Below are 62998 nucleotides of genomic sequence, written 5' to 3'. Positions count from 1 at the left end.
GAGGCTAGCTCATATTAGAGTTTATGACCAAAGATGGTTTTGATCCAAATAAACATTTGAATTTTTTTTCCTTGTTTTAATTCCAAGGGCCAGATCTATGTCCTGTATCCTCTTGCCATTTAACCACTTGGTAGACAAACAAAATGTAACTGTGTTCTTTCGTTAAATAAAAAACCACGGTTCGGGTATATATATAATTTCTCATAGGTTATCTGTTATAGATACTAGTTTTTCAACATGGAGAAGTGCGTTTTTTCAAACCTCAAAAATATTCTTTCCCATCTATTTTATACGAAAGCACTCGTAGATTTCAATGATTTGACGAATAATCACTTATAGAGCAGAGCAGTGGATTACACGAAAAGAAAAACAGAAGTTCAAGTTACTCTATGCATTGCACGAAGGTTGATGGGAGAATGATAAGAGTCCAATAATTATATTGGACTACAAATATAAATTAAATAGCTTGATCGATGGATGTACAGCGAGAACTCAAGCAGCACGTACCTTTTCAGATTCCTTGATTTATCTGGATAGTTGAGCAACGCAAGCCATGGTACTAATTAGCGAACGTAAAGTTTCAAGGCTCTTGCCTCTTGAGAAGATGGGGCATATGAATGCCCATATGAATATTGCACTAGCTCGTTCCAGTTAGGGACCTTTATGTTTGCGATTGGATTCTCCGTCTACGAAAAAAGATCCTGAGACGGAGATTTTAGTTTCTGCTCATGTTCTCATCCCGAGATTCTCTGATCTAAATTAAGTGCGCATGTCGTAGTTTCACGAGCTTTAAAATGGGTCTTTCAGATGTTTTCGATCGAGGTACAGTTAATTATACATAGGAGTACTGTTCAATCGTTTCCGACAGCGGCGCAAACTTTATCGCCGGCTTTTATTACCGAATGGCACCGTCCGACCGGAAATATGAAGTATAAAATGAAGGGTTACATTTTATAATAACCATTTCGATACCGCCATCTTGGTTTTTTCGTGGTGCCGTCGTCATAAAATATGGCGGTTCAAGTTCAACATTCATGCCGTTGAGCTCTATTGCCGGAGATCAGCTGGTGGTGTATGAAAAGAAATAATAAACAAAAAGGACATCTTTGATTCATAAAACGCTAGGAAAAGAAAGAAAAGGAGTTGGTGATGATAAGACAAAACAAACAACGAAAACGCACAAAAAAGTTTCAAGAATGTCGGGTCGGTGAGTGGGCATCCACTGCTTTGACCCAGTGGATGAAGACGTCGATTGGATTCACATGTTGATTGCTTGTACTGCAAGTCGTGCCGGCGGCCTTCTGCAACTTCGGATCATATGGTTTCTGATCATTTTTTCTAAGAAGTAAAGGAGATGGGAACAACAGAAGTTGCAAGTCCATTTTTCGTGATCCTTTTTCTTCGCTCTTAATTTTCGTTGCCCTTTTTCTTTGTTCGCTGCTGCTTCATGTAGGTCACGCGCTGCATGTGAAGACCCCAAGACTAAACTCTCCTGATGTCACGGAGGGACTGACTGATCATAACGTGAAGCAACATAATCTAATCTTTACGGGCAGGCACCGACAATTGCTTCGCCTGCTCGCCGATCCACCTGAAAACCAAGAAAACGAAAGGGATTTGCATGACGAAACTTGGTAATCTCTTCAATTAGTAAACGTCGCAATTAGCTGACAGAAACAATGAATTTAATTTCATTCAACTTTGTGTCCAAGTTTGTTAAAATTTATTCTAGCTTAAAAGGAGAGAGTTCATGTGGCTGATATAGCTTCGACGGGCCAACTTTCAAAACAGCTCTGTATTTTCAATCCGATCAGGATCTCTTGCCAAGCTAGGTGGACCGAGCTCTTAGCGTGTTGTCTAAGTTTGAGTAGCAACATTAGGGTGCCGTTTATACTATGGGTTGGTTCACATTCATAATATTTATTCCCCTGAAGAATTCACACCGCCGATATTGATATGGCGAATATTCGCACCAACTTGAGATGGCCTTTTCCAGCAATTCAAAAAATAAATACTGAAGTCCGTTACTCATTAGCCTTTTGGAATCTCTGAATACAAAGATAAAGACAGTGAAGTTGTTGGATTTTATCGAACTTTCGATTCTCCGGTTGGACTTTAGAGGGAGGGAGAGAAACTTCGTTCGTAAAATAAAATATATGCCGAAGGAGGATTGTTTGTAGCTATGATAAAGTAAAATGCTTCTGAGTTTTCTTCTATTTAAATAACAAAGAGTCATGGGATATGCATGCCAAGCGTTCAGCCCAGCGTCGGCTATCACCTAACCAGCTCCCTCGTCAAAACTCCTTTAAAAATACTGTAGTTTAATCGCTCACCCTGATATATTTAATATAGGTCGCCGAAATAGACCTCTTTTCACGGTAAAACTTTGCGTCTTTTTTTTTGAACAAATGCAACTGCCAAATTCGGATGATGCACCCAAAATTTAACATATTTCACTTGGTGCAAGTTAATATAACATTCGAATGTGAGATATCAATAAACCTCTTACAATAAAAAGGACAAAAAAATCATCCCAACGCCGGGGGATCCTTTTCCCGCTTCGGTTAATAAAATTTGAGCTCTGAATACTTACTTTCTAAACGCTTTTCTAAATTAAGGGAAACTAGCTAGTCCAATTTTCCAAGAACGAAACTAGCTAGTATCTTTTGATGGATGGCTTTTTCCGCCGTTCAACTAGACGAATTGGTAGACCTCTTAAAAATTCAAGGAGTCTTGTGGCCTACTAAAACAAAATTCGCTTTAGGTCAGGAAACCGAAGAACCTGTCGGCGGAGCACGGCCCAGCATGACCAAGGCCTGGTTTACTAATCTATTACAATCTGAAGCGCGGTCTTCTCGGGCATTTTCAACCACTACGCCGGGAACAAAGGAAAACGGGGAAAAGAAAAACTGCGGCGCTTTTTTCGTCTGTGAAAGATTCCGGTTCGACATCAGGCAGTTGCCGGCCGCCGTTCATTTCTGCCAGCCGCCATCACCACGTGGCAAGGTACGCCCTTGTTACGGCTCGTACTGCAGAAGGCGGCTAATACGAATGACGTCACCTCTACGCCACATGGAAAATGCGTACAGTGCCGTACTGGTCCTTCCGTTTAACTCGTTCGAAGGCCATAAATACAAGGCAAGCGCAGGAGGAAGAGGCGTGGATCGCTGAAGAAGAAAATCGAGGAGAGGAGGCGAGGATCGCTCTTAAGTTCTTATCTGGTAGGTGGCGCTTCCGTTTGTTTATTCATTTACTGAGTTCTTTCCGGTTTACCTTTTCTGTAATCGATCATGGCTTTTCGAGTTTATGTTCCTCTTGATTCTGACGAACCATGTGTTTTGTCCTACCAAGGGGAAATCAAACTTGGTTTTCTGCAACACTTTATCAATTAAGGTCATGAAATGTCAACCGAGATCAGTTTGTACTTCAGTTTTTCCAAGATTAGAAAGTGGTTTTGTCTCTTCAACTTCTTCAAATTCGTCTTCTCTTTCATTGGTTTTCTTGTGGCTTATGAGTTGCTTACATTCGTTTCCGTTGCATGGCCATCCCCGCTATTGGGATTATTGCAGGGCTTGATTTTTTTTTTATTTCGTCTGCAAGGATACAGGAGAGTTGAAGATGGAAATGAAGAAATCGGCCGGGAGGAAGGGTCAACAAATACCTGAGCACCAGCTCGAGACTGTGGATCTTAGCGGATTAGCACTGGATGTCGTACCAAACTCCCTAAACATTGCCATGATAGGCAAACTGGATCTTTCTAACAACAATTTAGAGGTAGCTTCCAAAACCAAGGAACTCTTTCTGTTTCTCACCCTCAGCAACAATGTTTTTTTTTTTTCCTCATTTTCTTATTATAAAAATTTGGAGCAGAGTATTCCAGAATCTCTGACAGCAAGATTACTAAATCTGGTCGTGTTGGGTTTACACTCTAACCAACTGAAGACTCTCCCAAATTCGATCGGTTGCTTGTCCAAGCTGAAAATTTTGAACGTCTCCGGAAATCTTCTGGAATCCTTACCGAAAACCATAGAGGACTGCAGGTATTCTTTTCTTTTCTTTTCCTTTTCTCTATCTTATACCTTCCAAACACGTTCTTAGGCTCCAGGCTACTAAACCCTCAATAAATTAATGAACAGTTGAATTTTTCGTTTTAGTTTCCCACCTTTCACAGGAGAACTTGGTGGCCTATATTGATCTAAACGAACAAATCCCTCTCTCCCCTCGGTAGAGGCTCCAACTTCTTCTAACGTGAATTATTGTTGTTTTATGTGGGTACCATGGTTTCACAGGTCACTGGAAGAACTGAATGCCAACTTCAACAAGCTCACCAAGCTACCAGACACCATAGGCTTCGAGCTAGTGAACCTAAAGAAACTCTCCGTAAATTCCAACAGACTCGTGGCTCTCCCCTACTCCACATCTCACCTCACGGCGCTTCGCGTGCTCGATGCGCGGCTCAACTGCCTTAGATCCTTGCCGGAGGACATGGAGAATCTCACGAATCTTGAAATCCTGAACGTCAGTCAGAACTTCCAGCACTTGGTCTCGCTACCATACTCACTTGGCCTGCTGACATCTTTGCAAGAACTAGACGTCAGCTACAACAGGATTCAAACCTTGCCCAACTCGCTTGGTTGCTTGAAGAACTTGAAAAAGCTATGTGTTGAAGGGAACCCTCTGGTTTGTCCGCCCATGGAGGTGGTAGAGCAGAGCCTAGAAGCCGTAATGATCTATCTCTGCGGAAGGATAAACGGCAGCGACGGAGAACGGACTATGAAGAGGTCGTGGTTCGGGAAACTTGTCAAGTATAGCACTTTCAATGGGTTTATGAACCAGAAGGTGGGCGTGGGCTCTCCAGAAGACGGATTCTCCTTCTCGGATTACAGGTCGATAGATGGGCTCGCCACGCCGAGGCACATAAGTATGTTTTCGCCTCGCCGGATTTTCTCGCCGAAGCGCTCGTTTGCGATCTTTTCCCCCAAGAATTCCCCTACAAGGCTCTGGCAGGGACGTCACAATTAAACGGCGTAATTCGTTTGCCTTCTTGATCTTATCTTGAGGGTACCGACGTTTGGAGGCTTTCGATCTGTAAATTCTCACGCTACATATTTGTTTAATAGTGGCTTGTCTTCTTCCTCTTCAGGCATAAAAACTTCAACTGTAACCATGGGCGTCCTGATGAGATGATTTATTTACTATATTATTGTTTTTCATTACGTTGGCTGTATCATGAGATTTAAAAACTCGAGGTTGCATACGGAAAATCAGATGCTTACGGTTCACGATTTGTATAAAACTAAGGGGAGAGAGGGAAAACGTATTGTAATATTATTGCAAACAAAGATTAGCAAAGGGAAATTTCTGTTTGAGGCCGGTCATCTTTTAGCCATATAAATTATAATCTCAACAACAAGCCTTCTTTATTTTTTTTTTCCAGGTACTGGCCTCTCTTTTAGTGGTAGCTATTAAATTGGTGGCCACCATTCCATCGCCATCTAACTGTGAGCTAAAACATCAACCAAATAGAAGGAAATGAACATAACGCCCAATATCCTTTTTGTGCAGAAGTGAAAGAGGATTCGACAGTAAAAGTGACGTAGATCATATTTGACCCTTGCAGTTAGTCAGTCGATTTACGTTTTCATACTGACATAGATGAAAAAGGGGCCAGGTTGAGGAAGCTCGTGGCATGCAGGGGGCGCCCAGCCTGCATTCATCGCCTACCATCTGGCCTGCGCAGTAGATAAAGAGGGCAGGAGGTGAAAAAGGAATAGGGATCAATGGCAAAGTGATTGCTTGATTCTTTTTCGTATGAATTTTGTGGATGCAAGAAACCTGCTTTTGAAACACCTTATTTAGTTGTATAAAGATAACGCCGGAGAAATAAGATTAAAAGTTTTAGTTAATTAGGGCCACAGAACCGTATCTCTACAATATTAGTTGTGGCGTGGCATGAGTTCATTTCTTCCCTTTGAATTCCGTGAAGTCAAGATCACCGACGATATGAGGCCAAGAAGAAGAGAAAGGAAACTTGGCCAAATATTCCGGTGTCCTGGTGGAAGAAATTAAAATGCTTCCGGATGTGCACTGAAAGTGGAGCCAGCCAGCTAGTGGGGAATCCGGTTCTCTCCTATTTTGTCGGGGGCACGTGGAAATCTAGCACCAGCAAATCGATCATCCCCTCCCCAAAATTTGACCGATTTAGTTGCTAGCAAACTCGCTTCTGCTTTATGTTCTTGCGTCGCATCACTTCATTGGTTCTATCTGCTCATATTAAATGCTCTTGACCAAGTACCTCTTGATCAGCCTCTGGATAGACATGATGGTAGTTTTCCATTACGTCTTGAGGTGGGATGCCCCAAAATATGGTTTGACAAGAACCCTGAAGATATGGCTCTTCGGCATGCCTGTTTCGGAGCATCAGATTTAAGACACGGTTTAATAACCTGCTTTTATTGCGTCTATTCTGAAATTCAACAAAAGGAAGAATATCAATGGATCAGTAGGACAAAGCTTACAAAAAATAGTATTCGATATTATTATTATCATCATTGTTGTTGTTATTTTCTTTCTTCATGCCTTGAAAGTATGTTCAATAATGGAAGTCATACAAGTAAATGATCAAGAGATAAGGCCCTGCCATATAATAACTTCTCACATAGTTTTTTTTTTTTTTTTTTTTTTTTGTATTTTTCTTCTTCTGTCAGGACAAAAATTTCACAGCTTTGATGCAAGCTTGCTTCTACGAAATACGAACCAGCATGCTGCGTCATCTTTTAGCTGTGCTGAGAGAGCAAACGCTAATTAAAACATACGCGTCACGTTTAAATTTGGTAGTTGTGCTCTTAAAAAATTCAAGGTGGAGTTGGACGATATGTAAGAGAGACCGAAGGAACCTGGCTACTTGATTCCATGACCTTCTTTAAGAAGGCTTATGGTCTCATCCTAATCAGGTGGGCGTACGGACATGTCTCTCGAAGAATGCAGACATCTTTGTCAAATTTGTAAAAGCTACGCCACCGGACGAAAAAGAGAAAAACAAGGTGATGTTCAAGATGGGGGAAATTAAAACGAAAAATACATGGTCAATTATTTGTATGTATCTCTCCCTTCAACGAACACGATTTCTTGTATATACTGACTCAAAGAGGTTAGAAGTACAAATTTATTCAAAATTTCACTTCAATAATCGTTGCAAACAACATTGGATCTGGGCAGGCGTCTACTCTAGGGAGACCCTTTAGTTTTCTCTTACTCAAGAATCAAACAAGACATTTCAACCTATTGAAATTAAATTGAGAGGGAGATGGAGCAATATCAGGAGGAGACACTAATTAGCAAACATGACTTCAAGTTCACCATCAATTAGGCCATGCGAACAGTAGCCAATTAAATTCGTCAACAACTTTGTCCCCTGATCGCATTAAATAAGTACAAGAATGGAGTCGTGGAAAGATCGGATGCTCCAAAGATGATTTCGCCTTCTCATTTTAATAAATGAACTAAGTGTGTGGAAAGTTCTCCGAGACCGTGACCGCCTAAGAAAAGGAACAGGTCTCCACTTGGAGTGTGAACCAAGTTTTTTTTTTTGCTCTGTTAGTTGGTAGGTCTTGGGCGGACTTTTCTCCAATGGAAGGATGGGCCTTGGCATCGGGCTCAGTCCAAAAGCCTGATGGCCCCCGGCCCAACGCCCACCCTTAACCTTTAGACAGCAGAACTTTTAGCGCCTTGGTTTATTTAATCTGTGGTACTTATAAGATTGACCATCAATTTTTGAGGTCTAGTGGACCCATCAATTAATATTGAGAATTGAGAGTTGAGACCTCGTGTAGTGGGCTTAGTATCTTGCACTAGTTTCACAAGCAACGAACGTTCATCCTTTTGTCAATTAAAAATCACACGCTTTATCAACTAATGTCTTCAATCACAAGGTTGGTTATGTACTAGCTAAATGATGCTAGTCCGTATGTCCCGAAAAATCATACCACTACAAGTTTGAAATGGAAAAATTTTCATTGATACTCGTTCGCCGAAATATAAGCTCTACATCGCTCTTTTTTTCCTCTAATTTTTTCTTGTTTCTTATTTTTCTAGCCTTCACGAGAAAGTTGATCAAGCAATTAAGGATTGATCCTATTTCAAAAAGAGAACTTATTCTTAAGCTCCCATTTCATGCTTGAGTGTCGGAACACATCGCTCTATTTCCACTCCAGCATGAAAAGAATATGATTTTAACCAGTAATCCATGTGTTCGGAGAACCTGTGGGCACGATGGTGAGCTTGGACCGTGTCGCGCAATCAAGGGGCAAAAGAAAAATATCATTGTTAGGGTCCACATGACTCAACGTCTATGGAATTAGGCTGCCTCATATTTCTGAATTCTTTGATGCGGCGGCCATTTTTTGATGTGGCAGCTGCCAATGACAAATCGAAGGTTGGTCCGTTTAGAAAGTTGAATTTTTTTGCACCGAAATTTTAAAAGTAAAAGCAAATCCGTGTTTAGCAGTTGTCATGAATGCTGCCTTATTTGTCAGGGAAACGGGAATCGGGAATTTCAAAGCCCTATTTTCTGAAATCGGGGTTGAAAGGTTGGGCCTTGGGATGAAAGGTTTCATATGAAATGCGAGGTTTCTTTCGAGATAATGGGCCCTCAAGGTGATCCTATTCCTACGGAAAGTTTATCCTTCATACCCTGTGAAACCGATTCCCTGTTTCGCAGAAGAGATGCTTCTAAATTCTGATCAAGGGGGAGGAAGAAGCTTCAGAACAGGCAATTTCTACGAAATAGGCATCTATCTTCGCTATATATCAAACACCTTCATCGTCTCGAAGCCAGTGTGTGTGTTGAAGAAAGAGTTTTACGCATGTCCCTTTTTTGAACAGTTATATTTATAAGGACGTGCCTCATTGTCTGGTTTTTTCTTTTTATGTTAGCAGTTATTTTTGGACAGTTATCATCTCCTTCCTTTGGTTAGTTCTCTTATGATGGAGGTGTGTGAAGTTTTTTGCTTTCTCACCTGTAAAAGAACTCTCTTGTTATTAGTGTGTGAAAGCAGTCATTGTGTTGTCTTGTGTGTGTGGACGTAGGCCACTGATCAGGCCGGACCATGTTAAACTTTGTGAGCTTACTCTGTCATTCTTTCTCTCTTATTTCAACATGGTATCATTTCCGCTGAGGTTGTTGGGGCTTTGATCCTAAGTTTCAGAGAGCTTCTTGTGTTTTTCTATTGAGGAGTCAGCAAGCACACCAACTCAGAAACTTTACCGGATTCCGGTGATCGGTGCTATCAGATCCAGTGTCGGAAAGTAACGAGCATAGACTCGTTAGAATCGTCTGCATATGAATATTCTCCCAGCCAAATTTCAGATTTTTCGGAGTAGTCGTCGCAGAGATACAGATTTTTGAATGACTGTCTGTCGCTGGAAGTTTTCATGCGATTCTGTCCCGGCATGACTTTCTCTCTCCCGCATTCCTCTTTGGGGTCGATTGAAGGGTCGAGCAAGGAGGCATTGGATTCGGGCTGGTGTCTACCATTTTTGGACTAAGTTTCAGTTTTTTTGGATGATCCTGCGAAAAACGGTGGATTTTACAAGTACCGCAAGTTTCTGAAGCTTCCTGCGAACCTGAGGAACAACCAAAAGACGAGAAGAAATCGTCAAGCGATTTCTCTCCAGTGCTCATTCGGAGTTGAAACTAGGGGCGTCCACTCCTCACCCCGTCAGTGAGTTCTTGTCCAATTTTCAGATTTTTCCAACTTAGAGGTGATTTTTAAAAATTTGGCGAGTGTTTGCTGATCCTAGACGATGCCTGAGCAGACCTGATCTCCTTATTCTCATCTTTGTGAGCATCATGGCAAACAGGTAACAATCGAGTCATTGAGAAGATTGTTGTTCAAGAGCAACCCAATCATGCTATTAAAATAACGTTGGTGCTTCTTAATGAGATAAATTATCTTGCATGGTCAAAATCAGCAACGTTATTTTTGAGTGGAAAATCGAAACTTGAATAATATGTTACTGGTGACCTCCCAAAACTAAATGAGAATAACTCCTTTTACAAGGAATGAAAGATGACCAATCACATGGTCATGTCTTGGTTGATGAATTCTATGGAACCAAGAATTCAACAAGGTTTTTTCTTTGCTGAAACTACTGCACACATTTTGGAAAAGACCAAAGAGCTGTATAGTAAGAAAAACAATAATGCTAGGATGTTTCATTTGTCAAAAAAAATGTACAGTATAAAGAAAGATCAGAAAACCAGTTTCGGTGAACATCTTGGTGATCTTCAAGGGTTGTGGGACGAGTTAGACTTAAGCCTGGGCACCGGGCCGGGCCACCGCCGGGTACTCGGTACCCGGCCCGCCACGGGCCTGGGCCCGGGCCTTGAAAAATTAAGTTTCGGGCTTTTTTTATCAGGCTTGGCCCGGCCCGGTAAATAACGGGCCGGGCTCGGGCTTGCCACTGTAATCGTCGACGGCCTGAGAAGCCCGACATTACTATTATAGTATTTTTTTTTTTACAAAAATAAACTTAAGGTTTTGGACTTTTTGTTGTTAAAAGTTTCATCTCCGTCGTCGAGACTGCCTCCTCCCATCCTCCTCGTCGGCTCTTGGCTGCCTCCTCCAGTCCTCTCCATCGCCGTTGCACAACCATCGGTCCTCCCCGTCAGCCTTCGGTCCTACCCGTCGCCATCACCGTAAAGGTCCGACTTTTTTTCGACGATTTTTTTTTTCTGCCCGTTAGGGCTTCTTCCATCGCGCTCCTCTCCCTCGCTACCGCCTCTTCATCACGATCTCCCTCGCTTCTCGTTATCATCGCAACCAGTCGATCATTTTTTCATTCATCGCTAGATTTTACATTTCAATGGACTGTCCACCATAACCACTCGATCGATTTCTCTTGCGAGAAGGAGGAGAAGAAAGAAGAAATGAGAGATAGGCTCGGCCCGCCCCGCCCAAAAGCCCGACTAAGCCCGCCCAGCCCATTATCAATTGGGCCGGGCCGGGCTTCGGGCATTAACCGAAGCCCGAGGCAAACGGGCCGGGCCTCGGGCTGGCCCGATACGGTTTGCGGGCTTTGATTTTGACGTTTTTATCGGGCCGGGCCGGCTCGGCCCCGCCCTAGTTAGACTACTTAGTTGATATGACTGAAAGTCTACAAACTAGAGATCATTTACGTGAGCAGCAAAAATCTTTCAATTGCTTAACAGTCTTGGTACAAAATATGAACCAATACGGCAGCAGATTTTTATGCATACATCACTGCCAAAGGGGGAAGAATCTGAAGATAAAGTTGCTTTTGTGAGTTTTGAGAGTCAGAATGAGTTTAACTGATGGAAAGAAAAAATGAAGAGAGTTTGCACTTATTGTAAAAAGGAGGGACACTTGCGCGAGCGACGTTGGGATTTATATGGGAGACCAGAACCTAAGAAGTCACCGTTTGAAAAACTAGAGAAACTTCATCCTCAGCAAAAGTGGCTGTTACCAAATTTAAAGAGACTAATAATGCTACAACGGTCTTAGAAAAAATTTCAGAATTGTTAAAACACATATTTGTCAAGCAAGAAGCTATGGCTGCATCAGCAAGCAATTCCACTCTCTGTAACCCCAAAGGTATGTTTTCTAATACTTGGGTGTTGGACTCCGGGACGAGTGACCACATGACCATGGATCGACGTCTGCTCAGAAACTATTACTATAGCAAATGAGTCTTGCATACATGTGAGTGGTATTGGTGAAATGTCATTTTTAAATCAGCCTATTAGCTCCAAAATTCTATACATGCCATATTTCAATTTTAATATGTTATCTATATCGAAACTTACAAGAAAACTTAATTGTTGTGTTACTTTCTTCCCAACTGATGTGATTATTCAGGACATTGCGATGAGAAAGATGATTGGTAAGGAGAATTATGTCGCGACGTTTATTGGCTGGACAACACAAGTTGTGCACTGATCACAAGTTCTAAATCAAATGAAGAGTTATGACACCAGTGCCTTGGACATGTGCCAAGTCAAACTTTGAAGTTCTAATGCCTGAGTTAGTTTTTAATTCGCAGCTGTGTGACATATACAAATTTACCAAGATGTCTAGATTACCGTTTGGTACTATAAAAAATCATACTAGCACTTTGTTTGAGTTAGTACATTCTGATGTTTGGGGCCCTGCGCCTATTAATTGTTATAGTAGATATCGTTACTATGTGACTTTCATTGATGATTGTTCTAAAATGACATGGTTGTGCCAGTTGAAATCTAAAAATGAAGTTTTTTTAAAGTTTTGTAAGTTTTTTAGGATGATTGAAACACAGTATAATGCTCGTGTAAAGATCTTGAGATCAGACAATAAAACTGAATACAAAAACCAAGAAATTGATCAATTTGAGAGAATGCATGACATTACTCATCAATTTACATGTGTAGATACTCCACAACAAAACGGGATAGCTGAGAGAAAAAATAAACATCTGTTAGAAACAACTCGCTCATTACTATTCCAAATGTCTGTACCAAAAAAGTTTTGGAGTGATGTAGTTATGACAACATGTTAGACTTCCATCAAGACATTGAATAATAAATTTCCAATGAAAATTCTTATGAACAGACCTATCAAAATTGCACACTTAAGGACTTTTGGGTGTATAGTTTTTATCAAATGCAAAAGATTTGACAAGTTAAGTCAAAGAGCCAAGCGGTGTGTCTTCTTGGGGTATTCTTCATAAAAAAAAAAGGATATTGATGCTTCGATTTAAAAATCAACCAAGTGTTGTTTTCACGAGATATTTGTTTTGATGAGCATGAACCATTCTTTAAGGCCATTGAGTGAAAGAGTGAGTCATTAAACCATAATACTACACTTACAATAGAGAACTACAAAGAGTTTGATGTATTTATTGTTTCACCTCAACCACAAGCAGACCTTAATGAGGTGACAGATGAAAGTAATGCTGATGATGGTGTTTCTAACGAGGATGAATGTATCCAAAATTCAATTCTAGAGACTACAGTGAGAAGATCTCAAAGGGACACATATCTTCCAAGGTATTTGCAAGACTATATTACTTATTCTGTTCAAACATTTCTAATTAATCATTATATATGCTATGATCGGGTAGCATCCAAGCATGTTGCATACTTAAGCAATATATTTAAAGCTGTTGATCCAAATTCCTATCAAGAAGCTACAAAGAATTGTGTTGGAGTAGAAACGATCAATGAAGAGCTAAATGCTCTTCATAAAAATAACACTTGGGAACTGGTTTAAGTGTCAAATGATAAGAAGGTGATTGGCTGTAGGTGGATTTTTAAAACCAAGCATCATAGTGATGGTACCATAAAGCGACACAAAGATCGGCATATAGCAAAAGGCTACACTCAAACTCATGGATTGGACTGTGGTGAAACATTTGCTCCATTGTTAAAATGAACACTGTCAGAATTATTTTATCCATTACAATCTCAATTGGGAACTGTTTCAATTAGATGTGAAAAATGCATTTCTACAAGGTGATTTCACCGAGGAAGTATATATGTAATTACCTCCATGGCACCCATAAGAAGGAAAACCAAACTTAGTGTGTAAAGTCTTAAACAATCTCCTCCTACATGACATCAAAAACTAAGCATCGCTTTAGAAGAGAGAGGATTCAAACGTAGTCTTGCAGATAACTCAGTATTTATCAAAATGGCTAAAGAGACAATAGTGATAATTATTATTTATGTGGATGATATTATTGTAATAGGAAATGATCATGACCAGATTTTTGCAACCAAACAATTCCTTCACCAAACTTTTGAAATAAAAGATTTGGGAAAGTTGAGATATTTTATTGAGATAAAAATATCTAAATCAAAGAAAGACATCTTTATGTCTCAAAGAAAATATACCTTTGATCTTCTCAAGAAGATAGGAAAACTTGGAGCTAAACCTGCCTTGACACCTATTGAACCCTACATAAAATTGAATGTGGAAGATGATGAAGCTCTAAGAGATGTTTCTAGATATCAATGATTGGTTGGAAGACCGATTTATCTCACGGTAACACGACCTGATATTTCGTTTGTCGTTAGTCGGGTCAGTTGGTTTATGCATTCCCGTAAGAATATACATATGAAAGCTATTGATAGAATTTTGAGATATTTGAAAGGCTCTCTAAGTCAAGGATTATAGTACAAGGCAAATGAAAATATTGATATTAGATTACTCACAGATGTTGATTGGGCCGACAACACATATAAAAAATCTAAATCAGGATATTGTGTTTTCATTGGAGGAAATTTAGTGACATGAAAAAGTAAAAAACAACATACAATGTCACGATCCAGTGCATAAGCAGAGTATAAAACGATGACTACTACAACAAGTGAACTTGTTTGGGTTAGTATGTGTTGAAAAACCAGTTCCTATGCATTGTAACAATCAAGCGGCGATACACATTGCAGCTAATTCAATATTTCATGAGGGCACTAAACACAGAAATTTACTGCCATTATGTGCGTGAACATGTTCAACAAAAAATGATTACAACTCCATATACTAGAAGCAATGATTAACCTACCGGTGGATTAACTAAAGACTTAGATATGAAACGGCTTAAAGAGCTAAAATTCAAGTGGGGCTGCTATAATCTCTGCGCCCCACTTGAGGGGAAGTGTTGAAGAAAGGGTTTTATGCATGTCCCTTTTTTCAACAGTTATATTTATAAGGGCGTGTCTCATTTTCTGATTTTTTATTTTTATATTGGCAGTTATTTTTGGACAGTTATCATCTCCTTCCTTTGGTCAGTTCTCTTATGGTGGAGATGTGTGAAGTTTTTTGTTCTCTCACCTGTGAAAGAACTCGTTGTTATTAGTGTGTGAGCCATTGTGCTGGCTTGTGTGTGGACGTAGGCCATTGATCAGGCCAGGCCATGTTAAACTTTGTGTGCTTACTCTGTCAGTGTGTGGGGAGAACTGGTTCTAGCGTCCGATCCCTGCACATGCATTGAGAAAAGATTGGCCCGGAGGGAAATCGCGGCAACCTTGCACTTCTTAACTAGCCAGAGCGGACCACCATACACGACACATCACATTGTTAAAGGAATTTGACGTGCCATGACATAATTGATTAAGCACACAAAGTTAAGAACAAAAGAAAAGGGGAGGAGAAGGGCATCGAACAAATTACAAGGAGAAACAAGTTAATGGCCCTGAGCAGAAAACCTAACAACAGCCTAGCATTGACCGGACGTCAGACACTGATATGTCCCAAATGGGATCTTAGTGGAACTCAACTCGGCCATACCCATTTATCACCTGCACTTAGCAGGAGGAATCGGGGAGTTCAACTCCACTCATCGGTCCTATCATTCGCATACTCGAGGCCGTGTCAACACGCAGAAAGAATCGAGTAAACTGCAGGCTGCCTCCGGCCATGTACGCCTCTTAATCTCTGGACCACTTTTGCATCCCTTTCACAGGATTGTACTCGCTTCAAAAGTTAGCTTGTTAGAAAATTATATTTCCTTCACTGCTAGCTTCTAGCAACCACAACCTGGGAAATGCACTGAACTGCAAATAGAGTTCGACCTCATGAAGATATAAGGGGCCTCAAGAGGGTTCTGGCTGCAAGGTTAGTTGTACCAGTACAAGTAGCTATACTCATGCCCAATTTTCAGAAACTACCTAGTACCATATGGCTTTCAGATAATTACTAAGCCATCATAACCAATTTTGTTCTTTGCTCCTTCCTGGTTGAATGGTGATGAAAAATGAGGTTGTTACCGCTTAAGTTCAATTGTCACAAGCTGCTAGAAACGACTGTTACAATCAGATTGGTACAGGTATTTTTCTACTATTGTGAGCTGAATGTCAACACAATGGTCTTCCTTGGTCAGAGGAACTAGAGCTTCCAGCCAAACGAGTCTAATTTCAGATATAAGGAGAACTACAACTAAGAAGGCAATGAAATTAACAAAAAGTGGAAGAACACGACCAGACCAGACCATCACAGACATGGCATGAATTCAAGTTCATCATTTACAAACTCAACCCCAATCCTTGAACGGACCCAATAAACATTTAAACATTGTTGAAACAATTGGAGATGTTCCACCAAGCATGAAACATGGAGCAACTGCAGTGAGTCTAAGAATTGGATTAATTGAAGCAGCCACATGGATTAATTGGAACAAATGCTCTAGAGAAGGGACAGAAGCAATTATTGAGTCCTAAATATCATACAATGGAGACAGGGGCAATGGCGTGTTTATGTTTTCTTGACCAAGATGCACACTACGATTCAGGACATACCTAAAATTTGAAATCAGTAAAAGCCATTGCCAAAACCCACTCAACAAATAGAGCCCACTTAAAAGAATCAACCTCTCAGAATACCATACAACCCAGACTTTTTTAGGCTTGATGAAATTCCTTGGTTGAAACGAGATTTCAGATGTGGTTATCGCTCACAAATCTCAAGAAGTAGACTAGTCCAGGCCCCACTAGTCCAGGCCCCACACCCACTCCAAAAAGGGCTTCTGCTTAAGAGCATAATGTACTAATTTAGCTCACAGAATTGTGAATGTTGCCTCTTATTTTTTACTTAAATTTATTAGGTTTCTCTCATATAAAAAGCTATTTGTGACACTCCAGTAAGTAGCTTTCTTCTTGCAATTATAAAAAAACACTTCCATTAAATTGAAGGAAAGCAGTTCCAACCCCAAGTAAGCATCCTCCTAAGTCCTAACCCATCTTCAGATGAAAGTGTACGTGATATTATATTAAGCTCAATAGAGATACTGGTTTATTTGGGTTACCTTTGTTGCAGTGGAGTGCATAACAAGCACTTCCCTAGTGTAAGGAAAGCAATTCGGATTTCCCTACTCCAAGCAAGAATCCTCTTAATCTATCTTTTGGTGAATTCATATATGATATTAAGCTGAACATGGATCTACTTGCCTCTACTAAGTCAAACTTGGTGTGGAGAAGTAATGCACAACACTCAGATTTCCCAATATAAAGTAATACAAGAAGCCATGGAAATATCGGCAACTTAGCATAGTCATTCTAAGAAGCAAAAGACAATAGTAACATTCTACTTTCTCTTTATCAGAATGGAGAAAACCATGAGGTAACTGTAGGTGAGATGAAAGAAGAAAACCAGAAACTCCTTTGTTTATCTTAAAATCTTGCTTCATTAACATGTCGATTCTTCATGTCTGCCTTGTGTTGCATTAGTATTAAAGCATGGATGATCATAATAATGGCTTGCACGTTTGCATGTATCCAAATACCATATATGCACTACAATGATACTTTAGGATATGTACAAGCATTTGTGAGTGTAATTTTTCCATTGATCAAACTCATGAATAGTATGAAACAACACTATTGAACTGGTCTATCATCCAGGGTATATCACTATAGGATGGAGGAAGTAACAGCCTGATCTGGTGTCCAATCAACAATGACTGGGGAGCATCGTCCACCACAATCCATGTATTTAATGGAATTTCTCTCAACTGGACAAGTGAAAAATTGGATAGGACCCAAAGATCGCTCGAATTTCCAAGAATCCCTGCATGACCATTAGATTGTATTGTTTGTGGCACTAGAAAGGTAACCAATGGTTGGAGTTACCTAGGACCTATGCAGGATAAATAGGTCGTATCAAGAAAATAAAATTCTGATGGGCGTCACATACTATACAGTGGAGGCGCCAAGTGTTGGTCATCAGCATGAACAACGATAAAGACAACTACCAAATACCCAAGTTTACAACCAAGGCTAGGTCCTCATGCTTTAGTTATTCTAGTGGACATTAATCGAAGCAAACTAGGAGCTTCTCATCGAATCTGTTAGTTTGTCCAAATCTCTGTACAAACAACTGTATGCCAGTCACATTCTAATAAATAAAGCAACCAAAAAAATTTGATAAATTTTAATAATTTGGAAACCAATGCTCTTGTCATGAGCCAAACAGAAGAGAAAGGGATTATATTTTCTTTCTCAGTGCATATAGAACTCTTCATATGATAGAGACACAAAAGCATGGAAATAACCAGTATCAGTAAGTGGAAACACGTCAAAATTTCAAAATATACTTCCTGTGGTTGTGGCATCAATGACTAGGTAAAAGGGGAGACTAAACATTTAACTTACATGCTATTTGCAGGCAAAAAATTGATTAACTGAAAGCAATCGCAGTTTTCCTACCCCAGATGCTCAAACGTGGGTGAAGATTTTATGAGAATCAGGAAACATTAATGACTATTAAGACTGGAAGAAAAACTAACCACATACATACATAGTACGATTTATCAAGAACAAGAACAGCAAGAACCTCTGCTTAGAAAATGCTGGACGAATTGTCTGAAGTGGAGGTGATTAGAAAACAATGCCACATTCCACAAAAATACCTGGCCTTACTTCTTCAATAGAATTCTTCTTTTATTTGTCTATGTACGATAGACGAAATATAATAATTCAACCACGCCACATCTGCTTCATGGCAGATCCTAAAAGCTAAGCTCGTAAGTTGACAGTCTATACTTACATCTAAGATTCCCAAACGAACATAAACAGGGAAAGAAAGTCAATGGTGTGAGATCTACTAGATAATCAAAATTCACTCCTAGTGAAACCGGAGAAAATGTCCATGATAGAGTTAACGGAAGCAGGCAGTACGTGCATTTGTCAAGCAAGAGTGGTCGAATTTCCTCTGTCATCGAAACTATACCAAAACAATGTGGCTAACCGAAACAAAATTTCTCTATTTGATGTTCCAGAAAAAAAAAAAAAAAAAGCGTACAGCATCCGATTAGAGGGGGAATGAAGATCTAGCAAGAAATACAGGCAATTCACCGGAGATATGCGGGAATCTTGATGCGGATGAAAAGCATGATCATCACGTACGAGATCGTGACAGACGAGATGCCAGCAGAAGCGAGAGAGATGCGGACGCTCCTCGCCCGGTTCTTGTCCAGGGCTAGATCCATCATGATAAGGCCCATCCCGCCGAGGACGAACATGAATCCGGAAGACAGCCCCTCGATGATGTACTGTCCATTGACCCTCCCGGGAAGGAAGACGACGGGCCTCACGGCACCGGTGGCCGGATCCTGCGTACTGCCGATGCCAGGGGGCTCTACGATCACGTCATAGACGAAGCCGGAGACGACGACGAAGTAGGCAAGGAGGACGAGAGAAAAAACGGTCATGGCAGAGGGAAGCGAGAAGGATGGGAGCTTAAGACGAAGCCGGGGAACCCTGAGAAACCCGTATGGGAGGAATCTCAGGATGTGGAGGAAGGGATCGATCGAGTCGAACTCCGAAGGTGGAGAAGCGGCCGCAGAGCTCTCGATCTTTGGCGCCATTGCCTCACCCTCTCTTCCTCTCTTCTCGAGAGAAAAGAGCAAATCTAGGGTTTTGGAGAGGCCCCTGAATCTGCAGGGGCAAGAACAAAGAGGAGGACGGTGATGGAACTGGTCGTCCCTGTGTGAAAGGAGAGGTCCGTTATGTCCGCTTGTAATATCGTAATGACGTTCATGTCCTTGATGCCTTCCAGGGAATCGATGGTATTGTTGATGATCGTTCGGACTTCGGTCCCCTACCTGCGGCGTTGGCCAAAAATGGATCGGATATTAGGTTGAAGCTTCAAAATCGGAACCGGAAATGGCAGGTCATCCGATTGATTCCGATCCATTCTTTCTTGAATCCACGTGAAAAGAAGAGGGCGTACACCGGACTTTTAGCTTAGATTGAGGCTTAAATTGGATTTGGATCTATTGAGCGGTCCAACCAATATCTGAACCATTGGAATGGCAACACACTTGGGCGAAGGTCCGGCTCAAGAACTCACAGCAAGAAAAATACATCTACAACAGAGCGACGTGAAGGGATATGCTTAGAATTGTTACTTGTCTAGGGATCCCTAGGTAAATGCGACTCCCTAGCTTCTTTTCAATTTTGTAAGAGTTTGGGATGGAGGTTTTATTTTGGTTAAAGCCAAAAGCTTTTTATATAATATCATGCAGTCGAATGTCAACGGGGGAGAAGTATGGAATGATGGCATAATTCAAGAGCCGCTTCAAAGGGAGCCACCTCAAGGGGACTAGTGGAAGGCAAATTGATAATCAATTTGATTCTTCTCTGAGTGTTACTACGAAACCTCCCTCCCTTCCATCCAGCTCTCGTTACAAAAGAGGTCAATCTAGAATGTAAAATTCAGCCTGATCCTGCCCCCTTTGAAGCTGGAAGGACTTCCCAAGGTTTTGGCACACTATTCACCACCAGTCAGTCAGGTCAGCCACAGACAAACAAATGCCTTTCGATTCAGCTTTCCAACCCCAACCATAGACGCTATAACAGTTCTCTGCTTCATCTGAAAACAAATTGTCTCCACTCCACTCCACTCCACGTATCATGCTAGAATTCATCCGTACCTCCACCAGTATCTTGTTCTCCTCCTGATTCCACTCCATTCCTCATGAAAGCCTAAAAAGAGAAGCCCAGCCTCCAAAAAATCCCAAGAGACACAGTCATAAGCTTTGGCTATATCCATTTTTAAGCGCAACACTTCTTGGTTACCCCTGCTAAACCAGTCCCACCGATTCATTGGCCATTCAAATTTGGTCGTGAATAACTCTCCTCTTAATGGAGGCTCCCTGATTGTCCTTGCTAGCACTGGCTGCATTCTCAGCACCATAATTTTTGTCAAAATCTTATATACACTGTTACCCAATGCTATCGACCTAAAGTCTTCTATCTTGTTAGCTCCCAAAAATTTTGTTAGTAACTTCCAAGAAAGTGTAAGTCGTGCTCTCCACCAGCTTACCGGTTCTGAAAAAAGTTTTTACCGCCCCGCTCAGCTCGGTCCCCCCAACGTCTGATAGCATTTTCAGTACCCACACTTCCGATCACGCCTTCTTCAACTTTCTTCTATGCTTCCTCAAGCTGCTTGTACAGTTTCCTCGCCCTTTCACTAAGGATCGCAAAATTATTTTTATTCAACTTCCTTAGGTCTCTCTTGACGTTATTAAGTCTTCTAATGATTCCCAGCATCGGGCATTCCTCCACCCTCTGGTTCCAAGCAGTCGTTATCACAGTCGTGCTTTCGGGACTGACATCCATGGCTTACTTACAGAAATAGATTTTTGACTCTCCCTCCTGTTTGATTGCAGAAACACCATGAGGGCCTTGTGATCCGATGTCTGTCTAACAGACGACTCTTGCTTGCGGCAACCATTTATTTGTCCAATCCATCCTCTATTAACAAAAGCTATATCAATTAAGCTTTGAACCAGGCTCCCTTCTTTTCTTCTATTGCTTCATGTGAAACTGCTATCTTACCAATTCACACCTGTTAATAAAGCTTTTAAAAGAATTACAAGAGCTAAGAATTGGGAGGCAAGCCCGATTTATCAGAAGCTTTCCTGACTGCAGTGAAGTATCCAACGATGACTATTGGCGCCTGTTCTACAAGAAGAATATCTCCAAGTTGAAGGAGACAATAATTTCCTTTGTCTACTATCACTAGGAAGATAAACTCCTACTATGATGATTTTTACATTGAATTCCTCAGCAAAGAATGAGCTTATCACCCACCATCTGGAAACCGAAAAAATCTGTCCAGCTTCAAATAGTTGTCCTCCCAAAAACACACAATTCTAGCTATACCCTCAACACATTCAGCATTTGTTTTAGGAGTGGAGCCACATATAAGGGAGGGAAAGCAAACTCTTCATGACTTTGTCAAAATACTTCCCATAAATTATAAAGATGATATTCTTGTCACTCTCCAATATGTACATGTATGTGCCTTCTTCGACTCTAATTTTCAATCTGCATAATCAAATCTGACCCAAAGAGAGAGAGAAAAAAAAAAAGAATCAGTTCTGATTATTTGTCGGTATCAGATTACGTGTGTGGTTTCATAACTGAATCGGAATCTAAGTCTGATATTTGGTTGACATTTGATTACAATCTGACTCAACTACATATAAGCGTCATTCACGGTCAACCGATGCATCATCCACAGCGTCATCCTCTTGTTGTATTGTAGCCATAACTCCGTCACTACCCCGCACACAACCTTTTTAACTTTTTTTATCTTTTAAGATATTGGCAATGTCATGTTAAACAAAAGTTCTTATCAGTTTTGTTGAAGGATTCATCCGAATGCTCAGTATTGAGTTTTTTCGAATTCACATCTGAATCGTATGTAATTGACAAACCCTTTCATGACTTAGGTAGGGTTTGGACTATATCCTAAAGCAAGTCGTTTTTTGTTAATACTTGATTTCTTAATCAGTTTTGGCCGTCACCCGAACATCTTAAATTGGCGTTTTCGAGGTAAAATGACCAATCCACTATTTTAGGGCCATTTTTAAGATCATGAGATAGCTTTTTAGTGAGTTGTTTGATGTTGTATAATAAGGAGAAATATTTCAAAAGAAAGAGAGACCCACCTATGACTACTTTTACACTACGATTAATATAGCTGAAATCCACTGTTTAAACAAACTGTGAATTCCTGGTCGAATCCTTACATGTTAAAAAACATGAATATGAAATCCAACCTGTTCTCACTCCTTGGTAATCAAAGCCCATCTACGCCAGGTGGTATAACGATGGCTGACAGAAATGGAACTTAATTAAGAAGGAAGTATTTTGATTCTACCCTTTATACTCTCCAACCTAATTTAACTTAACCGTGTATTTCATATATTAATTAATAAATTAATAACGTAATATACCGCGGGCAATTAAAATCTTCGTTTTCAAATTAAGAAACAGTAAGAAAAGCCGATTCAATTTTCCCAAGCAAAGTAATTGACTTACTTGTTATTATTACTCATGGACTTGTAAATGGCGTTTACTAATTTGTCAAGAATCAACTAGATGGAAGCTATAGTGCCATCGTAGCCGGAAGTGGAGTGTCTGCTAGATCTGGATCACAATTTATATCAATGAAACAAATAGTTGGGATACCTAAGGTGACACATTAGGAGCCTATATTCTTTTGCTTGTTTATCAATATTTTGAATTTATATGGCCGGTTGTCCAGTAGTAGGTCATGAGGAGGACGCGATGTATTAACTCAAGTGCAGTGCAGACTCTACCTTAAGCATCGATGCAGGTCTGAATTTTATCCATAAGGAGAAAGAGCGGAATTTTGGTTTTCATCTTGATGAAATATTCCTCCTACTTAGTAAAAAAAAGTAGCATCTGTGGGAATAGAACTTCCGTGCACCTGCAGCCATGTAGCTTTGAGTTCACTGGAGCTCATTTAAGATGTCCAGATTTTAAATGCAAAACATTATTATAAAAAAGAAGTATGTGAATAGATCAGATCCAGGTTTTTTTTTGGTCTTCTGAATTTAGCTGAACTGAATCTGATTGAAGTTTCATCCCATTGGTAGCTTTTAAGCACTGAACATCTACAATTGATGAATTGCAGAAAAAAGTTGACTCCCGTAGTCAGCTGTGAACCAATGACTCGAAGTCATCATTATCTCACTTTAAACCAGGAACCATCAACCCTGAAATCAAGGGCGTTTTGTCGATCTTCAAATCAGAAGCACGAAAATTTCGAGAGGTTGTGGCCCTTTAGCCACCTCTCTATTTCATGCTAGACCCTAACTCATTGCATGGTTTCACATGTCAGTGCATCTCCTCAACTATTATTATTAAACGCACTTGCAGTTCTTTCTTCTTTAACTGGTACGAAACCTGAAACTAAATCAGATCTCTACTGGTTGATGCTAATAAACTTGGACCCCTTAAACTATTGGCTTTCTTCAATTCGAATGCCTGAATTTAGAACGGTCGCTGATCTTGTCAGGTTGACAGATCTGTTCTTGGCAATTCCAACAGGATACATTGATACTAGCTGACATCACTTTCGGTAATAAGTATTAAAAAAAAAAAAAGTGAACGCTTCTTTGAATGATAGATGGACCATGACTGTGAGCAATTAACATCAGATCAACACTCAGCGTGCCGACCAGATTGGAGATCACAGAAGATGAACCGTCCAGCTTTAAGCTGAATTGCTGGATCTGGTGAGGGCAAATGCTGAACCCAAGTGTGGATTATATCCTTTAAGCTACTTTCTTGCATGTGCATCGATCGTTTTGCTAATTAACTAGCCACTGCTACCCGTCCCAACGTCACCTATCATTCAAAGTAATGATCAGCGTCATCTTTTTCTTATTAAGTAGAGAAAGTGATATCAATATTCTCTTCTAACACACATATTTGGTGGCTTCCATCTTCACCAGTATTTGGGCAGAGTTGAGTTTCATTATTTAGGAGCAGAGAGTAATGGGAAATAATTAATAGCTTCTCTTCCGACAGAAAATCTCTCAGGTTCGTCTCATCACCCAACGAAGCAGCTTCATTAAACAGCAAGGATGCGGTGGCCTCACAAAGCAGGCACATGGCCCTGTTTCATTAAGTCTATGAAAGTGACGAGTGGTGTGGGGAGTGCTGGAAGGAAAGGAAACCAACTGAGGGCAGGGGACCATCCATTTTTTGATCTGTACCATTCAACTCACACTTTCTCTCTTTCCTTAAACACTACTTTTGGGAAAAAGGATCTGATCATGGCTATATATATCTGATGGTTGCCATCCTGAGAATAGGAAATATTTCTTATTTCGCGCTTCACAGCATTTCCTAACACTTTGATATGTGCTTCTCCTTCTTATAAGATTTCCTCAGTTCTATTTCACATCATGGTAGCGATGCGCGAGAGTCTATAGTTCACGTCAGTAAAACAAGCGGCACAAACTGCAACCAAACTCAGTCGGTGATGGAAGAGACTGATGGCGCATTTGAATGAGTGGAAGACAAGGTCTGACTGATAGTGATTCGTAGAAGGGTACCGCCCGGAGACCATTACCGCTGTTTTTGAATCAGGAGTGACTGGTTGAGACGAATCTCATATCTTCTTGTACTCCACCGTTCTTAATAAAAGCTTTAAGATACCGAGAGCACACTTATGCTGCTTTCTCAACCTACAATTTTTCAGCTTTTCTTCTATTTTTCAGTTTTCTTTATAGATGAGAACACTTTAAAGTACTGGAGTCACTGGACCACTTCGTCCACTAATTATGAAAAAGGAAAACCTTTAGTGATCCCCGGCAACCATACTTTAGTACAAATCTCCCAACCATGCATTTAATTAAAAGGTTTCTTTTAATTGGTTGAGCACATCTTCTTGTCAAAGTTCACTTGACTATCTATCGAATAAGAAGGCCCACCGGCTCTCTAGTGGATATGAAGGTCGAAAATGTATGGGGGACATTGATGATGTGGGCCGACGCCACCAAGTTCAATGGATCGATCAGAGTTTGCCTTCCCAAATCGAATGATAGAACGTTTTGGGGTGTTCAGCAAACGTTTCAGGAGCAAATGAAAGAAGTTCTCGTTCGGTCGTCGAACAGTCAGAGAGGGAGAAGGAAGATGAAGGAGATGCTATGAGAGAGGACATATCGGTCTAGACTTATATGGAATACCAACTAGCAGAATCAGAGGATGAAAATTGCGACTGATGAACCGCAATTAAAGGAGAACTTTTTCTATTTGTTAGGTCTGGGGAATGGAGTTTCCGAGATGCTAACTGCGATCCCTGCACAATTACGTAGTCTCTGGTGTTGAAACCCTGGAAGAGGCGTACACACGTTATCGTTTATTCAATAGAGCTCGGGCCTTCACGCAAGAAAGTCCACAATGCAAAAAGTAGAGAAGACACAAGAAGAGAAATGAGATAGACAATGCCTTCTTTGGGCACGAAGGGAAAATGTTACCTATAGCAATTTTGTAATGAACAAAAACTTTTACGTCCTTTTGGTAGCGTTCATTTTAAATTGAAACACAAATCTCTTTTCTTTCCCAAAGTTGCAGACAACTCCGGAAACTTGATATATCTGTGAGACCCTTACCAACAAGCAAGTTCTCCGGCCACGTAGTTAAGAGTTTGCTAGGATGCGGGTTTCCAATTTTGAAGTTTCAACATAAATATCATTTTTTTCTGGATAAAGTGTGTCTTATACTAAGCTTAGATTAAAATGCAGGGACGGTACTGATAAATAAATGCAGGTAAAATATCTTTTTGTTTTTCTCTGTCAGATTAAAAATTCAAAGCTCTTCTTGCGGTCTGGAGTCAACTGACTTAATTCCCATGTCCATCGACTCCTTCTTTGTCGTTACTACCGCAGGATCCGGAGAAATTTTCGCCAAAGCGGATACTGATTACAAAGTGAGAGAGCATGTTTGTGTGTCTGTGTGTTTGCGCGCGCGCGCGCACTTGAATTTCTTCATTTTTTTCTGTCCTTGTTTTATAACATTCTCTCTACCAAAAAATAAAAATAGTCTGTTTTTTTTTTCCAATAAACAAGTAACCGAATAGTCAGAAAAACAAAATAAATATGCTTCCGTTCTTTCACAGCTGTCGGTGCTGATCCTTTTCTCGAACACTCGTCGCAATGGGTGTTTTTTTTTTTTTTTTCTGAAAACGGGTACAAACGAGAAACTGTTTCGATAAAATATTGCTGGAAGGTAAAGCAAAGCAGAGAGAGAGAGAGGGTTTCGATTTCCCTCTTGAACGCATGTGACATTCTTCATTTTTGATAGAGTGCCATCCTTCTCTTGCCACATTTTCCTTGTTATTCCCTCTTTTTGGGCCTTCTTCTTGGGGTTTTGTTACAGTCGCAAGAAACTTCAGTCCAGTCTGAAGTTGGTCTGATTTTGAGAGGTGGCAGGAGATGGAGGGTAGAACGATGGGTTGCTGCAGTTGGGCATGAGATCTTTTGGGAATCTGACATTCTTTCTTGTGGTGCTGCTTCTGCATTTCGCGTTTCCTGGTTGCTCTTTTCAGTATGCTTTGCAGTAGGAATATGATCAATTTCTTTATAAGAAAAGATGTTAGAAAGATACTCAAGCGTAAAGACAGTGATGCTGGTGAAAGAGGTGACATTTTACTCTCTCTCTCTCTCTCTCTTTCCCCACCTTTTCTTCCTTATAGGTGATTCCAATTTTGTGAATATGCTGTTCATTTTGTTAGATTTTTGGTTGTATGGGAAGAGTTTGTTTGCTTCGATAGGTTTGCTGATCCGGAATTCTTTGGACGTCTTGGTGGTTATTCATATACGAACTAGGGCTTTATTTGAAATCTGAGTGACAATCTTACTGCATTACAGCGCTCCAATCTGCAAGTCCTTTTACTTTGCAATCTTTTCTTTCTGTATAGTTGGTGGGTCTTCTTACGATTTGATGCTAGTGCACGAAAAAGGGTTTGGATTTTTTTTTTTTTTTTTTTTGGTGAAATGTGTGTCTGCAGTCAGAGATGGCATTCCAGATTAATCATTGTAAGGTGGTACCGGGATGGAGTTTTTCCTCTCCAAAATGAAGTAGATTGTAGCATGTTAAGGAAAGTGGCGTTATGAAAAGTTTGTCCATGCAACTCTTGTATGTTCTTCTTAGAACCATTAGGTTTCCTGAAGAGAGCACGTCTTCTTGCGTAATTTGGAAGCGATATATGTGGCTGTCATTTGAGCGAGAGGTTGAACGGCGTCCAATTCGGGAAATTGTTACATAATTCTTTATCTTTCTGAACAAAATACAGTTGGTCGTTTGACTCGTTTCCTCTGTGAATATGATTATAATCTCAGCTTAGACTCTCGACGGCTGCCCAGAAGAAAATTGCGTTGTTGCTTTTCTCTTTTGTGCTTATTTACTAATATTTCTAACAAAGAATTTTTTCCCCCTTCGTAAGCAAACAACATTATTGCTGTAGGATCTTTTGCTGAGATATTACGAAAGGCTTAGTAGAGATGTGGGAACTTTAGTTCTTAATATTTCTGAAATTTATCAAAGTGATAGTTAACAAAAGCAGTTGGAAGTTACTTGAAATCATTTGCAAATTCAAGTATATAATATTCCCTGCAGCTAAAGTTGTGATGGCCCTGAAAGGTTTATGCAATTTTTACATGCAGCAGTATAGTTTCTGGAAAGAATTGCGCCTTGGGTACTCCAATGGTGATACGTGTCACTTTAAAATTTTCTCTGATTAATAAAAATAGATGAAAATAGGGTAAATTTCAATGAAACACAAAACTGTGAAGCCGAATAATGGTGCAAAGCCAGATGATGTTGGCTATACGCTTCTGACATGCTCCTGCTTTTCTCAGGAAGTTGTGTGGCCAAATTAAACTTTTCATAACCTTAGTTCCTGCGTTCTTGCTTTTCCTTGTCAAGTTTATTATATTTTTCCGCAAGATCTGATTTCTAGCTATGGGACTGAAACCTAGTTTTCCTTTTAAATTTGCTTTCTGTATGCCCTTTTCAGGTCGTGCTCTTGAAGAGCTACGATCTTCACTTTTCAGCGAGCTCCGAACATCAGAAGGTGCAAGGCGTCAGCAACAAAGGATATGTGGGCCTACAGTGGCACTCACATTCAATTTCTTGGTCTCGGTCGGGATTATTATGGTCAACAAAATGGTGAGTATGACCTTGTGCATTGAAATCTTTCTTGTACCTTGATGCTTGTGAGTTAGTTCTGTACTTCTGTCAGGATGTCCCCATGCTTTATAAACTAAAATGTCAAATTTTAACCAATTTCGTTATTTCTTTAGGTCCTCAGCAAGGTTGGGTTCAATTATCCAATTTTTCTTACGTTCATCCACTATCTAGTCAGCTGGCTTTTTATGGCAACCCTAAATGTATTGTCGCTTCTCCCTGCTGCCCCTTCTGCAAAAACTACTCCATTGTCTTCCTTAGTTGCTCTAGGAACTGTCATGTCTCTCTCCAATGGCCTTGCTAATGTCAGCTTGAAGTATAATAGGTGAGCATTGGTTTTTATAATGAAATGGCTGAATTTCTTTTCATTATTAAGAATGCTTTTCCGAGCATTAATTGGGTTTGCATACCAGTGTGGGATTCTACCAGATGGCTAAGATTGCAGTGACTCCAACTATTGTGCTGGCAGAATTCATGGTGTTTAGAAAATGTGTTTCTTGCTCAAAGGTGATTACTATCTTATTTAATTTATGAAACAAGTTGGTGGTCCCCCTCTATATCCATGTGTCAACCCAAGTCCCTTGGATCATCTTGATCCTTGTGACAGGTTGGGTTTTGCGGCCTTTACTGCTTCTATTAATGTTTCTCTTGCGTTCAACATATTTGAGGAGTTCCCATTCTATCCTGCAGGTAATAGCACTCGCTTTCGTATCTATTGGTGTGGCTGTGGCAACTGTTACAGATTTGCAGTTCCATCTTTTTGGGGCTTGTATAGCATTAGCGTGGATAATTCCTAGTGCTGTCAACAAGATTCTTTGGTCCAGATTGCAGCAACAAGATAACTGGACTGCAATGGCGTAAGTTAAACATACTTCATGATGATGCTTAGTTTTCTCCCATAGACATTAATATGAACAGTTGGGTCATTTATGTAAAGTATTTGATAAGGGTTGCATCACTTGAAACATGTAAATGAAGTTCTTTTATTTGCTAACAATATGACTTTGATGAAAATTTGGCTGCTGAGTTCTAAATAATACAAGCTTCAGTCCGTATTTTGAGTAATTGTCTGTGAAACAGGTTAATGTGGAAGACAACACCAATAACTTTGCTTTCGTTGGTTGGCTTGATGCCTTGGCTTGATCCGCCTGGGGTGTTGTCATTCAATTGGAGCTACTCTAATACATCAGCTATATTGTTGTCTGCTGCATTAGGCTTCTTGCTGCAGTGGTCTGGTGCTTTGGCTCTTGGGTAAGAGTCGGAACACATATTTTAGGATTCCTAATTGTATTTTACGGATTCTGAATAGACATTTATGATTTTATCTTTGCTTGGAGAGACTTGTTCTTGTTTTTTAGACACTGGCTATCTCCTGATGTTATTTCATCCATGTTACCTTACGTATTCACCATGGTTGAGCTAGAAATCTAAGCTAGGTGGGCACCAAACAGCAAGACAAGTGGCAGAATATAAGGGGCTACATAAGAGTTGGTTGGGCAACTCCTATGGTAGGTTAGTACACTGTATAATTTTGAGAATTGTTACAGTGGTGACATTAAAATGTTTATAAATGTTAAATGGTAAATTTCAAATTTTCAAAAACATTTTTGGGGATTGGGTTTTTTTTTTTGGGGGGGTGGGGTGGTGGGGGGGGGGGGTGTGGTAGATCAAAGTCGCTGCAAGTTGCTTCAACCCTGGTGACTGGCCTGAGAAGGCGCTACTGGGTGGCTTCCTCTCTTGCTTCTCACTATTCACAAGGAAAATCAGACCAACTGCCACTGAATCGAAATTTTGCATAAACCTGATTCTCTTCATTTTTTCAGCTTATATTTGTTAGTCATTACCATGTCCTTTAGTATCTGATTTATCGACCTCTGAGGTGCCTTTATACGATGTTACTTGCAGGGCAACTTCTGCAACTACTCATGTTATTTTGGGACAATTCAAAACATGTGTCATTCTTCTTGGAGGATATCTTATTTTTCATTCTAACCCTGGGCCTGTAAGCATCTCTGGAGCCATCACCGCCCTTGGTGGTATGTCTGTGTATACCTATCTCAATGTGCATGAGGCTCATCAAGTGTCAGTCAAGTCTACTAGACAATTATCATTGAAATCCAAATTGAGCAAAGAAAATAGTCAGTGCTATGATCGGAATGATGAAGAATCTGTCTAGAACTCTGCTTTTTGGCCAGATTATCTTTTCTACTGCTAAGATGCTCCAACTTGAGGAACACGTCAATTTTATACTTTGGTGGCAACCCATCCTACAAAAAAAAAAAAAAAAAAAAAAAGAGGAACTTCTGGCAGCAAAATGAAAACAGCGGGACAGCAGCATGGCCAATAATATTCATGGGCAAGGCAGGCTGATGTTTACAATGGTCGGATTTCAGCGTGTCACATTAACTTATCACGTCTTTGTCTTAGCTGATCAATGAATGTACCGCTGTCACAATTGTGCAGGATTCCAGTCTCTTGGTGCTGTAGATAACAACCGGAGAGATTTTTTATTCCCTCATTTGGCATCAGCTTAAAGGCTATACAGTTGTTATTTAGAGTATTAATGAAATATTCTTCCATTGACAGAACAGTGCAGACTCCCAAAGCTTGAACTAGTTGTTTGTATGTACATTATGTACGCATGTTCATATGCATTCATGAGAACATGTACTAAGATCCTTCCCTTCACCGTATTTTCCATGGTCTGGGACGCAAGCCCAACTCTAATACAGATGGTATCGGCAGCTCCTGCTCCGTCAACATGTAAGATGCGTCTATTTCTGTTCGGATTTAGGACCATAAATTTGTTCAGAGTGTAAAGTTTATATGGCTTCGAATTACATTTACTATATGCATTTCCTGTCCCATGTCCAATTGAGTGTTTATTTATACATAAAGCTTTTAGCTTTCACATGAAAGTGAATCGCCTTATTTCTCATGGTTTTTCAATTTTTGAGACTTGGCAAATACAACAGTATCTGGATTCTTTCAGGGCCGGTCTTGTGTCACCTTTGCCGGAAGAAAGCACAAAAGGGTCAATATGATGAAAGCCTTGGACTGTAATCGAGATGGGTCACGTGAGTTTCAGCAAAGACTAAGGTATTTGTGAATTCTCCCATGGCTATCTTGAGTTCCCCCACCATTGCCTGATGAAACTTAAGTCGAATTTGAAGCCTCGGCTATTTTAGCAAAGGCGTAAAGGATTTATGAGCTCTTCCTAGACGGGCCTTGGGCCCCTGAGTCACCTCTGCCAGATAAATTCCAAAATGCCCATGTTATGAAACCTCCGAAGCATTCCCCGTCAGCAAGTTGAATTTCATGGTGAAGTGGAAAACTGCTTCATGTGATGCCACGGTAGAAGCACGAGTCTTCCATATAATTTAAATTTGAAATTTGGGTTGGCGTTAGCATGTGACATTCTTAATCACGAGCTATGAGATTTGGTCTTGTATGATGAGCCTAAGCATTTGGAAGGCTGATCGCTATGGTTTGACATCTAAGGCCTAAGTCCTCTATGTTGGAACCAACCTACGTAACGTGTCGTACATGTCTTCATCTGCCCTCTTCACCCTTCTTCAAGGCGAAGCTATTTGTCCTCCTAGTGACCTACATCGCTTTGGTATTTTGCTGCCGTTTTTCTACACAACAACGAAAGGATGGGAGAGAGAGAGAGAGAGAGAGAGAGGGAGGCACGTCTGTTAGGTTTATGTAGAAAAAAGTGCACTAAATATGCCTTCGTATGGCACTTCAAGACCATCTACTTGGCTTAAGGCCTTTAGATGAAAAATAGTTCAGTGTCTTGGAAACATCCTGTTTCAAACTAATAAGGGTCAACGTAAAAGCCCACTTGCCAATAAAAGTAGACAAAGAGGAAAAAGGCAAAAACTTGTCGACAAAGAGGTGGGAAAAAAAGAAAAAACGAACGGGAAGAGAATGCCGAACTGATTATCTTGGGTTTTCCATTATAAGGACGTCAGTTTCGGTACCTCGCAGGGATGATATCCGTGGAGTTCTTATGGTAAAAAAGCAAATGGGAAAGCAACTATGCAGAAGGGTTCCAAGACCGACCAGACGGATGCTGCTTTCAGCTTTTGGTTTTGTCTCTACTTGAGGTCATATCATATTCTCTCCAACACCTATATGAATAATATATCCAACAAGCCTACGATCTTGTCCCATCATATGATGTCATCTTTTTTGTCCATACCGATAAAAGTTACTCTAGTCATACAAGGGAACATGGAATGTGGCAATAATGAATTGGGAGTCCGGTTGATTCCAAATCTGCAGTCTATTGCTATTCATCTACCCTTTTGTAAATGAAAGCACTTGCTGCTTGTAACACCAACTAATTGTTTGGATAAATACGTCAAGCAACTGACCAGAAAAACTATGGTAGCCATGGCAGAGAAAAGGAAAGAGAGAGAGACCCAGAAATATCCGATAAATGTGTATCGAGGCAAGCAAACGTGCCTCTGCAGATTAGAAGTCCTCAGTGATCTGAAATCCCCTCGGATGTGAGAACCGACGGTTGCAAACGTAGTATAAAAGATTTCTTCGAGTTCAAAGAGAAGAAGTATACAGCTTGCGAAATGAACGACAATGGCCACTGAAATCAAACCATAACTCTGTCAAAATACATGGCATCAGTCCCCTAAGTCTATTGTCCCTAGCGAACGAATTCCGTTAAAAACTCCCAAAATATCAAAATATTTTCTTTTCTGATTACAGGTTTACAATGATAGAAGTCGTTGGTTTGCCAAGACTTTAATTTATTTTGGGGTGAACAAAGAAGGCGGACCAAAATCGCATTTGGGGTGAAACAGAGACTCGTTCAATTTATTGGATTGACAAACCTTAATTGCTGATTTGTTTTCAGGAACCGCTGGTTGCCTTTTCTTCGTGTTACATTACAAATGAGTGTACATAAAAATAGACTTGATGTAAAGGTTATAATTCAGTTGGGGAAACCCAATATACACATATGTACATACATTTCATGTTTTAAAGTTAATTGGTAGGTTGAAGAGACAACTTCATCCTACTTCCAATCTAAAACGTTATTATTCCTCTCGTACAAAGTCTAAATTATTTCATTTGATGTTTTCCTTCGCGTCAATAGGAAAGGTAGTATAAACTGTCGATCTTATAAGCTCCTTTCTTTTGAGATAGATTTCTAAGTAATATAATATGGCCCTCCATATAAATTTTCAGGGCCTTAAAAACTGTGTGAGCTACAACACTAAAGGTTGTTTTTTTATTACCACGGATCTCAAACAAGTAGATTTAAAATCTGTGGGGTTTACATCCTTCTCCCGCCTGCCCGATTGCAAATTCACACTTTTTGCCTGTGGATTTCAGATATCACATATTTGAGGTTTTGGATCTGAAATCCGCGTGGAATGGAATCAAACACACATTTGCTTGGGCCATTGGGGTCCAATTATTGAGTGGATCCTGGAAGGGCAGTTTCGTCCGTCGGCTGCTCAGTACGATCATATCCGATGAGGTGATGGCTAAATCTTGTCCTGAACAAATAGGTCCTTCTTCTTATGCAGGCTACGAGTGTCTCCCTTCAGACCTGAACACGAACAATCCCCAACCCTCTCGTTGTTCTAAATAATTTGCTAGAAAGTCGAAGATGTGGACGAAGAACCAGCCACCGATGATTGACTGATCGGGAAAGACGGACGTTCGCGGCATCCCGGCCCGTACCTCGTCTCTTCGAAGTCCTCTCCCCACGTGAGGATTGCCATGCATCATGCATGAACCAGAGGTCTCTTCTCTTTATTTACAATTTCGATCTAATGGGATCGAACTCTGTTGACCCTCTGATCCGATTTATGGATCACGGGATCCACCCATGTCCGTGTGGTCTGATTGTGGATCCCTCACCCTGGATTTTTACCCATATCCAAATCCAATTGACTGCGTACGGTACAGGCCTTCCAGAACTAACGTCCTCAGTATGAATTAAAAGAAAAACTGTGGTCATTTCCCTGCTTTGTCTCGGTTAGGCGTCTGCCGAAGCACGCACCCCAAGAAAGTTAAGTTACGGAGCCTCTAGTTTATCGCCACCATCGTTCTTTCCTCAGCATAGCATTGCAGTTGGAAAATATTATTTACGAGAGGCTGCGAAAAATATCATTTTGCCCCTCTTGGCCTCTAGCGACTTGATTCACATGCATGACCATTAAAAAACCAAATGGCATTAAAAAACTTGCTGCTGATTAAATTTAAAGGTGTTGTTGTTTGACATTGAATCTGCCATCTCTTTCACCGCTCCAGACCACGTGCAAAGAGCCAAAAGCGTAAAAATTGCATTCACTGGCCTCCTCCCTCCTCTTCCTCTTGCTGCAACTTTCTTGCATGCATCGGCGTTAGCCTCTGTTTCTCTGTCCTTTACCCCCTCGATCTTTTCACCTTTCCACTTTCTCTCTCTTCTTCTTTGAATGGTCCTTCGCTGCTGCTGCTACAGGCCAAGTAAGATGTAGTAGAGTATGGTTATGGGCAAAGCAATCAGCATACCAAAAATGACCCTGCACAGAAATTTTATTCACGAATTCTGTCGTTAGAAACATACATATCAATCAAAAGAGAGATAGAACAAGTGATCTGTTTCTCTCATTCATTTAAACTCGATGTTCACTAGCAGCATTAAACGGAAGATAGATACACCAATTTGTAGATTGTTGGGTTGCCTGAATTTCTGGTTGTTTTCTTTACTACATGAATAAATAAACTCACCCAGTGCTAAGGATGTCAGGGTGAAGACTGTACTCTTTTGCAAACACAAAGGGAACGATTCCTTGTGGGAGAGCTGCCTGCAGTCGAATGAAACCATTTAGTTATTAGAAGAGCTCATTTCTTTAGACAACCAGCATATGGTTAAGACAAGAAAACTTTATGCATGAGAGAGTGCACGAGAGAGGGAGAGAGACATACCTGAACAATGGCAACATGGAGGAGGACACCCCTGAGGCCAATGGAGATGGATGTGGCAGCCATGACCGCTGGGCCAGTTAGAAACCTGACAGCCATGGCGAAGGTTGCAGTCGCCCTCCCACACGCTATTATCTTTGGCTGCAACGCCATGAAGATACCTGCACCCCTTCTTTTATTAATGGATCACATTCACTTAATCATTCGTTCACGCACACACCCGCACACAAGCACGAATGACCATCCTACCGACTCTTTCTCTCTCTCTTACGTCCATCTAATCAAAGTCTCTCAAGAAAAGGCTCAAAAGGCTCCTTCTGACTCTCAAAAGTTTTCTTACTTAAGCCTCGAGTGGCAGTCTCTCAAAAAATTTGAAACTGATCTCTCTCCAGATATTCTTCCTCCACCAGTACTCTCTATTGGTTTTCTTTTAGTACCAACTACGTCAAAGGAAATCAACCACTCAAAATGCGAAAAGAAAAGCCTTTTTTTTTTTTCCTTTGACAACTCCTTCAAGTTTGAAAACAATAAATTCGACCTTTTCAAGAATGATGCATGCTTCAGTTAAATGTTTTGGGCGCTCTGCATATTCCTGCCTTAAGTAATTGTGATGATAATAAGCGAAACAATACAATAAATCCTTTAGGGAGCATCCCATGCGCTGCCCAAATTGTTCTCCGCACACGTTTTTTCTGAAAGTTTTTCACCTCATCCAGGTAGCCACCAAATACAGGAAAAAGTTGTGAAAATTTTCTCTTTTCAGGCAATTCTTAAAGCTTTTCTAAAATTTCTGTCGATACTTTGAGCCCTGCCAAACTTTCTCTTCCTGCAAAATTTCAGACGTATTTTGAAACATGTCATGCTATCAAATACTTTTCCGACACGTATTGATTGACAGCGAAGTTATTGTAAACCAAAAATATATAATTGAGGGGACTCGTTGGAAATCCTGAAATAACTTTTCAACATTAAGCTACAATTTTTTTTTTTTTTTTGGGAAAGAAACACGCCCTTAGGAGGCGTTGATCGATGGAGAAATAAGTGCGCTTTTTAAAGGGTTTATCTCTGCCTCACAACTTGTTATTAAATAGAGATTTTTTTACGAAGCCATGAAATCTTCCTGTTTTTTTCAGATATGGTGTCTTACCTAGACTGAACATAGCCATTCCTAGGCCTGCATCAGAAAGGATTGAAATGGATCCTTGTACGATCGTTGGCATTTTAATGTTCAACCTGCAACATATTTAAAAAATGTCGTTAAAATATTATATAGCCTCACTCTCTTTCTCTGGCTCATAGCCCATAAGCGCATAGCAGCTACAGCACTCGACTCTCCTGTAAGAGAAAGTGTAGTACCCTAAACAAGCAATCAATGGTAGATTGGGCATCAATCAAAAAGCTGAGAATTGACCACAATTAGAACGATGAAATACCCAAAAGCATTAATGTCCATTTATGGTATCCTTTTTTGCAATGAGCTTAATTCAGGTCAAAATGTTAAACCAATTTAATTACCTGTAGGCCACAAGGGACCAAGTCAAACCAAGGATGCTGGAATAGGTGTTTGGGTTTCTGATCAGCTTCCTCCACACCATAATGAGAATCAATCTTGTCATCACACTTGCTGGAGGCATCTGCGTGTTCTTGACCTTCTCCAGCCCAATCTCTGGATTCTTCTGCAGATCAACGCCATCTGCCATCTTTGCACGAGGACTGCAACTCCCCTCAATTTCCAGGTCTCTCTGCAAGCCATTCTCTCCATCTGCAACAGTCTTGCCGGCCGTCCCAAAACTTTCTCCTGAATCTTGCACTACTGAACTCACTGTGCAAAAAAAGACAACGAGATTATAATGATTTTAAAGGACCTCACAACACTTGGCCGGGTCAATTTAAAGCCTCCAACTAAAGGAGGGCTATTGTTTGACATCTATACAAGGACTTAATTTCTTGGTGGACAGGCGAAAATTAATAGAAAAGGGGTATAGTAAATGGTACACCTCCCCAGGCAGCAAGCTTCAGCACGTCCATTAAAACTCAGTCACACACAAAAAGTTCGAAAATTCTGAAGCTCTTTCACACACAAAAGAAGAAAAAGAAAACAGATGTTTTATTATGATGAGTTGTTACCTTTTGATTTCGAGTCAGTCAGAGCCCCAAAATCACTGGAACCACCTTTGTTCACTGCGTGGTGGAGATTTGCTTCAGAAACAGGAGAAGCACTCGAGCTCCAAACGAACATATGGAGCTCCTTAGGAGCAGGTTCACCAAACTTTCTATTTGGAGATCTCACCTGGAAATCACCGGACATCTTTCTCCTACCACCACCACTAAAGTCATTGCTTTTGTGAGACCTATGCTTCCCAAACCTCATCACATCCTCCTCAAAATTCGATGTCCTTGGGGTCGGCCCCTTCGAAGAGTTCACAGAGTATATGTCAGTCGTCTGGAAATTGGATTGGCGGGGACTCTGCAGAAACCCGCCTCCACTCCCAGGCATCTTCAGCATGTTATAGAAATCTGTGTGGTTGAAACTGGAACCTCTTGGCGTGGGCTCTCTCGATGATTGAAGAGAGTAGATCTCGACTCCTGTTAGGTTCGAGGCTCTCGGTGTTATCGAGCTGAGGCCGTGGTGATGCCTGTAGGCGGAGAGTGCAGACCTCGAGGACGATGACTTTCGAACAGTGACGTGAAGCTTGCCATCCTCTCCAATCTCTGCATCTGCTTGAAGGGCGTCCCTCCCATCCAGGGATACCACATCAGAATCCACCTTGAAGGAAGTAATGGAGCCGGCTGTCTCTGGAAACTGTTCCACGATCAGTATCTTGGCACCCCTATACTCGAACATGAACAGCATGAGGGTGTACCACACAAGGCTCTGCATCACCACAACCTGGACCATCAGGCTAGCGGAGAAATCGCCATACATGCCTCTCATCAGAGGGATGCCCATGACCAAGGTGTTGGGGAGAGTAGAGAGAGAGAAGATGGTGATCATCCAGTCCAGGCTGCCGTTCTTGCCGAACCAAACCCACAGGGTGAGGACCACCAAGATGGCTAGTTTCTGAAGAGAATCGGCGGTGATGAATTTGAAGTCCATGGCGTAGGGATTGTTGGTGGAGATGAAGTGGAACGATAGGAGGGGGACGGCGAAGACGGCGACGAACCTGTTTATGCCTGAGCATTGGTCGGGGGTGAAGATCTTCCACCATTTCACCGAGCCGTAGGCCAGGAACATGGCTACATAGAGAGGCACCACCGCTGCAAATACATTATAGATGTCTCCTCCGGTAATCATTTTTGCTACTCGGAGAGAGACAGAGGGAGAGAACGACTAGATTCTTTGCTCTCTCGGATACTTATGCATGCATGGCTGATAAAAGGAAAGGAAAAATAATCGAAAATCTGAAGGAAAGAAGAAGTGGCACAGAGAGAGAGAGAGTGGTGGAATAGGATGCCGTTCGAGGCTATCTGCCCCTTTGCTTTAAGAGCGCCGATGTTTTCATACAAATAATATATAAAGTAATTAAGAACATGAATCCCTTTTTAAAATAACAGTCGAGATCCAGAGATGCGTCCACATTATCAAGACAACCGTGCTCTTCTAGTCTTTTGACGTGGCTATCACCGTTTCATGATAATCATCATGGTGATGATCATCAGCATGATCATTAGTCATGGTTAGTATAAATCGGCGAGCAGTTATATCGCTCGTTATAATAAATCATTCTTTCTGGTGACCATTTTCCACCGTTACTTAGTTACGTATGTTCAAACTCGGAGCTAAGATTACAAGTGACTGGTCAAGTGACCATGCCGGTTCACTTATCTGGCAATTACTAATGAACTATATATATATATATATAATCTTACGACAATTACTAAATAAATTTGATAATTTGCCTCTGCCCAATTCGTTTTAATCGTTTGTATATGGATATTTATGTACAGCTACTGACAATCCTCCACCCGTGCAGCTAGCATATTAATGGTAATATGTAATCTTACTTCAAAATAGTTGGTCACTAGCCGTTGCAACTTTGAAAAATTCAAGCATATGCAACTTGCATAGCAGGATGACTCACACGGTGAGATTATTTCAAAAATTAAGCTTTTAAAAATCTGGTTAACAGAGGAATCCATGCAGCCATTTTAGTTAAGTCAACCCTGTGAATGCCAAAAATATCATGCAAGTTGAATGGTTGCTCCCTCTCTCTCACTCCGCACGTTCAGAGGCATACTCTGGCTCACTTCGATGGAAGCAAAACTGTCTGAAGAATTTCCAGAGATAACAGAGCCTAGTCGCACGTTACCTGTAGTTGAGATAGAGTAGACATGAACGTCTACGTAATTCAAATATGGGCCGTCAAAGGTGATATTGAGCTGCCATGAGGTCACATTTGGTAGGTCACCAACCCAAGTTTTCGCTCATAAATGATTGAGCAATTTCCCTCGCACAGAACAAGGTCTTGCATGGACGGGAATCATATATATTTCTGCTCATCCTTCTGTTTCATTCATGGCTGTCTGTGCATTATCTTATCCGAAGACGCGCACCAAGAATAAAAGCTATATCTATCCTGAAATTGGCTACATCCAACTATAATTAGTCGTTTTATTCGTTCTGCTGAAATTTTCAAGATACACTATTTAGCAGGAGACAAGCAAACCTGATCATTCGTTGCGTTGCCTAGTCAACCAATCAAGTTGGTCAAGGGCGTCAAAGACCAACAATCATACGCCAGATGGCATCTAAAAATGGTTATATTTCACATCAAAATAAGTGTATAAATTTGCTTTTTTTCTATAGGCATCCAAATTGCTTCTTATCAAGCAAACTAGAACTACTTTCCCATAATCAAATATTATTGCAAACGGTGAAGGTCAGTGTGAACATAGTTGCACAAAAAGTTAAATATTACATTCGAGAAGTCAATTTACAAATCCACTCTTCGACCCACCTATTCCTGTTCTTCGGTAACATTTGATAGCCTATGAAATTTCAAAATCCAGACAATTTTTTGTGCAATTCCATTGGAATCGATGAATTCAGCTCGTTGGCTATCCACCAACTACAAGATCAATATCAACCTTATAAAACTTTTCGGCGAAGCATACCAAGGACTCCATTGACCGGTCCTAGTAAAAGACAACACCACCCTTCTTAGAGACCGTTAAGTAAAATAGAGGGACATGTCATCGTTTTCCCCTACAGGATGCATGTGTGGCGCTGCTGCAATGAATTTATATACAGCATCTGAGCTACCGGAACTGTTCGGTACTTTCTTTAGAAGGAGGGAAACGAAGATTTCAACGTGGCATCTTATGATTGAATGGTAAAGGAAAAGAAAATGACGGTGAAGGTGCGAGAATCTAGAGATGCATGTGTTCAACTCATCGATATGGTTTGGCGGAGCTTTTGTTTAATGTTTGCATGGAAGGAATAATAAAGAAAAGCTTGCCGATTGCCCTCAGACTGCAGGCATTATATTAATGACTTATCAGTCGACATGCAGAGCAGGAGATGACCAGAAACAGTGACCGTTTTAGACTCACCGCCAGACACGGGGACGCGAAAATACATGGAATTGTATCTTCGCATATCTTGGGTTCCTCGTTCACTTGAAAGATATGGCAGGATGCTCTCGATGTGTAGGCGAAAGGCTGTGCAATGCCGTGATTCTGCGGTGGCACTGAGACAAATGCCAGCGATGATGGTGATGATATGTCGCAAGATCAACCTCAACGATGATACGACTGCTTGAGTGATGATGCTTATGGCCATACCATGAGACCATCATTGCCCTGACCGTATCAACGGCAACAATGATGCCTCAGAATTAAGCAGTCGTTGGTTAAGCAATGATCTCATGCCACTAATCGAATATTGCCTGATTAGAAATGGAGTTAGTACGGTATAAAACATATAAAGTGGTCTTTTACATAAACAAAATTTGGAGTATCTACTAAATTCAGTAAGAATCGAACTCTTTTTTATCTTGAATTTAAGTTCAAAACTGGATTTCCAATGATACCAATCCATCGATATCCTATTCGATGTGTCATCATGTGTGCATGTGTGTATCTTTGTGTGTAGGGGGAGGCAATAGCTCCCACGCAACTCACTCTAAAACCTTGTTTTTAATGATTGGATCTGAGTAGATTTGAGTTTTAATTATATAGATCAGTTTTACAAGACCTGAGTTACTGCCCAAAGCGAATAGAAATTTTGTTACTTATATATTTAATGTCCTATAGACAAAGAATTTCTGGCTCCATTGTGTGCAGGAAGAAGAATGGTGATATATCGATAGCTGTTTAACCGACACATACTACCATGTATGCAGATGTACACTGTAACTCGAGAAAAACTTTAATCTTCAAGCGAATCTAAATGGGGCAAAAACCCTAACAAACCTTTCTGCCTTCGGAACGAACTACTTGGTGACATGCGTGGCCAAGGAGCAGTATCGCTGTTCAGTATTACCATACAGTGCTGTCACAAAGGTATCGTATTTCTGCCCTCCGGAGAAAAACTTGTATAAAAATTGTAAACTGCTCTCATTTTTGTATTGCGTATAGCTTAGAGAACGGGAGACAACAACTAATAAAAAAAGCAAAGATTAGGGGCATAAACTTGTTGATCACCCAAAACATTCACCAAAGTTCAAGTCAGCAAAATGGAGGAAGATGGAGGACCACGCTTGACGGGGATGCTGTCTACCACATCCCTTTATAAATACGGATTAATACCGAAGACCTCTTTATATCTTAATTGTCTCCACATAGAAAAAGCGAGCATCCTTTCAACTAATATAGCAGCCTTGTTTAGTTAAAATTTCCATGGTTTGGCTGTCAAATAGCAGGGATTCTCATTTATATAATGGTGAACAAAAAAGATAGGTTCAAGAAATTTTAAATTCAATCACCGCCTTTTGATCAAAAGCACAGTTTGTTAAACCAACAATTAGAAGCGAAGTTCATTTTACTTGCCGACATTTGAAGGAACGGTAAAAGGGCAATCCAGAGAATTCGTTTAACAAATAGCATAGTTCATGCCCAAAACAAGTGACAGGCCACCTTTGGGCATACCAGTGGTTCGAATCATACAATTTGAAATCACAAATCAACTACGACCAGGTGCCAACAGCACACTGCTTCTGATCCAGAAATGGACAAAATATCAACTTAGGATTCAAATTTCTAAATGTGCAACCAAATTTCTATAGTACATTCCGACAGAATGCAATCACCCAAGAAAATAGGTCGTATTTTTCCTGCTTGACATTTAGAAGGATCAAATTGAGAATTCACCAGATATAACAGAAAACTTGAAATTCTACAGAAATAAAGGCCATTAGATCTCAAACGGTCATAGACATTATCTGACGAGCCAGACCAGGATCTTGTGCCAACAGTTCTCGTAGGTTGTTCTCCACCTCCGATATCTGTTTCTCTATATAATCCTTCGAAGTCTGCTTGACATCAAAACCATTAGTAAGTGAAAAATGGACAATGTGTCACTGGATTTCACGGTTGAGCAGCAGAACTTCTATGCCTAGTCGTACCTGCAATGAGGCTATAGCAGCTTCACTATCTTGCATCTTCTGTTCCTGCTCTTTTATCATCGCAGATTTTGGCTCCAAAACAAATCTGAACACGTGAAGCAACAAAGCAACGACATTTTCATGGATGCGAAGGACCAAGAATTTGATCACCTTTATTTAAAAAAAAAAAAATCATATAGGGAGATTAATTGATTACAGAGGTCCATCACTCACGCTTTTCCTGAAAAAGAACAAAAGGGATGTCAGTCTAGACCACTATGTACAATTGCAGCAAAAAGAAAGGAGAGGAGAAGGCAATGCTTTATAGGAGCAAGTAAGCAAATTATTGAAATTTGAAACATCAAAATTATATGCACACTATACAGCACTAAAGACAGTTTCTCTTGGGAGTCTGGATGACCAGCTTTCTTCGCAGCCTGCCCCTGATTAGATTTCTTTAACAAAAAGAAAAATAACCTAGTTGTCTTTTTAATCACTATAAATAAGCAAAGAAAGTAAAATAAAGTAGAAACAACGAATATGCAAATTATATGAGAAGTGAGAAAGCAAGATATATCTGAATGTATTGTGATATTTGGTGATAATATTGGTAAGAAACTTATTTCAACATTATCATGAAATTTTACTTTTTAACCATTTTATGGTTTTCAAATTTAATGTTGGGATATTCCCAATACTCTAAATAGATGCAACTTTGCTACAGATATGCATGCAAGCACAAACCTCTGTCATGTTGAATATGCAGAAAAAGTTATGACTATTAAAATTCCCCATTTTCACAGTACTTGTTAACTGCTAAAATTTCAGCAATGATTTTCACCGCTACTCATATTTCTTGATTTCGTCAGACGGTTACACTGCATGGCTCAAAAAATAATATAAAACTATACCATGATTACCATCAAGTCGTTCAGAAGCACATATTTTATGTAAAAGTTGGTTCATCACAAACTACCGAAACCCACAAGCATAAGCAACAGCTACATGAAACCTCCAAAGATGAACCATAGTCTACAAAGTCATGCGGAAAAGACAAAACAAATTTATTGTTCAAGTCAGATTCAAAAAAATTCACAAACAAAGAATATTAACATATATACCTATGGATTTGTATGTATTTGTATCATCAGATAATTGTTGCAGCTCCTCGAGTGTAAGGAAAGCTCGCTTTTTGTCTGTTTCTTTACTGCGCATTTGCATTTGTACCTAAATATAAACAAAAGAACAGCTTTAAGCATTTGATTATGTTGATGGCAACATTTCATTCCTGACATTAGAATATACAATTGGGTAGTTGACAAGATAAAGAAAAAAGGTGACTGAAGAGCTTATAACATGTAGCTTAATTTTTGAAAGAGCACTTTGGGAAGGACCAGGGGAGACCTTGGCACTGAGAAAAGAATTTGGGCCAGAATCCAGCTCGTCTGGTGCATATGCATTCAGACAAAGGGTAATGGACTAATGGTATGAAGGGAACTAGAATTTGTCGATGTTATGAAATATCTATAAGGAAAGATCGAGAAACCCTATTTCCAACTTTCTAGTCCAAAGTCACACCACTTTGGGACCACCTGTAAAATGCATTTTAACATTAATCTTCATTAACTAGTTTGTTGAGTAGCATACTAGCATAAATTGACATTTCGAAAGACAAAATTGCACGGGTCCCTCATCTTCCATACTTTAAAATGATTGAAGTAATTTTAGAATATCAACTACTCATTAACCTTTCCTGGTCTTGCATTGTCTTTTCATCCTTTCAGAAGGTGGCTATGGTATTCTCTCTCTGAAGATGTATTCCTACTCTTTTCTCCCCTTGAATAGCTATGTCAAGAGGCATGCAGATGAATGGAACTACAGCAAAAATTAACAGAGAGGTTGTATACAGCTATGAATAGAAGACCCTGTTGTTGGATGAGGAGGCTGAGGTACACGTTGGAGTTTCTAGTAAGAATGAAGGGCAAGTATTCTCATCAACAAGGCTTTAGCTTTATGGTATGATCTTCTATTAACTAGCATTTGTAGGCTAGTTTTCTTTCAAAATTTTGCAACAAACAATATCAGCTACCAGTTATTCCACAAAACGAAATTAGGGTAAGGCCTAGCAAGTGAAAACTAAAAAATTACATTTACACCTAGAAATGTGAAGCCAATGTCCATACTTTCTAAAGCTGTTGAAATCCCCTTGAAAACGTTTCTGTTTTCCTATTCTTTTGATATATGAGCACAACAGGAAAAACAAAGGAGACTATGGCCTTCTCTGAGACCCCATCTCCAACATGCCAGCTAACCTTGAAGCTTGAACCCACCAGAAAACAGGCAGATATAAAATAAATCTAGATCTTACCAGGATCCAGATTTAAGAAAACCAACCTATATCCATTTTTAACAACTAAAATTATTAACTCAGACAACAAAATTAGCTAATAATAAAAGAACTTATAAGGACAGAGACTAATGTGAATCCAACGCAACCTGCATCACAATGATGAATTACAGAGAGAAGTTACAAACGAAGTTATCATGTATGTTACATGTTTTTGAATGGATAATCTGTACCCTGTAAATCTACTTTAGAAGAGACAATGACAGGCAATAAGTTAAATGCTTGATAATTCTTTCTATGAGCAGAAGAACCGTATCAGATTAAGCAGAACCACACAGCTCATTCATGACAAACTTTTTTTGCAGCCTTAGGGTCTCCCCCATTTGTGTCCCACCTAACATCAAGAAAACAAATAAACAAAACAAAGGTTCCATTTCCCACAAAAATTCTTTTAAGAAAAAAAAAAAAGAGGAAGCACATTAAGTTCTTTTACACATGCAACACACTTTTCTCACCTGCTTCAGTTTTCCCGTTGTCTCTATCATCCGTCCTTGAAGTTCAAGGAACGCCTGAAGGAACAAAAAGATTCACTTAGGGCATGTTTGATTGCCTGAGCAATAAGTTCAGGGTAACAAAATATCATGTATTTTCAGTAGGTCCCTCCAGAGCCGACAAAAAATCCAGGATAACCATACACAGTATTTATTAAGACTTCAAATCAGATAACATTGTTATTAGACATCTCCACACGGCAGACATCCTATCCGGGCAATCAAGTATGCCCTTGAGGTTCAGAAACGTGAAGTCTTGTAAAAGTAAAATTTTACAATCATAACTTCTGAAGGAAAAGAAATTGTAAAATGGACCGTTCCAAAACAAAGCATCGCATGCACTTTACTTAGTTACTACATGAATAGAGGAAGTGGTATAGTTGCATAACTTAACCAGAAAGAGAGGATAATCCGGGAAATATTTTTGGAGCTACAAAATTTTAATATCCAAACTTGTCCCAGCATTGGTGGAAAAGGATCGACCGAGCACTTGCTGAACATCATAAGAAGCTAGCGCAGTCCCAAGTGACGAATTCAAGCAACCACAACTAAATTAAGGTTATCCCCCATCAATGCTAAAAGCAGTTTAACGGGATCATTTGTGGAATCATCGCAGTGAATAACGTTCACAGCCTGAAAATGAAACCAACGCCATAAGACGAGTTCGAGTTCACGCGAGCACAAAGTCTCAAACTGATGAATAAATCCTAGAACCGCATTTTTATCTTCCTCTGCAGTCGCAAGTACTTGACATCCTAAAAGTCGACAAGAATATAACGGATAAGGAAAACAGGTTTTACAATCTTCCTTTCCCCTATATAAGCAAAAGAAATAGGAAGCCGATATCAAACGATTGACGAAAGACCTTGCGATCAAGAATGAGAAAATATGATAATGAGGTGGCACTTGGGTATGACCAGTTATACAGATAAACGAGGTGAGCCTATCCCAACTTAAGCCGTTTATCTGGACAAATTGGTACACCAGACAACCCTTAAACTTCCAATTCTAAGAATCGAAAAAAAGAAAAACGAGAGAAGTCGAGTAAGTTTCTACCGCTCGGTTCGCCTCGTCGCTCATTCCGATCAACCACCAAATGAAGCTCCGATCTAGACATAATTGGAAAAAAAAAAAAGTCAGGGAGTAAAAAAAAATGAAGACAATGGGAGAGTCATATGGTATCCTTTATCCCCAACGACGGACAAAAGAAAGACCAAAAGAAAACTACCAAAATTTCTTCAAATCAGTCGTTCTCCTTCTCTTCCCGTGAGAAATTTCGAAACCCTAGCGCAGAAGAAGGCTCACCCAACAAGATGGCTCCTCATTTTATGTTCCCCTGTCATCACTGAAAAAGCCGAAACAAGGTGATCGCAAACGGGCCGGACTTCCTTTAGAACTAGGGAAGCCCGGATACCAGAATCCGGTTCGACGTCGGGCTTACCCGTCCCGGATCGGGGACCAATTGAACCTGCCAAAGAGCCATGCAGTCCCCAGGTCCTCTAAAATACCGCAAACGGGTCCATGCCAGTGTTGTAAATAACACTATCGATTCGATCACCGTTATGGCGTACCGGCCGACACATCACCTCAGCTGATAGATATCGCTTTAAATTCAGCTTTTTTTAATTTAAAAAATAATTAAAATATGTTAAGATAAAAAATATTTAATCCTGCATGAACCCTGTATAGCATAAACCGCCTCAGCAAATATAGAACATTTTTTTACTATTTGCTAGAAAATTATGCAGTTTGGTTGGAACTGGATTGGGTACAGCTAGTTCTTCTTTATATCCAAAATAGATGCAGTGAATCCAATGAGCGTTTGAACAGTAACAGCTTAGAAAAAACAAGAAAAAGTGGCATTGCTCAGCTTTGTCAAAGTGTTCAACGTAAGTTGATATCCCGAAAGCGTCACCAAAATTAATTTAGTGGTTGCCTGTTAATTTGGTGTTTTTAAAGTACATGAATTACATGTTCTAAGCAAATAATTGTGAAAAATACGTTCACGTGAAGACCCTGTAATAAGTTATCCACAATACTTTTCTGTATTCCTAGCTTTTCCATGGCCATTGTTCTTGGGAGAGCGCAAATTCTATTCAGCGGAACACACACGAACACACAACAGACAGAGATGCCACAGGGTTTCACCGACTTCAGTAACAAAGCTGTCGCACTCTGGATGTCAAAAGGCTGGAATTTAGCACAATAGTTCAGAAATGGCACACATCTCCATTTCAGATTTCAATAGGAAATTTTTAAGTTTCATAGTTCAATTGCAGACTTTTTACAAAATATAATACCTCGGGAGGAGTTAATAATTGACCATCAACGGGGTTTCCTCCACGAGGATGTTTCTGAATCTACTGTATCTTCCGGAACCTGCCTGAGTGGCTATCATCACCCATATGTAACCTTCCCATTGACGTGTTTAGCCGACGACTGCCATCTGGAGGGTCGTGTGGGACAATAATGTTCATGAATTTCCTCTTGGAGAAAGCTAGCCACCATTTGTTTGGAGTGCCATTCGATCTGTAAGTACAGCTCAACAATCTGCCGCTGGTTTCCTCTCTGATCTGCTTCAAATAGTTCCGGAACAGCTCTGCTAACAAAAAATAGCTCGACATTAATGCCACTTAAGTATGTACATCAACATTGTACGACCTAGGTTGAAGGCTGCAAGATCCAACTCAGGCACGACTATAATACAGAAGGCAGAGATGGATACGCCCAATAACAGTTGGACAAAGTCAGCACATCCGTCCATGCCTGGACGGAATGAGCATATCCAACCATGTCCACGTCCGTATGGAGCAGCCACACCTTCGTGAAGGTGCACGCAAATTCTATTGAGTAATTCACTGATCATCTCCAAAAGAAATACGAAAAATGAACGGCACCAACTTCTTGCCACAAAATCTTATATTCAAACAAAATAATACTGAAACATTTATCAGAATACCTGCTTCTTCCTGAGACTCTGGCGGTGCAAAAAGGCCACCAAATGGAAACCCAGGTTCTCCAGGCACGGGAACCTTCTCAAGCCCTAGGTTGATGATAGCCTTGGTGCCTTCTGCTAATGTTCGACATCCCTCAAGTCTTTTGAGAGCTATATTGATGTAGAGGGTCAAATAAATCAGGAGCTTGTCGGCTGAACTTTTGACATCAAAGTTCCTAAAGAAAACATTGGCACGGAAAAAGGTGATTGCTTCATCCACAATGTCAAGTGCACCTGTTGAAAAGAACATGTTGGAAAAATGAGTAATAAATTATAGTGTGCAAGCTTAGAAAATATAAAGGGAAAATGGAAAAACCAAAAGTCAGTCAACCTTGATCTGAAACGGGTGCAGGGCCCTTAATGTGGCTTTTCAATGGAAGAAGCGGGCAACCACAAGCCTTAGTAATGCCTTCTTCATTCACAAAACTTGAGTGGTAAACCTGTCAGCAGATGGAGAGTCACTTGGTATAAGGATGGAGGTTGACGCTGCACCCAAACCTGCCTCAAAGGAAAACCTACAGTATTCTCTAACTTTATAATCAAGTAAATGCAGCAAGTGTTCCACGATGTGAAAACCAGATTTTCCAGTGTATTAAATTTAATAAGAACGTCTAGTTCACAAGATGCATGCTTTGGTCAAATAAATCACAGTTTTGGTTCTTCCACTGTAAGAGCTTTCGCCACATAATTGCATCTATGATCAACAGCCAAAAGAGGCATTAATAGTCACAAACTAGACTCGCTATGTTTGAACAGCCTGCAATTATTATGTGGAAGTTTAATAACCACAGGCCCAAGCAAGCATGCCTACAAATCAACCGTCAAACTTTTCTCCATTTCTTAAGCAAGCAACATCAAGGTCCTTGAGAACGTTTAACAGAATCTAGGTTTGAAATAAGAAATACCTGAATTCCTTCAAATCTTCATAAGTTACTGAAGTTACCTTCAAATTCAAGGGACGTGTGAGAATTTCATTTGAAAGAAATCAAGCAAAGAGTCTTGATTGCATCAAGGGTTGAGTGAGAAGAAAGAAAGACCGAAAATGGAATTTTTCTTTTTCATATACTTCCTTAAGCAGAAATGTAGGTTTTGTTAAAGAAATGTGTACAGACTACAAGAGAAAAACAAAATGAGGACCAAAGACCAATCTCATAATAATAATGTAAATCTGATTCTTTAGAAGTCTAAGAAACTAAGGTCATCATTTTGGTGAAAACAGAAACAAGCCCTAAAAGATTAAAAAAAAAAGAGCCTTTTGCCGTCTCCTAGTCATGGTCTTCTTTGTGAAAGCTAACAGCTAGTGGTGAGACTAAGTCAGGGTAGGAACAAGCATTTGAATTTGGTGACCGAATGGATGTGAACTGCTCAAAGCCTCAAACAATGAGGGGAACATGTTTTGTAACTGAATTTTTTTATAGTTAACAAGACCGATATTTAAGGCATATGAAGTTTGCTTCCTTGACATAATTTCTCAATTCATGATGCAACATGTTCACTAGGGTGCAAGTTATATTAAATCTTATTATTTATAAACCTGGGAACCTATTCCACTAACGCTATAGAGAAACTAATGAAAAAATATGCTTGATGCTAAAGGGAAACATGAATGACAGGATTTAGGTATGTTTCTATACATTTACAGAGGGGTCGTATGCATTCCTTGACCCAATGTAAGCCAGATATTCCACACATCTAGCGTCAACATCTTAAGCTACAGATGTCTGAGACATATGTAAAGGATAGGCAGTTCAGCAACAGCCTACCAAAAGAGTTGTTCAAACTTCAAAGTAGAATCAGTTACACAGGCTTAGAGTTATCGTTTATAATGGATATTTCATTCTATCATAAACTAGGGCCACAAATTGTACCTATTTGATAATTACACGGTACTACTCTCTTATAGCACTAAGCACCATTTCAATGAAGACGCACAACCACAGAGATAAAATGTTCTATGGCAATATACTTTAATGAGAAAAGCAAAGATCCATTATCTGCCAGTCTGTGCACCAAAGCATCACCTTCTCTATACTGAGAACCACTCACCCTTGGGCAGTAATTATGGAGATTATTTTGTATTTTTAGCAAGTTGGAGAAACTTAACAACCACCAATTATCCAGATGAAATAATATATTTTTCTCTTCCTGCAGTATTTTGACAGCCATTTAGCAAAATATGTAATCATTAAAATGATTAAAATGAAGATGTAGAAACATATATAACTGTCAGAAGTTGACTGATGAAAACATCAATTTAGTTGAAAGTTGAAACCCAATCTAAATGCGTCTTGGAATCTAGCTAGCCTATACAGTAACTGCTACCTAAGAGTAGTCCAAACTTAGCCTATCAGCTGAGAATCTGAGACAGTGACGAGCAGCTCAGCCCCACAGATGGGCATGGACTCACACCCAGCAAGCTGCTCAGCATGATTTTCTAACCAAAGCCAAAAAAAAAAAAAAAAAAAGGAGATGTGTGAGAGAAGGGAGAAGACTGGTAGTAGAAAAGAGGAAAGGTCAAGACAAGGAGTGATGAAGGAGGAGGAAGGGAGAGTCAAGCTCTACTTCAAGGAAAGTGTTTAAATTGATTTTGAAGAAGAGCTTCCCTGAGTTCGTATAACTAACTCACCAAATAGGTGGCGTGGATTTTTTTCTTTTTAATGAACACCAACAGATTTCTTGAATGCAAATGAATATGTAGAAGTAAAACTGTAAAACAGTTCAAGCGCTATGAAAATTTGTTCCTCAAATGCCCCATATCTTTATATTATGGAAAAAGATGCAGATGCTTCAATACTGCTTATCCAAGCCCCTTCCCTGAGAATGTGGTTTCCAGGAGTTTGAGGAGCATTGCATCTTTCTGTTACATAAGGTGGATTTAGTAGTATAGTACACCAATTGCAGAATGGCACCATTACGTTCAACGTGATGCTATTTCACATCATCTATATGCCTTATATAATATTCATTGAAATACCAGAAAAACCAATAATTGTTGCATATTGTAATTGAAACTGTTTCTACTAAGTTTAGGTGGAAGATATGTTAACCTTTCTACAACTTTGGGATATTTTGTTTTGTTTTGTTTGGTTCAGATCAAGATTAAGCATTCAACTGTTAATCTACAGTAGTTAAAAATGACATGATTCAAGTCATTCGACCAGAAGCATCAACGCATATTTTGGGTTAAGGAGTTCAAAATGCAAATTGTAACCTATGACAACTTAAAACACGCACTATTGAAACTTCAAAGGAACTCAAGACTCAAGCTGGTCCAGAGAGCAGGGGATAAGTTTTGACACTGAGTTTGTCTCTCTGATAATATCGTATCTTCTGGATAACAAATATTTAACCACCCACATATCCAAGAATCCTAATTATCCAACACCTTTTTGATAAGGTGCTTTTTGAACAAGAACCATTGAAGTATTAGATCGCATAGAGAATGGAATTCTAAGAATCATGAAAAAATCATCCTACTTCTAAAGGAAATTGATGACATAATCTGAATAAACAACAACAACAACAAAGGAATAGGATGCAAATTCTAATAACCAAGTTCCTTACATACCATGATTTCTCTGTCTGGTGTCAAATGGAACAAAACCGAGGCATTTATAGATGACCAATCTTCAAATCTTGATCGATCCTCTGACTCCAAATCCAGGACTGCAAACCAAAAAGAGAAAGAGCTAACAGTAGCAAAGAAAAGTGCCACAGAGAAGAAAGAACCTATGTCACATATGTGCGGGGTGCCGGTGCCGCACATCTCAAAAAAATTTGGGTGCGGCGAGGGTATTTATTATATATAATATATATGACAAAAAATTGTCTGTAAGAACGGCCGTTTCCACGCAAGGTTTGGTGTGTCTCCCATAGACATGTCCAAAATTGCCAGAAAATAGAGATCGCTCCACATCTCGGCACAGGAAAAGACTTCTCACAGCCTAAACAAATGACAATCTGTGGCATTTTCAGGCATAAAGAAAGACAGAGATAGAACATTCTCAAACTCAAACGACCTAACCATAAAAATCATGAAGCCAGAGCAGAATCATCTAATTCTACAACTACCGCAGAAAACAGAGGACAAACAATGAGCCAAATAGAATAAGCAACAGAAAAGTCGCAGAGGTTAATTAGAGCAGAAAACAACAAGCAAGGGGCCTGCGGCAGACGAGACAGAACAGAGAGAAATCAAAATCAAAACACACTGCTGCAAAGAGTGAGAGAGAGAGTTACCGCTTCGTTCGTGAGTAAAGACGAAGTGGAAAGATGTGAAATAAGAATAGAGCAAGGGAGCAACGGACGGCAGAGATGATGCCGCCGGTGGAGGTAGAACTCAGAGAGAGAGCAGCGGACGCCGGACGGAGGGGATCCCGCCGGTGGATCTGGGTCGATCGATCAGGCAGCGGGAAGGGGCGACCTAAATCGACGTTCTTTAAAAATAAAAATTAGAAAAAATGAAAACCGAAAAAATGGACCAAAATGTTAATGGTGCGGTTTGACTGCACGGTGCGCGTTGAGAATGGAGAAAAATAATGTTGACAGGTTATGGGTGCGAACCCTGCTCGCATGTGCGTCGCGTCGACATAGGTGCGGATTCAAAAATATCGCAACATATGGACTTGAATTAAGCGGAATATTTACAGATACGCTCTCAAACTTTTCTTGTACTTGGAAAATGATTTTGTTCACGCTCAAGATAAGTTTAAGCATGACATTCAGCCACCTGACAAGCTTAAGGCAAGGCCAAACAAACAAACCGCCATCTGAAATTGCTTTCTATAGAATCAGTTTCATTTTAGAACTGATTTTTCCATTTTTTTTCACTCTCTTAACTATATTTCCCACCTCAAAAATTCAAAATTGACTTTACTTGGTTTCCTATATATATATATATATATATATACATATGGTAGTCAAGCGAAACAAAGATCGTATTATATCTGAGGCAAACGCATCTAGTAGTGACTTATCTAAATAGCAAAAAGAGAGTGTGTGTTGAATAGTAAGGATGGGATCAAAGATCAGACTATATCAGAGGTGAATGTTTCTAAATTTGGAACTCCACTATTGTGTTATGATGAGTTAAATAGTCACAAATAACGGCAAGGTTTTTTTTTTAGTATAATACGATGAGCTTGAAAAAAAAGGAAAAAATATGATAAATTTTAAAAAACTAAAAATAGAAAAAAAAAATAAGTGAGAAACTAATAACACAAACATTATTACAAGATAAGTAGATTTGTAACAAATAAAAAATTAAAAAAAAACTGTTTGGCATTAAAAAAATATGTTTTCTGTGACTAACTGTTATCTAAATAGCATAGAATGGCTTAAACCATCAAAACATTTTTATGCCCAAATTACAAAAGCCCTCAGCGAGCTCGGGTATCCTGCCTTAAACTTTGGTTCAGTCCCTTTACAACTTTGATGAGATATCATTTCAGTAATCTTTTTATAGACATTGAAGTTGGATATCTAATAAAGCCATTGCATTTCATACTTTTTTAGCCTATTTTGCAGATTCACTTAGAAAATGTTACAAAAGACACTCAAGCTTTGAAGGGGTAACATCATAAAAAGGTGCTTATTTCGCACGAACAAACTTCAACTTGATTCTTATATTGCATAATGAAAAAAGACTTACATGAAACTTTAAATACTTAACGTATAAACCGAGACACTTGCTGAAATGAAACGATTCAACTATAAAGGCAAAACATAAAAGGAAATCGAGACGAGACGTCTCGAACGTTTAGTGAGTTCGGCCTCTCCCGCAAGGGTTCACTCATATAACTTGCCTAAGTTCGGCCTTAGGCTTGCCACGCTTGGACTTGGTATAGGACTAGACTCGAGGGTTTGAACTCGTTTCAGCCGGATCTAGGTCTAGTTCCCTTGTCTGATCTGCCTTGAAGTCTTCAGCCTGCTGCCCGCACTCTGCTGATGATGCTCCGCCCACACTGCACGCTGCATCAACTTCAAGTCGGTCGCTAGCCTCCCTTAGCCTCTCGGCGCCTTCAACCGTGCTTGCCGCAAGTCTGGCTGAAGGTGCTCGGCCTTCTCGGCCATGCTTGCCATGGTCTTCAGCCATATGGTAGGAAGGTTTGCATAAAAAACGCTCACCTAGCAAGGATGGCGCCTCATTTTTCATCTTCTCTTCTCAGTATTGAAAGTCTGAAAATGCGAAGCAAGGTGGCCGCAAACGGGCCAGACCTCCATTGGAACCAGGCAAGCCTGGATTCTGAATCTGGTTCGACGTTCTGGTAGTGGTACCCGTCCTAGATCACAACCCAACAGAACCTGCAAAAGGGTCCCCGAGTTGTCTACAATACCACAAATAAGTTCAGCTAGTGTCGCGAATAACCAGTTTTCTCACCAATACAGAAAATCATTTGATATGTATTTGCATGTATCAGATCATGCCTATTTTTTTTTCTTATTGAGTTTCAAAAATAATTTGTTATACTTTATATTGATCTTAAAAATTTAAAATTTGGTTATACTGGTCATGTATCAGATTGGCAAGGAGCCTATACTCTCCAACACATATAGTTTTTTACAATACTATGTCTGAATTCAAAATGAATACTCATGTACTTTAAGACATAGAATTTGTCTAGTTTATTTGGAATTTGGTCAGATATAGGTTTTTTTTAAGTTATAGAAATTATAGAAAAGGTATGCAAAATTACAAATCAATGATCAACTTTAAAAGTTAATAAATAAGCGCTCAACCTTTGAGAGATTCTCAAGTGCCGCTAATGACAAAAAACAGTAATTGTAACAGATGCAAATGCTTCATTTATCCAAGCCCCTCTCTCGAGAACGTCATTTCCAAGTGTTTGACAAGCATCGCCTCTTACCTTCCACAGGGTGGATTTAGTAGAACACAGAACACATAATGCTGCGATGAATAGGTTAGGCTAGTGCAAATTCACAATGTCTTTATATGTCTTATGCACTTTTTGGGCTCGAGCCCCTTGTTTAATAGATCCAAACTCGTCCCTTAGCAGTTTCGATTCAAATCTTAAAAAGACTATAAACCAAGACAATCATCTCATTAATGACTCTCCCTTTATAAGCCCTTGAAGATTTATCACAATCTTCAATACGGGACTAAACATTTGGGGTGTTACAATCCACCCCCCTTAAGGAACACGCATCCGCACGTGTGGGATCCCAGGTCCACGTGTTAAATCGGCTCTAAATACCATTATAACAATCCGACCCACTCCTAGGCTCGAGCCCCTGGTTCAACCAATCTCAACCCGTTCCCTAGCAGTTTCGGATCCAACTTCAAAACGGCTAGGATCCAAGACAATCATTTATGGTAATGACACCATTTTATAAGCCCTTGAAGATCTCTCACAATCTTCAATTTGAGACGAAACTTTTGGGGCGTTAAAATCCACCTCCCTTAAAGCACACGCGACCGCGCGTGTATAACTCTAGGTCCGAGTGTTGAAACTGCTCTGATGCCACTATAACAACCCGCCCCATTTTCTGGGCTCGAGCCCCTGGTTCAACGGATCCCAACGCATCTCCTAGCAGTTTCGGCTCCAATCTTAAAAAGGCTAAAAAACAGGACAATTATCTCATTAATGACCATCCCTTTATAAACCCTTGAAGATTCATCACAATTTTCAAGAAAAAAACATAAAATCCTTGATTGTTGCATATTGGAATTGAAACACTCTTCTACAATTTTAGGATGTATTTTATTTGATTCAGATCAAGACTAAGCGTTCAATTGATGCTACAGTAGGTAGAGAAGAACATGATTCGACCAGCATCGTTGCTAATTTGGGTTAAAGGTTTCAGAGAAAGCCATTCAGTTATGCAAATTGTAGAACCATGACAACTTGAAACAAAACTTAACTTTGCACCTTCAAAGGAACTGTAGCTTAGCCATTGGAGCTGGTCCAGAAAGAACGGACAAGTTTGGATAGCTGAGGCGAATGTTATCTAAATAGCAAAACAACGGCCCCCTTCAACGGGCACTTATGCTTGAATTTATTTCTGTCTTTGTCTCTTTTATAGGTTATGTAGACGTTAAAATGAAACAATCAATTCAGGCCTGAACACGTTTTATAATTAGTGGCTCTGCAAAAGGCTTTTGGCTAATGATAAGATTAATGACGAGCATGCAGGTTTTCTGGGGATTTTCAGGCAATCAACGGCCTATAATGCATGGAACTTTTCATGGTTCCAAGAATCTCTCTTTGGTGCTTTAATCTGACGAACGTATTCTTGGAAGTCAGATTGCTTTCAATCTGAGCGAATGTTCTTTCCATTCCCTTCTTTCTTTCACTTCACAGCATGTATGAATACAGAATAATACCGTGTATGACTGGACCTACCTACCCCACTGGTGAAATGGGAGGATCTGTGTCGGCAGCTGCCCCCCCCCCCAGAGTCCGTGCCAATGGTGCTGCCTACCTTAATGCTTGGTAACACTTGCAAATCATCTCACGATTTGTCATAATCCAATATTCTTCTTACCCCTCGTTTTAGGTCTCAACTTCCTCAGATTATGTCAAGATTACAAAAGAATAAGTTTCATTATTTATGGCCACCCATTCGTCAATGTACCGTGATGGAATGAGTCTCATTTAATGTTAGGTATGTCGGACAAGGGTGGGCATGATGTCAATTAGTTTAGTTCTGCTTAATTGCTACTCTAGAACCACGGGTTGTGCAGAACTGTTCACCTCTGTAATCTTGAAGTTCTCTCGACCACAACTCCAAATGAATATTGGAGCGACGTTATGTGGCTTCCAAAGTCAGATCTGAGACGTGTCATGTCATTCATGTTAATTAACCTACCTGCAGATACTACAAAACGAAAACATCCTTCCAAATTGAATGTTGAACCGAAATCAAGTGTGAGCAGAAACAAACATGGAACTGCACGTACCTTGCCTGCACATGTGAGCAGAAATGCACAAAGGCAACATAGTTTAGAATGATGCTTAAAGAAAAGGCAAAAGAGTACAAGCACAGAGAGGCTAAACAAAAGGAAGGAAAAGAACCGAAACACCCACATGTGTCCCAACACTCTTTGCAGCGACCCCTCACGGAATATGCAAGCATAATACCTCGCATTTCCTGCACATCTGACATTAAACTACACCCCATTACTGCTCAGCCCCACCACACTTTCTGGTCTTAACTCTTTTAACGCCACAGTGGCGACACCAGCTTAGGGCTTCTGGACACCTTCGACCTCTCCCAACCAACTTACAATAATTCTGAATAAACTACACCGTCCCCAAAACCTATTTGTTCGTTAAAGAAACCCAGAAAACTATTAAACTACATTATCATTAAAGTATCAAACTCTTTGTTAAAGGAATTTTCAATAAAATAAAATTGTAAAAAGAGCACGAAAGGTTTTTGAGAAATTAATTGATCTTTCCCCTGCGGTCCCTGGGTGCAGATGGTAGATTACCGAATATCCCTTTAACAGTAAATCTTATCTCAAGCAGATATTGAAGAAAAGTCAGGGTGCAGCATCGGATAAGGAAGACACGACATGCAGATGCAGAGGTGTCTCCCCGAGAATGGCTTATTGCCACCGACTGACGCTATTGGTCGCCGCGCTGCAAGATTACTTCTATATATATATATATACATCACATCATGCTACAGTATTTTAAGTGTCTCTAATCGTGACATAACGTAACAAATAGATATATTTTTTCGGAGATAAACAGTGGGCCAGAAACCACCCATGGTTGGTTTAGCATAAGGCCTCTTGTTGGTCAAATAGAACACTCATCGTTAAAGTTGCAGGAAAAGAGATACGCAATTGATGATTTTGAAGCCTGTGGCATCCCATCGAAATTGCGACCTTTCCGGTTGCATGTACCAGATCACTTAGTTCCCCCATGAGGAGAAAGGTTCAGAATAGATTTCCAAAATTATGTTGTAGATATTATGTTCCCAAGTCTTTTCCCAAACTCTTTGTCGTCGTGTGGATGAAAAAAGCTTGTGCTTGAATCTCTGATTTTGATGTGTAACATTTTTATGTGGATTAAAAACTCGACGAATATTTAAAAAATTTTAGAGTTTGGTTTGTCATAAAATCTTGCTTGGCAAACTTATCCAACTGCTTGCTTCATGGTTTTGGTAACTGGATCATCACATCATCTGGTCAGAATTTTGAAAACGTAAGCTAGTAAACTGATTTCCTTTTAAGTGTAATTGAAATGGACTTGCAGTTACACTAACTGTCTTCTTTCTATTCTATGATCAGAGGATCATCGGCAAAAACAATTTAGAATCAATATTTTTTGTGAATTGGTATTTTTCTATATTTTTAATAAAACCCAAAAATTAAGGGGAAAAATAAGAAAATAATGGAAACATAAAAAATATAAAGATAACAGAAGATATACTACAAGTTTGGCACGTGACACCGAAGTAGGGAACACGTAATTACAGAGGAAAGTAGTCCTTTCGATTCTCATCTTTGCAGAAAAGAAAAGAATGAACAACCCCTTTCAAAGATCCAAGGGAGTGCTGTGCGGAGCGTTTCAATAAATGGACCATCCCTCGATTTATTCTTGCGCAGGGAAGGGACTGCTTCAATAAATATAAGCAGCCAGCAACTTCATCGTTGCTTCGCTTTCGGGCTACCTTATGAGGACAAGTCGCCACGCTATTCTTGTGCAAAATTTACTATAGGAACCACGAAATGAGTCCGTCACCTACTGCCCTTTACAGCCATAAGATTACATCCAACAAAATCTCACCTTTCTATGCCTTTGGATTTGATATCATGTGGTTATATATACATAGACAAATTAAATGGTGATTTTTTTTGCAAACAATTTAAAAAAAAAAAAAGAAGAAAAAGTGATGGTCATTTCTCTTAACAATCACGGTTCTTTACCTCCTTGGTAATAATTTACTCATATTTTGTTCTGAAAGAAATAAACGCGGTGTTGGTATGGACATGCTTGTTTTACATTCGCAAGGGAGTTAAAAAAAGCTTTTCTCCCTGTTTTTCTTTTAAACTTTTCGTGTAAAAAATCAAGCCGACTGTATGAAAATTTTAATAATTTCATCATAAATAATCCGATTTGATTTTCATTTATTTCCATACATTTAACAAAATGCTGTTGAATTATAAGCGAGTGGAGCTGTGAAAGGACGAGCCACCGCATCATCGTAATGGTAAGCAAAGGAGCCCCAGGTTCAGATCAACAACCATTACAGTAGTACTTTTCTTCTTTTAAGGAAACACCGCATCCTCGACTCCGACCCGATAGACGTATTTTATACGTCTCAGAAACATGTATGTATATTAATGTACAGGACTTCCCCACGTCAGCAGTGGGTCAGTGTCACGAGTTCTCTCTCTTGCAAAACGGGTCGGGAAATTCGATTAGGATCCACCATTTATTGCTTCGTATCTGGTCACACCACACCGTTGTCAGAGTTAGACTTAGACGCTTTTTTAAAGATCAAAATGAGAAGGTTTAACTTGTGATGATTTCGATCCGTCGGATCCGATAATGAAAACAAACAAAACTCGGTTAAGTAATAATTGGGTTTTTGTAATTCCCGATCGAGAACTGCGAGTACTAAAAACCCTATTTAGTTAATTACTAGTTACTGGGTTTGGTTAATTGAGAACTTGCTGCGTCCAAATCCAGATAAGATAAGATAAGAGCTGCATGAATCCAAGCCATGAGGAAGAATGGCCTGGATTTTAAGTTCCATTAGAACTAAGTTATCGGGTCAACTGTCTTCCACAAACGTGTACGGGAGCAAACAAAAATCAGAATATGATCTTGATAAATATTAAGGGCCCTCAATTATCGTAATGACTTTTCGTACAAATTGCCTTGTCAATGCAAGAATGTTTGAGATGATCGTGAATTTTTAGGAACAAGAATCTTGCTCGGACACGGTAACCTGGTCTTGAAAACGGTTGACGATATCACAATCTGGGCTGATGGACCAAGCCTGTCCACAGACGCGACCAAGATCAGGGACTTGGTTCTCCACGCAACGCAAACATTGCGTGCCGTGGCCCGTGGGGGACGTCACTCACATCACACATCTTCTTGGCGAGAAGAGAAGCAGGGTGGCTCCTTCATAATTCTCACCCCCGGGCAACCGGAGCACACAAACATCTCGACATCTTCTTGGCGAGAAGAGAAGAGAAGAGAAGAGAAGCAGGGAGGGTTCCTGGTAGCACGTATCAGTTCCTTTGGAAATCTCATCCCCCCAGCGAGCAACCAGACGAACTATCTCTCGCTCTCCAGTCCCCTCTCCAATTCCGTCAACCTCTTAAATTAAATGCCTCCGCCCAGCACTAAGGGCCTGTTTGGCAGGCGTGACCAAGTTCATGAACTCCATCGCTTTCGCAGTACTGTCGATTAAGAAGCAAAACCACAGACCGGCCCCTCCTGTCCTTTTCCACGCTCTCAAAAGGTGATCTAAAACCGGGTGGTCGTCGTCTCTCAAAAGGGGGAGGAGAGATTGGGGCCGGGTTTTCTTACTAGCCCACAGACAGACACAGCCGTTGTGGGAGTCTCTCTTAAAAACGGATAATAGCCCATGATCGTTTCCCCTCCCCCACCAACTTCCGGATAAGTCTTCCACACCATCACCACCAGGGGCTACAGTTACCCAAACGGACTTCTCATCTCCAATCCAATCCCCTCTTCCATTATTACCAAACACCCAACCTACCAACATTTTTGCCCAGCGCAGAGAGGCACAGAGAGAGATGCGGTGGTGGTGAGGAGGAGGAGGAGGAGGCAAAGGAGGGAGGCTGGTTATTTTTGTGGCAGTCAATTCCTGAAAGAGTGATCGGGACAACAAGGCGGCGATGTCGCTGGTTTTGGACAGCCGAGAGGTGGGGGTGGTGAACTTCCAGGATCAGGAGAAGAAGAAGGACGACGCGGTGATGAGAGGGATCTCCTGCTTCTTCAGATCCGGGTTTCGCGGTGGAGGAGCCAGAGGGGACGCCTTCCCCGTCCCCGCCCCCGCGGAGGAGGCCGGAGATGCTGCGTGGGCACAGCAGAAGGAAGGGGAGAGGCAGAGGGAGACGGAGATGGATAAGGGGCGCAACTGCAAGCCCCTGGAGTTCTGTATAGGCGCCGAGAGCGAGTCGTCCGAGAGCTCTTCCATCGGCGTCTGTTCCAATTCGTCCGTCGGTGACGAGGAAGGAGAGGTGCAGAGCCGATTCGTGAGTCCCCTGGGTGATTTGGGGTGTTTGGAGGAATCTCTACCCATCAAGTTAGCTCCTTATCTTCTTCTTCTTCTTTTTCCTTTTTTCATGCCCTTTCCTTCTTTCCGTGTGTTCTTCTTTAGCCCTTTAGCCTTTTTCGTTTCCTCTTTTCCGCTGGACTGGTTGATTTTTTCCATCCTCCCTTCGTTTTTCGCAGTTATGTGGAACTGTAGGGGAGCCATTTTCATTCTCGGAAGACATTATTTTAGTATATCTAAAAAATTTCAAGTCAGTGAAAAAAAAAAAAAAAGACAGAAAATTGTATGCTAGATGGATCCATTGCATGACATATGCACATTTTTTTTCCGTCTTGCAATTTAATTCTGATTTTTTTTTTTGTTTCGGAAAGAGGGTTGGCAGAGATCTGCATATCCTTGTGTTTTTGGACTGTCCAATATTTTCTGTCATGCGGCGATTTCGAGACAAAAGGATAAGCTTGAAGTTTTTCCTTTCTATTATATAAAAGGAGCATTTATTTTTTCTTGGTAGCGAATATTATTTTCGTATTTGGGTTGGCTTCTCGCTAGTTCTCAACAAATTCAAAAAGAAAATCTGTTTTGTGGTAGCTAACACAATTAGAAAGAAGCTAATCTCAATTCTGAACCCAACACGACATTTGTGGACTCTAAAGTATATCGTAAACAAGATTAGCGCTTATCTGAACCATGTTGGCCAGGAGATTAAGAAACTATCTATGCGTTTAATAGTTGGTCAATGGCGTGACTAAGATTCAGAACGATCGCTTCGGTGTTTGCTTATTATCATTTATTAGAAAAATTGCTCAGTTTGATGAAACGGAAGAGGCAGATGTTGACATCATTTTTACTTCGTCATGCGATCATTTACAGGAGGGGATTATC

At 40.2% G+C, this 62998-nt stretch overlaps 7 protein-coding genes across 10 annotated transcripts in view; 3 read left to right on the top strand and 4 right to left on the bottom strand.

Moving 5' to 3' along the window:
* Positions 1-3064: 3064 nt before the first annotated feature.
* Positions 3065-5373, top strand: LOC116249837 (plant intracellular Ras-group-related LRR protein 6-like). Of its 3 annotated transcripts, none has more exons than XM_031623133.2 (4): positions 3065-3221; positions 3608-3774; positions 3871-4040; positions 4290-5373. In XM_031623133.2, exons 1-4 carry the CDS (start codon positions 3080-3082, stop codon positions 5020-5022), a joined length of 1212 nt encoding a protein of 403 aa, XP_031478993.1. In that variant the 5' UTR covers positions 3065-3079; the 3' UTR covers positions 5023-5373. The 3 variants fall into 3 exon arrangements, with proteins under 3 accessions (XP_031478993.1, XP_031478994.1, XP_031478995.1); XM_031623134.2 differs by having other exon boundaries at positions 3083-3221; positions 3601-3774; positions 4290-5371; XM_031623135.2 differs by having other exon boundaries at positions 3162-3221; positions 3570-3774; positions 4290-5371.
* A 13200-nt stretch (positions 5374-18573) lies between these two features.
* On the bottom strand, positions 18574-19471 carry LOC116250936 (uncharacterized). Its single transcript, XM_031624936.2, has one exon. It carries the CDS (start codon positions 19357-19359, stop codon positions 18844-18846), a length of 516 nt encoding a protein of 171 aa, XP_031480796.1. The 5' UTR covers positions 19360-19471; the 3' UTR covers positions 18574-18843.
* A 6964-nt stretch (positions 19472-26435) lies between these two features.
* On the top strand, positions 26436-31381 carry LOC116251452 (nucleotide-sugar uncharacterized transporter 2-like). The gene is made up of 7 exons (XM_031625739.2): positions 26436-26959; positions 28338-28489; positions 28624-28832; positions 28921-29014; positions 29198-29364; positions 29588-29758; positions 30413-31381. Exons 1-7 carry the CDS (start codon positions 26869-26871, stop codon positions 30681-30683), a joined length of 1155 nt encoding a protein of 384 aa, XP_031481599.1. The 5' UTR covers positions 26436-26868; the 3' UTR covers positions 30684-31381.
* A 3082-nt stretch (positions 31382-34463) lies between these two features.
* On the bottom strand, positions 34464-38915 carry LOC116249564 (auxin efflux carrier component 2). Its single transcript, XM_031622691.2, has 6 exons — positions 37577-38915; positions 36965-37271; positions 36597-36682; positions 35453-35610; positions 35255-35331; positions 34464-35046 (listed from the first exon to the last, which is right to left on the bottom strand). Exons 1-6 carry the CDS (start codon positions 38742-38744, stop codon positions 34980-34982), a joined length of 1863 nt encoding a protein of 620 aa, XP_031478551.1. The 5' UTR covers positions 38745-38915; the 3' UTR covers positions 34464-34979.
* A 3703-nt stretch (positions 38916-42618) lies between these two features.
* LOC116251462 (uncharacterized) lies at positions 42619-47351 on the bottom strand. The gene is made up of 7 exons (XM_031625751.2): positions 47120-47351; positions 46948-47000; positions 45856-45909; positions 44115-44220; positions 43228-43234; positions 43015-43099; positions 42619-42921 (listed from the first exon to the last, which is right to left on the bottom strand). Exons 2-7 carry the CDS (start codon positions 46969-46971, stop codon positions 42811-42813), a joined length of 387 nt encoding a protein of 128 aa, XP_031481611.1. The 5' UTR covers positions 46972-47000; positions 47120-47351; the 3' UTR covers positions 42619-42810.
* A 736-nt stretch (positions 47352-48087) lies between these two features.
* On the bottom strand, positions 48088-53354 carry LOC116251167 (actin-related protein 2/3 complex subunit 3). Its single transcript, XM_031625274.2, has 5 exons — positions 53126-53354; positions 52455-52552; positions 49218-49326; positions 48851-49120; positions 48088-48490 (listed from the first exon to the last, which is right to left on the bottom strand). The coding sequence occupies exons 2-5, from the start codon at positions 52455-52457 to the stop codon at positions 48252-48254; spliced, it is 621 nt and encodes a 206-aa protein (XP_031481134.1). The 5' UTR covers positions 52458-52552; positions 53126-53354; the 3' UTR covers positions 48088-48251.
* A 7670-nt stretch (positions 53355-61024) lies between these two features.
* LOC116251419 (protein OXIDATIVE STRESS 3 LIKE 5-like) overlaps positions 61025-62998 on the top strand; it is a 4706-nt gene continuing 2732 nt past the window's right edge. Inside the window, exons 1-2 of one of the 2 annotated variants that reach the window (XM_031625678.2) lie at positions 61025-62146; positions 62987-62998. The exon at positions 62987-62998 is cut by the window's right edge and continues 351 nt beyond it. In XM_031625678.2, coding sequence (XP_031481538.1) covers positions 61737-62146; positions 62987-62998 — 422 coding nt within the window. In that variant the 5' untranslated portion in view covers positions 61025-61736. The remainder of the gene's footprint in view (positions 62147-62986) is intronic. The other variant, XM_031625679.2, reaches the window with a different exon arrangement.

This window comes from Nymphaea colorata, chromosome 3, assembly GCF_008831285.2.
Source record: "Nymphaea colorata isolate Beijing-Zhang1983 chromosome 3, ASM883128v2, whole genome shotgun sequence".
NCBI classification, from domain to species: Eukaryota; Viridiplantae; Streptophyta; class Magnoliopsida; order Nymphaeales; family Nymphaeaceae; genus Nymphaea; species Nymphaea colorata.
This window is presented reverse-complemented; position numbering and strand designations above follow the sequence as displayed.

Coding starts and splice junctions, on each gene's coding strand:
- LOC116249837 (XM_031623133.2), top strand. CDS start 3,080: ATGCGTACAGTGCCGTACTGGTCCTTCCGTTTAACTCGTTCGAAGGCC. Junction 3,775..3,870: donor TTTCTAACAACAATTTAGAG/GTAGCTTCCAAA, acceptor AATTTGGAGCAG/AGTATTCCAGAATCTCTGAC. Junction 4,041..4,289: donor AAAACCATAGAGGACTGCAG/GTATTCTTTTCT, acceptor ATGGTTTCACAG/GTCACTGGAAGAACTGAATG.
- LOC116250936 (XM_031624936.2), bottom strand. CDS start 19,359: ATGGCGCCAAAGATCGAGAGCTCTGCGGCCGCTTCTCCACCTTCGGAG.
- LOC116251452 (XM_031625739.2), top strand. CDS start 26,869: ATGCTTTGCAGTAGGAATATGATCAATTTCTTTATAAGAAAAGATGTT. Junction 28,490..28,623: donor TTATTATGGTCAACAAAATG/GTGAGTATGACC, acceptor TTATTTCTTTAG/GTCCTCAGCAAGGTTGGGTT. Junction 29,015..29,197: donor AATGTGTTTCTTGCTCAAAG/GTGATTACTATC, acceptor TCTATCCTGCAG/GTAATAGCACTCGCTTTCGT.
- LOC116249564 (XM_031622691.2), bottom strand. CDS start 38,744: ATGATTACCGGAGGAGACATCTATAATGTATTTGCAGCGGTGGTGCCT. Junction 35,332..35,452: donor TCCATGTTGCCATTGTTCAG/GTATGTCTCTCT, acceptor ATTCGACTGCAG/GCAGCTCTCCCACAAGGAAT. Junction 35,047..35,254: donor CCTGACATCCTTAGCACTGG/GTGAGTTTATTT, acceptor ATTTCTGTGCAG/GGTCATTTTTGGTATGCTGA.
- LOC116251462 (XM_031625751.2), bottom strand. CDS start 46,971: ATGAGCGACGAGGCGAACCGAGCG. Junction 44,221..45,855: donor CAACGGGAAAACTGAAGCAG/GTGAGAAAAGTG, acceptor GTTTATATTTAG/GTACAAATGCAAATGCGCAG. Junction 42,922..43,014: donor CTGCTATAGCCTCATTGCAG/GTACGACTAGGC, acceptor GATGTCAAGCAG/ACTTCGAAGGATTATATAGA.
- LOC116251167 (XM_031625274.2), bottom strand. Junction 49,121..49,217: donor TGCACCCGTTTCAGATCAAG/GTTGACTGACTT, acceptor TCTTTTCAACAG/GTGCACTTGACATTGTGGAT. Junction 48,491..48,850: donor AGAGTCTCAGGAAGAAGCAG/GTATTCTGATAA, acceptor TTTTGTTAGCAG/AGCTGTTCCGGAACTATTTG.